Source organism: Spodoptera frugiperda, chromosome 12 (genome assembly GCF_023101765.2).
Source record: "Spodoptera frugiperda isolate SF20-4 chromosome 12, AGI-APGP_CSIRO_Sfru_2.0, whole genome shotgun sequence".
NCBI lineage: Eukaryota > Metazoa > Arthropoda > Insecta > Lepidoptera > Noctuidae > Spodoptera > Spodoptera frugiperda.
Genome location: NC_064223.1, coordinates 13293545 through 13365633, shown reverse-complemented (window position 1 = coordinate 13365633; position 72089 = coordinate 13293545). Strand labels below are relative to the sequence as shown.

General features: G+C 36.7%; 1 protein-coding gene across 1 annotated transcript; it reads right to left on the bottom strand.

The window, feature by feature from the left end:
- Positions 1-38692: 38692 nt before the first annotated feature.
- LOC118262772 (uncharacterized) lies at positions 38693-71102 on the bottom strand. Its single transcript, XM_035574368.2, has 12 exons — positions 70406-71102; positions 66809-67000; positions 51253-51399; positions 50437-50625; positions 49091-49241; positions 46525-46656; positions 46024-46191; positions 45131-45320; positions 43656-43807; positions 43031-43146; positions 42045-42260; positions 38693-41818 (listed from the first exon to the last, which is right to left on the bottom strand). Exons 1-12 carry the CDS (start codon positions 70716-70718, stop codon positions 39339-39341), a joined length of 4446 nt encoding a protein of 1481 aa, XP_035430261.2. The 5' UTR covers positions 70719-71102; the 3' UTR covers positions 38693-39338.
- Between the last annotated feature and the right edge of the window lie 987 nt (positions 71103-72089).

Here is a 72089-nt window from a genome sequence, read left to right as displayed (position 1 = left end):
GTTGATTTTCCTGTGAACATCGACATTATATCTGTTCGGTTTCCAGGAAGTCGATCAACATGATTTATTTGTTGTCAAAGAATAAATTGACTGGGGCCCGTCATCATCACACCAATAAATAAAACATATCATGAGAGGATACTACTCATCAAACGTTATGATTTATAATGGAAATTCAAATAAAGTAATTTATTTCCCTGGCCCCAGAATTTAAAACATTTACTTAAGCGATTTAATATTAAATCTAGTCAAATTTAGAACTGGGGAATACTTTAAAACAACTCGTAATAAACTTCAAGTGGAAAAAATATACAAAAAAAAAAATGTAATTTTCTTCAAAGTATGAAACGAGAAATATTATCGTTATGAAGTTTTGCTTTCAGTTTCAATTTTTCTGACGGTCTGTTGGGTACCACTGGGGAAATCATGCTCGGGGTCTTAGCAATGTCTCCGGTAATGCTCAGCTCTTCATTAACCACGATAAGAACTGCGAAAATATTTTTACTCATACAGCAATTAATTTGATTATTTATTTCAATCATTTTTTGACACTTTTTAAGCTGTTTGATTTTTTATGGTATAAGCCGGTAAAAGAGAAGACGGATCACCTGATGGTAAGCAATCATCGCCGCCCATTGACACCCTTAAACACCAGAGTGTTAGAAGTGCATTGCCGGCCTTTACCCCAAAACTTTTGGGAGTTAGGTACGTAAGGGTTGTTGGGGAATCGTGAATTGTGAAGATTGGGAAGACGGTTAATTAGACTTCCAATCACCATCCATCATTCACATAACGAAACACAACGCAAGCGTTGTTTCACGTCGGTCTTCTGTGAAGCTGGGGTATTACTTCGGTCGAGCCGGTCCATTCGTGCCTAAGCATGGTTCTCCCACACTTAAATGATTGCTGAGTGCTAAATACAAATGTTTGATAAATAATTGTAGCAAAGAATTATTTATATTTTAATTATAAATTCTCGCTAATAGGTATTTTTTAAATAGATGAAATTTTTATTGTCATGGTAGACTTAAAATACTTTTTTCTGCAGTAGATATCCAGCTGACGATAAGCAGAAAAGGCAAAATCGTGTTCATAAATTCTCCATACTTACTGCCGTACTCAGAGACATTTAATGATTATAATTATTTAAACTATTCTTTATTACTAACTATTATTTAACCGAATGACTGTGAGTACGGTGGTTAGGCTATCTTCTTTGATTCACACATAACACCTACGTCTTTTTATACACTTATCTACCGAATCCAAGACTTATATAAATATTTAATTACTAGAAAATAATCGTCAAACAAAATGCTCCATTTACTATTAACGAAGTAAAACTCGACGGGCGTCAGTCTTCGTTAAAAGTTTGTCCCCATCGGACCCCGAATTGTTTGCAACAAAGTCGTGAAGCAAATCAATTGGTCGTGTGTTCAGTGACCTTTAATATTTAAATAGTAAAGTATATTATTTACTTTGACTTTGTAATGTTATTGTAGTTGATAGTTCCTATTGTTGGGAATCAAGAGGAGTAAAGTTTGATTGAGTGGGTCGATATATTGTCGATCTAAAACTTGGATATATTGTAGGTCGATCTAAAACGTCTCTATTTCATGTTACCAGTGGTCGGAATTTGGTAATTATGCCTTATTTTTTGTTCTCTTATATCAGATACTATGCTATCACGAATACTATTTTAGCAAACTTCAAAAAAAAAAAAACAGGACTGTCTCGTGTTTAGCTGAACCGATTTTGATGTGGTTTTCAGCTTTTTTTTCAATGTTCTAGGTATATTTTGACATAAAAAAACATGAACATTTTGTTTAAGTTTTTTTATGGAACAGTATTTTTTACACACGTGAGTCATTCAAGTTAAACTTTACTAGTTACAAGACAAATCACACAGACTCATATATAAATGAACTAGTATTTTGTATACCTTTTTGTTTAAACTTAAATATACCATTTCCATTATAAACAAACATTATGTTTTACTACGTTAAATATCTCTACCATCATCAATATCTTGACGAAGCTCTCGTGAGCGCAGTCAGTCTACGTCGCAAGAAGATCTGTAGTCCTCGAGTTACATGGCCGATCGAGCCAATAATTCAACTACAGTGTACACGATGTTTGCGTCAGCTGTATCAATTAATAGTGATTGATAATGACAAAGAAGATGTAAGTTCTACTAAATTTTGAGTAATTAAAACAATACCCTATTAGGTCGAAAAAGTACTTATAAAGTATTTTTTTAATCTTAATCTTTTTAGTTGCTTTTATCAAAGATATGTCAGCCCCATCATAGGTACCCTTTTCACATTACTTGTCTATTCAAATTTCACTAGTGGTCGCCTAGTGGTCGAAATTCGACCATATACGATTTAATTTACAATACCACTTAACATACGTTCAAGGATAATTTTTATTTAACGAATTGCTATTAGTTTTGTAAAATTCAAATTAATATATACGGCGCATCATGAATAACCAAACCTCCTTCAATGAGAAACCTCTTTTCATATGAGAAGTGAGAATACATCGCAATGTCTGTCAATTTTGACGTTTTGTCAAATACGATACTATGCATGGTAATGTTTTATTTATTGATTTAATGTACCTTATAAGCATTATTTTTGAAAAATATTAGCGTTCTGCACTTCTCCTACACATAAACTATAAGTGTAACAAATTTTATGCTCCTACGTCCCAGCCATTTTCGTAAAAAGGGGTCGAAAGTTTTTGCATCACGTATTAATATATAGATTACTCTAGATCTACACATTTGATTAATAATTGTTATTCATGGAAGACCAAAATTAATTAGCACAACTTTTTCATAATCGCCGAAGATGTTACAGAATAAAGTATTTTTAGTTGCCGGTGTTCTTGGGCTTCTGTACCCTTAGTACGAGTTTGCTTTACGTTGAACGATAACGAAACGAGAGCGCGTTCGGCGCTCTGATTGGCTGGCTCCAATAAACCAACCAATCAGAGCACCGAACGCGCTCTCATTTCGATCTCGTTGAACGTAAAGCAAACTCATACTAAGGGTACTGGGTCCGCTTACTATCAGGCAATCGTAAGCTCAGTAGTTAATGATAGTCTAAAACGTATTGATTGGTAGTACTAAAGACAGATCGGTTCTTTAAGACCTTGAAGAGGTTACATCAAGTACAGTAAAACGGGAAGAGTGGAATTGAAAGGGTTAATAGATGTAAGAACATTTTCACTAGTTATGTTGAGTCCCATATAGTCACAGTGACTCCATGAGCTGATTGGCTTGGTATGAGATCTTGGTTTAACCTCTTGTCTGCCGGTATATAAGACACAATAGAAGACACATTGTGATCTGCGTTCCGGCACACGAAGGGTTATATACCGTACTGAATAAAGGATTTTTTTATACATAATCGAGTATAAAGTAACTTGCAAAAACTTTCTTACACATTTAGTGCACAAATCAATCTCTTAGGAATACAAGATCACCAAAATCCCTAGTTTACATAATTTGTTCAATGAATCCAAATAGTTTACTATTGTGTGTTCAATCTTCTGTGTTGAGCCCTTGTGTGGGTTATAATTAAATTAATCGTCCACACAGATCCGGGTTCCGATTTCGTTCTCGACTGAGCCAATAATCGGACGTCCAACAGTTGCCATGACAGCAATTAGGCTGTAACTGATTGTATTGGGTGGTTATCGACATCTTGAGATTAACTGATTGGCGCATAAAGCTGATTTTCCACCAGCGATGTGCTATGCTACGTTGCTGTGGATGCGTTTGGCTTCAACAAAAAGTTTCGAGTAAAATAAAAGCAAACAACAGACAAAATTGAAACCTAACGAATCGATGATTTGTTTTTAATTGAGTTGTTGTATACAATATAACAGTTGTGACTACCAACCAAGGAGTTTCGGGAGCGATTTATTCGTAGTAGATCACTTTGCATAGACTCATTAGTAACCGATAGTTGAAAAACAATTCCCAAACAAATAAACATAAATTTAATTTTTGGTGCACCTCAAAAATACCAAGCGTTAAATAAAATATATGCTACGATACGATATAATATTATCAAATTAATGAAAAGAAGAAATGGTATGACTAGCAAAGTACCTAATTTAAAAAAGTATCGTACCGTACAATTTTTTCCTACCAGCGAAATGAAACTAAATTCTTGTTCCATTGTTCTGTGCTGTACTTTTACATACAAAAAGGATCCCTGTGTTCGCTCATAATTCATACTTCTACACGTTAAGCTAGACTGGGTACATGCATATTCATGTTTGATTTTGCAAACATTTTGTGTTCATCTTCTCGGCTTACTAAGTTTGTACCAACCGTGATACAAGTTTGTTTAAAATAAAGTGGACTGTAGACATAATAGTAGAATGGTGTCTACACTTTATTTTGGGATTGATACTAGTTTAATTATTATGTTATCGGCTTACTCACGTAACTGTTTGACGAGGAACTCGACTAGTTTCAAACCATGCTAGAGGCTCATATTCATGAGCATCATTCCGCGACACACGACGCGGCGATTGTCGCGCTGCTACTGATGATACTAGTTTCTAATAGTAACAATTCGCTGCCGATGCTCTTATATCAAAAATTGAGGTTGCCAGAATCTTTAAACTTGGTAGGCTATATGAGTGGTTTTACCAAAATCTCTGCACTAAGTACTTATCGTTGGTCCAGCGTAAGCATTCGTTCGCGAAACGCTACGATAACGCGACGACTACACCACGTAGTTGCGGCATCTGAGCCGCATTAGCGGAGCGTCACATTAACTCCAAAGGAAACACGCAGCGATAACGCGGCACATGCGTCGCGTAGTTGAGGCGTTTGCGCTGCGCATACGTGTATCTAACGCCTATGCTGAACAAACGCTAGTGTGAAGACGCTCTTAGCAGACGGGTTAGGAATTCCAGTTTAAAAGTTTGAGTTTTATCAGAGAGCACTACTACTCGCTCTCCGTCTAGAGGTGTAGACTCTTACTACACTCGTACAACACATGCCGAAAGAATTATAGGGTAGGTAAAACGTGTAGTCCTACCCGGCAGTCTGCTTATAAACAAATCTACAAACACACCACACTAATCAAGCTAAAAAGTAAAAAATATTTTTTGTGCGCTTTAAAATCTTTCTCATTTCCATGGCATGCATTTTAATTGCGATAATAAAACGGAATAATCTCTTTGACCGCGACTGAAATGATTACCTCGCTTTTGAGCGTGAATGTAATTGTGTTTAATTCCTTTTACTCAAGCCAACTTTTTTCAGACTCTTTTAAAACTAATTAGTGATTTAACTACAGTTTTCATAGTTTATTTTTTCTCAAGCTTTGTAAAGAATGCCGAGTTCAAAAGAGCTCCAGGTTTTTGTAAGTCATTAAAGTGAATTGAGATTCTAGATTGACTTTTTGTTTTTACTCAGGACTGGGGCAATAAGGGGAGTTCGCTTTGAAAGGAAACGTTACACGATTTTCGTAATTCTTGTAGGATATTGGATTTAAAAATATTTCAATTGCGTTAGGATTGGAGGAATATTAAAGTTTAAAATTACGTTTTAATAATTGCTTTGTCTTTTGTAACTTAACAATATTGGGCATAAAGGCAGATTTCAAATCATGTAGATATTAGAGTTGTGGTTGCCTTATTCATAAGTGAGACTGAACTGAACACTGAATGCCCATTTCCTTATAACTTAGCTAGCGTAGTCAGCATGTATGGTATGTAGACATCTGCCTATACTTTTGAGGTAAAAAGTATCAATTTCACCGTCGATTGTTGACCAAAAACCCTAAATTTCGCAACGGCTCTAAGCGCTAACGATAAATTCTATCAGAATTTATATGTCTATTAACTGTTTGGGTAAAAAATGAGACGATAAGATTGAATTTCTGCTAAAGCATTCCTTCTCAAATAGCTTCACTAGAGGACTGACCGACAGACAAAAATTTAGATTTTGAAATTTTGTAATCGGTCTATTTCAATTAAATAATTTTGACTTTCCTTTTTCAAACAAATCAAAATGTTGTCAAAATCTTTTTCTAAAATGCTGCTTTATATATTTTATTTGAGAATTCTTTATTTATGTTTTTAAAATAAATAAAAAAAGCAGTAATAATCTGCAAGGTTGGTGCGATGGTTGGGCAACCGGCTGCCGCGCAACGTGTAGTTCGATTCGACGAAGCAACTCTTTGTCCTGGGTTTCATGTGTTCACCCACGACACAGAAGAAAATCCTAGTGTATTTCTTGTGACCTAGACACAGGTGCACATATTAAAATTCCACTTACCCCCAAGCCTTGCATTTGCGTATTGACTCAAACTACAAAGCAGTCCTTGAACTTTTCAATAAAATATTCCGGAATACCTTCCTAATGTTTACATCAAGCAATTGGATTCCAATTTATTCGTCGCCACGTCCGAAAGTATTGAAACGGCAAAACTTTATTCCATTTAATGTTCTTAGTGTCCACAATTTATCAAATTCAATTTACATTGCTTTTACTATATTATTTCTTATTCTATATACCTGCTTGCTAACTTCTGCCAGCGGTTTCACTCGCATTCCTAGAGGAAAAAATTTAGCCTCAGCGTTCTTCTAGAAAATAACAATCTACGCCGGTTTCAAATTTCATCAAGATCCCTTCAGTCATTTTGACGTGTTTGGGTAACAAACATATATTATGGTCAATCTCACAAACTTTCGCATTTATGTTTCCCTCTATTCCTATTAAGAAAATGAACATTGTACAAGAAAGCATTTTGCGTTATGCTCCATTCTCCGCGATGTATTTATATCACTCAAATTTCTCAATACATATACCTGCTATTAGTTAAATTAGATTGGTCGACAGATGCATTTAAACCGCTGTCGCACACAGCCATGTAATGCGTTGTGGTGGACCGAATATTGATAATGAACTACATGCTTAATCATTAATTTCAGTTCAGCTATAGATTTGATACTTATTGTCATGGAACTTAATGGATTGTTGGCAGAAATATATCCCTGTGATAGGAAATGGTGAGGTTATTCAAGAAGTAGGTACGACATGTATTAAAACGTGAAATATCTTATACTTACATACATGGACATAATAATTATGTGAAACAACAACTTGTAGACACAAATAAATAATTGATTCGTGTGGGGATTGCAACCATGACCATCAACCATGAAATTTTTTGTTTTTTGAATTCTTGTTCTTCTCCATTCTAAGCTACACTTTGAAACGAGTACCTAGCTTCACTGACGGACAGACTGACAGAATATTGTTTATTTCTTCCTTTGTTGACGTTTCAAAAGTAGCTAAGTACGACGTAATAAAAACCTGAATCTGATGATCCAACAAAAACAAACCACACCCAAGACAATATTACTTAAAACTAAACAAAACTTCAACAAAATCTTAAATATCTCCACAACCACGACCTACTGACGAAAAACCAGTAAAACTGAATGCAGTCAATAAAAACCAAAACAATACGTACGACGACTTGAAACTTATGGACAAGTTGGAACAAGTTTCAAGTAAAACGATTCATGAAGACAGGAACTTGGTAGCATTCATTGAAGTTACGAAGTGGTTCATGTACCAATCACTTAGTCGGCGACAATGTGTTTGATCGATTGAACTAATTGAATTGGTGAAGTTTCTGCTTTGTAATTGATAATATCGAGCGGGAGTCCTTGTGGTGTTTGAGGAGCTGAAGAGGTGTTGAATGTGATGGTTCATTAGCTTTGAGGTTTGTTAGATAGAAAGCTGATAAGGTTTGTTATACACGCCATTTATAAATGACTAGTATAGAGTCAAGTTTTTAAGCGTTCTTACGATTAAGTTTACGTTAATTTATTTCTAGTGTTAATTTTAATATAATATTTTCGGTAATTAATAACCAAGTATTGTATCAAATCCAAAAAAAGCTAATTGTAACAAAAAACCTCAGTTAGTTCACTACTTACTATTTTGGATCTAACCTAATCTTTCTTCGAGTAACGTAAGTACTTACAAAGATTTATTATTAAACAACCAAGTGATATCAGCATTAATTAAGGTAGACTCACCATCTATAGACGATCGCATGTCGCATTCTCCGTAGCATATAAATCAAGGAGTGGTGACACCTCATAATTCAGAGCCTAGCATCGTAAATAAGCCTAAAGCATAATCAACAATAGAACCACAGTAACCCTTGAAGATAATACAAAACGTGGAGAGGATGTAAGAAAGAAAAATAAAAGAATATGTGGTAATATCGGAGGATTTAAAAGACATGACCGCATGCCTTCGACAGAGGGTATTGAAAATATAATCCTTGGACGTCTTTGTAAAAAAATGCTGTCGTTCAGACCCACGTTTGACTCGAATTAATAATCCGCTGGTATTATGATAGACCATTTTATAAGTACCAAAGTAAACAGAAGATTTATGTAGAATAAAATGCGCACTGTTAAATGTTAACGCAATTTCCGAGAGTTATTTTACTAAACCAATTCTAGGAGTGAGCCTAACCAAACAAAGAACAATTCCAAGCCAACCAAAGTAATTCAAAGTAATGTTTTGAAAAATACTTGGGCAAAGTAAAATTTTTGTAGCGACCTAAAACCCCGAGTTAAAGTACACCATTACGGGAATCATTTCAATAAAACCCCTCGAGTTACACAAACACTCATTCTCCAAGCCGTAAAACTACTCTAACAAAAAATCCGACCCTTACGTGCATACCCCTTGCCTCCACAAAACATTTTAGTACAACCCTACCTGTTGTTGAACTATAAACTACCGCATCCATTCACCTGTACTCAACAATACCCTTTAGAAGCGAGTACAATGCTGAACAAAAGAGTTGTGCGTGACGAACTCCCAGAATGATTTAGTACAGTTGCGTGGAAGGGAACAATGTACGCACTTCATCTCCTCACTGTACATTTTGATGTAGTGTATAATGGAGTTGGTCAGACGACACTTTTATTTACGAGTATTTTGTTTGAAACTCCTTAAGGCTATACGTGTGAGATTTTCCTCAAACTAAATTAGTGTTTTTGTAAAACAGATTTGTTTTTCCAGTATATACATATAAGACCAAGTACCAAACAAAATATAAATAAGAAAAAGACAGTAGTGGAAATATTTGGAAAATTGACAAACAAGAGGACTTTAAATCGATTTGTGGATTATCATTTTCGATTTTTATGAGACTGGACCCTGAACTCAAGCCTGGTACGGTGAACCGGTAATAGGCTTACCTCATATGAGTTAATACTTAAATTTAAACTAGTCGAGTTCTTCGTCAAACAGTTACGTGAGTGAGCCGATAACATAATAATTAATTTAACTACGTCTGTTTATCTGTTAGTAAAACTATTAGCTCGATTCAAAGTATGGATGTCTATAGTAGAACGAGCAAAAAATCCCATTGATGACATTGGAATATTTTTTTTTTCCTTTTAATAGGGCTGAGAGCAATCTTTTGGAGCGGTTCAAGTAATCCGGCCTGTCAGCAGCTTGAGCTGTTACCCCGCAATCTTTGAACTCAACAGGTAAAACCAAGGTTTAGTGGAACTATTAACTTTAAGCCATGTTTCTTTTACTACAATGAGTAAGCTGATATCCTTTTGCAGATAATAATATTATTCAAGGTTTGTTAATTAAAATATTAAATTGAAAAAAATCGAATGGTATGACAAAACTGTTATAATTATAAAATGAGAATAAATATGAACGCCTATGTTACACTACAAAGTCACTACCTAGGTAATGTGTTACTTAGCCATATCAATGGTTTTGATAAAAAGAACTTAATTTGAATTTGCCTATACAAGATTTTTCCGAGTCACACCTAAAAGAAACCTATAAAAGCCTATCTCAAAACTCAAAATACTCACTTAATTTTAAACTTGAAATTACCTAGTCGTTTAATTTCGTCTCAAATTGAGTAGTTCCAACTATTATTATGATTAGTTAATGGTATCCCTAGAGGTTTAAAATGTAAATGTTATTTTGGGTCAGGGTTGGCCTAACGTGGTAACTAGATTGCTTCAAGGGCTCAATAGGGTTGAGAAAGGTGGACTTGGTAATCTTTTTATTACAATACTGTGTTATTTTGTCGATACTGGTATCTATTGTGGATTTTATTTAATTGTCTTTTTGCGTTATTCGTTTTATGGTTCACCAAGACTGTAATTATAGATGTTTATGAATTTTCCGACGCAAAATATTGACAGGTACTAACGGGTGTCCTAAAATTAACGCAAGATTTGAATTTGCCCCCATTTGTGCAGTGAAGGGTTGGCAACCCTGAAAAAAAAGCAATTTGACAGCTAACAGTATAGGGTTATTAAAAATGGAGCGTTACACGATAGAACAACGTGTCTTCATTATTAAAAAATATTTTAAAGACATTTCCAGGTCGTGTACTCTCTTGGTCGTTTCGGTGATCAAAATTGGCCTCTTAGATCGTGTGATTTAACACCATTAGACTTCTTTTTATGGGGTTATTTGAAATCACAAGTATGTCAACAAGCCCACAACCACCCGTGCATTAAAGGAGGAGATTCAACGCTGCATCAACGAAATTCAGCCACATTTATGCAGAATGGTCATGGCAAATTTCAACAAAGCCGTGGAGGCCATTTGTCCGACGTGTTATTCCATATATAACCCTATCCTATGTACTTTACGAGTCAATAAAATATAACTATCAAAAGACTAAAAACGGCGTTTTCTATTTAATTCAAATCTTGCGTTAATTTTGACACCCTATATAAGAGATAGAATATTTTATATAACGAGCAATCAATATAATTAATATTTTGTAATCATTGCTTTATGTATGAGTGACTAAGAAACAATATACAGTTGAAACCATTGGTGAAAAACTAGTAACTTATTTGTTTGTTGGAGAGAGAAGAGAAGTCCTTTATCACCGCTGGGGTAGGCAGAGGGTTCACAATATCATCATCATCAACAGCATAAGTGGTTGCTGCTCATTGCTGCTCTGCTGCTCACCACTGCTCACCAAAGGCCTCTTGTCCAATGCGGGTTGGCGATTTCAAACTAATAATTAGAAATTATAAGCGCAGGTTTCCTCACGATGTTTTCCTTCACTTTTTTTCAGTGATGTCTGAATAATTTTAAAAAGTATATAATATGTATAACTAGGAAAAAGTCACATTGTTACTTGTCGTTGGTAGGTTTCAACCATGAGAGGCGGGCCTTAAACCTACTACGACTATCACGACAATTCACAATATAAATACAAAGTTTAATAGTTTCCGATCCGAGTTGGTTCTAATTAAATCTTCAATAAACTTGGTGGCGATCAATCAAAACTTTGATTATGTTTAAACGTGTTTAACCCACATGTTTATGAAGGTTAACAAGTTATTAAACTAATCCCGAAATAAATTAACTGAACAGAAAGTAGAACGGGTACACAGAAGTTTTAGCTTATGACCACGTGTTTGTCCAAAATAATCCCTACCTCTACAGTTTTCGTATGGGTTCGAGAATTTTCTGTTAGTGCTTCCTCTAATCTTCTTTTTTTTATACCACGACGGTGGCAAGACAGCACACGACCTACCTGATGGTAAGCGGTTAAGCATCTGAAAAAGATGCTTTTTGTCAAATATGACTGCACGGTTCGATTCCCGGGTCGGGCGAAGTATTACTGGGCTTTTTCGATTTTTCGAAAATTTCTCAGTGGTAGCACGGAGTCTGGAAATGTGTCCGGTATATGGCAATAGACTTACCACCTATTACATGGGACTTACAATATAAATTGTGAAATGTGGGTGTACACAATGGCATTACGTGCCATAATGTGCACCTCTGCCTACCCCTTCGGGGATTAAAAGCGTGACGATATGTATGATATGTATGACTGCACGGTTGGCACGGTGGCTGGGCAGCTGTCTGCCGTGTAACGTATAGCAGGCTCGATCCCTACACCGAACAACTCCTTGTGTGATCGACAAATTGTTTTGGAGCTGGGTGTGACGTGCATGAGAAAATCCAAATTTGGGGCAACGTATTTAAAAAAAATAATATATGCTTTCAACCAGTACTTCAGGCTACGTTTAGCTATGTCAATCACTGAATCGCCAATAATATAAAAGAATATGAATGTTAAATTCACCCCTACTCATGATTTGAAATAGAACAACGAAAAAGATGTTTATTTTTAATCTTCGTCACTAGTCAGATAAACCTCACACCATCATCATGAGCAGAATTTTCTATAATCTCCAGTTTTATACTTTAGATAACAGGTAATTTAAAAATAGAATATATTTAGTTAGATGTCAAAGTTAGACGATGTGTTTTTAAGGGGGGAAAATCATCCAATGACTTTTCATCAGTCGCCTTGGGCGAGGCGAGAAGGAGCGTCAGACTCTTACTGACTAAAAACCACCCCATTCCTACTCCTGCTCTTTAAGCCGGAGCCCTGGTAAACCCGCTAGGTAGTACGCAGCTCCGGGTCCGGCCTCAGCCATCAGTCTTTTCGTGGTCGGACTAGTCACCGTATTAGCATTCAATTATCATAAATAGTACATTTTTTTTTATTCATTTTTTATGGAATAGGAGGCAAACGAGTCACCTGATGGTAAGCGATCAGCGCCGCCCATGGACACCCGCAACACCAGAGGAATCACAGTTGCGTTGTCACATAGTAGTCACATAAGTTATTAAGCTGTATTATAATCTATTCAAACGTTTCTACGAATTACTTAAAGCGAAAGGAAGCCAGTTATTACTCTAGAAGACCACAAACGATAAATCATTCGAGTTTCCATTTGTTCTTACCAAAAATTGTGACAAAATGAAAACCCCAGAAACGAGGGGCACATTAAATAACTTTGCAATCCCAAAACTCTTGAACTAAAGGTCTCCGGACCTTTAATAATGAATAACACTGTCAAAACACGGACACAGTGATAATTTAGTGAGAGGTCGCGCGACAAAACTGTTTTATTGTTTTAGTTCCAGCTAAATCGGTTTTGACTTTGACAAAAATTGTTTGAGTTGTGATATAGTGAGGTTAAACTACGCATGTGTGATTTATACTCGTACATTGATAACATATAGCACTTTACTATAGATCAACGTAATACGCCTTTTGATAATGTTGTTACCGAATTAAATAATTATTGTACCCTTCAATCTCATCAACATATAATGTACTGCAGGTAGCCACAACTACCGAATAAAAAGTCTAGAGTTCGATTCTCCAGTGACGAAAAATATTATTAGATAGATACTCAATATTGTCGCAAAATTTTGAAGTCTATTACGTGAGTCTCACAAGATAAGTCGTGAAAGATAGGTGCTGCAAATGTAACACCTGTAAACGTGATCAGCTGTTTAGAAATAGGGTGCCACTTCAATAAGTAATGTATAAATGCTCCATTTTCGGCCACATCTTCGCTTCGCCGTCCTGGTAGTAAGCGGGTTGGTGGCCAAACGCAAACTTATCAACGTTAAAAAAAATTACGTCTTATAAAAAGTGTTCCTACCATTGTCCACAACTACAGAGACGGAACCTGAAATGTATGGGTTCAAAAACAAAAGCCGCCACATAACATTGTTACCATACATGAATAGAATTTACGTTGAGATTTTAACAGGCGCGTTACTGCCTCCCATGTATAACACCTCGGGGAAATTTACATGAAAATTCACAGCCAGATTTCCATTTGAAACGAAGTCTGGCTTTGAAACGGTCCTTCCCGGTTTTTCGGGACATATTGTCGAGTGTATTTCGTTATATTTCTTGTGGATGCTTCCGATCAAGAGCGTTGTAAATCTTCTTTGAAGAATTTTTGTTACGTAGATTATGTTTTTCGGTGTGGTAGCCTGAATGTCGTCTTTTGTTTGTTGAGTGATGTGTATTTTGGTATTTTATTTGTTTTGAAATGGTTCTGATAATAGCTAACCTAGCTTCACTGACAGACTGACAGACTATTGTTTTTTTCATTCTTTCTTTGTTGACGTTTCAAAAGTACCTAAGTATATGGTTTAATTGGAATAAATGATTTCATTTTGACTTTAATATCTTTTTTTGTAGTTTCATAAATGTTTGCGCCTTAAAATGGATACAGGTTCACGTGTAAACCGAATATGTATTACATTTCCATAACTTTAAAATATAGAAAATTTTATAAAAGGCCCTTCTATAATAATAACTGATCTGAAACTACACAAGCATAATGTTAACTTCAGTTTTATAGAAAAAACTTCCAAGAACCAACCAATATAGAAGCTTCAATTATTTTCCATTAGCACTTATTTCTTCGCTACAATGAACAAAACAATTACTTTGGAAACTTTGTAAAGAACGACACCTTTTATTATTTTCTTTCAGTTTTCTGTTCGAAAGAAATCTTATAAAACTTGCGAGTAATAAACTCGACTAGTTTCTGCTACATACTGTATGTGGAACATAAAAACTCCAATATATGAGGAGTAGGATTTTATGTGAAACTTACAATAACACTGACTTTCGAACGTTTCGTTTTTTGTTCTATATTTTTTATTCAGTTGCTGTCAGCTTAATGGTTAAATAAACGTAATGTGCTCTAAAATAAGAGAGAGGATTTCGGTAGAAAATTTTAATTCAGAAACTGTGAGAAAATCAATTATGAGAAATTACTTTCTTCCAATTCAATGGCTTTACTATGTATTTATATTTCCCACACCAACACCTATCACGTTATAACACTATTATTATAAAGAAATAAAAACTTTATTATATCTCAGTAAAATATTTTATGGCACAAACCAACCCATAAACAGGGTACGAAAAAACTTAATACATACCAAGTGACCGGTTTGACGTGACGGATTTTATGACCTCCGTTTACGATTCGGAACCAAACTTAGTTTGGGGTCCGTTCCGTATTTCATAGTTAAGTCCCCATACGTCATAATGTCCGGGCACGTTTGATTAATGAACGTGTATATATGTTGTGTTTGTGTATACATATACCACCATTGGTTGACAATGTAACAAAGGGTTATTCGATTTTGAATCTTTATCCCTTATCTTAGGTGACTGAATTGAATGTGCATGAAAGTAGATTAATGTTACATGAGATAAAAAGTTCTTCCATTATATTTCCATTTTGTAAACTAAATTGTTACTAACCCTTGCTTAAAGGGTTACTTTTATGTAGATAATAGTTGACGAAATAAACCTTCATGAATTAGTATCTTTTTATCATTATAAACAATGAATTAGAGAATGCAAATATGAGCCATAACATCAACATTTACAGACAGCTATTCTGTAATATTTCCCCATCGATCGCAGCTCACGTTTGGAATGACAAGCCATTTCGGAAATTCCCTAGTGTTTCAAGTTCTCAAAATACAGTAACCACAAACGATCCGTTACAACAGATACCTTTCGTTTCCACATTAATTACTTGCGTGACTTGCTTTCCGTTTAGGGTTGGCGAGTAGATTGGAAACAACGTGAAATGATGTCTTATTGCTTACTTGTGAAACTGCTGATAGAAGACGTATTTTGATTATTAGGTAAGTATTGTTTTTTCGGATTGATCTTGCTGGCAGTTTGTCCAAACTTGGTGTACCTATATCTTGTCTAAATGTAAATTATATTATAGTAGTATAAAAACAGATTAGTTTGTATTGTTTTTTAAGGGGGGCAAACCATCCAATAACTTTTCTCGCCATGGGCAAGGCAAAAGGGAATGTCAGACTCTTACTGGCTAAAATGCACCCCGTTCCTACTCCTGCTTTTCGAGTCGGAGCCCTAGTAAACCCGCTTGATAGTCCGCAGCTACGGAACAGGCATCAACCCTATTGGGCCTCATCTGTAGTGGTCTGATGTGGTTGTAAAGTTAGCATTAGATATAGCAACTCCCTCTACAATAACCTAGCCTACGAATCCTAACATTTGTTGCCCAGCACACAACTCACTAAACAAACCGCTATCTACCTAACGCCCCAGTATTTAAACAAGAAAATAAACACACCTAACCTAAAAGCAACAAAACCTTTAAAAATACTTTCTTACGAAAAGAACAAAACATAGCCCTTTACCTTACAACATGTTCAATAAATAAATCCGACGAAAGAAATATACAGGCAGTTTGGGAACCCTAACAAAACAAGTCTGAACAGGTCTGTATTCGTAGGAAAGGTTCGTATTTGAGCCAACAACAATGGTAGCAGTAATTAATTATGACAAGTATTACTTCTGCGGGAAATGAGAACATACTGTTTATGAAACAAACGAATACTATTGTATCTGAAGATGTTGTTGATGCACTGTATTGAGATCAAATGGAAAAGCAAATAGATTTATAATGAAATGAGATGTTAGCAGATTTATACGAAAACTTCTATTTAGTTCTTTATCGTGTGGGTTAAAATTAAATATAGGTAACAAAACTTATTTAGAAAAAATACGTATTTAGAAGAAAATATATTTGTTTATTAGATGTATATTTTTTAAAACATGTATGTTTATGTTTTTTATAGGATAAGCCAGTAAACGAGAACACGGATCACCCGATCACGGTAGGGGCGCTGTTCAAATCTCATAGAAAATTCTCTCGATTGCGATACGAATACTCTCTCGATGGTTTTCGTGCTTAGCACACTGATGGTAAGCAATCACTACCTCCTATGGTTATCCAAAACACCAGAGGCGTTAATAGTACGTTGCCGGACTTTTGGGGTTAGGGTTGTTGGGGAATTGGGAATTGGGTAGATTGGGAATAGGGCTAATTGGGCCTCCGGTAACCTCACTCACACAACGCAAACATTATTCTAAGTTAATTTTCGTGCCAAAGTATGACTTTTTTTTTTTTTTTATATTGAATGGGCCGACGTTTGGCATACTCGCCTGATGGTAAGTGATGATGCGGCCTACGGTGGAGCACGTCTGCCCATAAGCAACCTATTCACTCAGGCTTTGAAGACACCCAGGTTGTACCCATCAGGAAACACAGACTCCGGCAAGGAGTTCCACTCCCTAGCAGTTCGCACAAGGAAGCTTGAAGCGAAGCGCTTCGTGCGAGTGGGTGGGATATCCACCATGAAACGGTGACGCCTCGCCGATTGTCTTGTGGTTCGTTGATGGAAAGGACTAGGGGGAATCAAGTTGTGCAGTTCCCCTGAAATGTATCCGGTAAAAAACGGAAAGGCTTGCGACCTTGCGCCTGTGTTCAAGGCTTTGAAGACGGGCCTCCACAAGCGCATCATCATTGATGAGCTTCTTGGCACGCTCAATGCGCTAGCGCATCCAACCGGTGTCTAACCGAGCCGTCCCAAAGGTGAATACTCATACATTTTGCGCCTGGTACAGGCTCAGTAGTTGTTTCGGTGTGAAGTACCGTCTCACCTTCGAGAGGATACCCAACTTCCTACCAGCCAGATGCGCCTTCGACTCTATATAAGAACCGAAGTTTAGCGTTGGCGATAGAGTTACGCCCAGAAGCTCAAGATGATCCGATATTGGAACGGATACATTTCGGAAAGTAGGAGTCAGCGGAAATTGACTCCGTTTGGCAGAGAAGAGACACGCCTGGGTTTTGGTAGCGTTGAACTTGACCAAGTTGGCGTCACCCCAATCGGAGACCGCCTTCAAGGACGAGTTCAACCGTTCGACCATTGATTCTCTTAGAGACTGGATCTGTGTTCCGCTAGTCCGCGCATCGGACACATACCTTTCAACAACTGTGCTGTCATCCGCATACCCAAAGATACCGGGCTTAAGCAGGTCGTTGATGTGCAGCAAAAAGAGCGTTGCTGAAAGTACTGACCCCTGAGGGACTCCGGCGTTAATGCCAAATTGGTCAGACGAGCAGCCATCGATGACTACTCGAATTGACCGATCCGTCAGGAAGTCTGCAATCCATCTGCACAGATCAGCGGGAAGTCCATACGCAGGAAGCTTGCCGACAAGACTGTCGTGCCATACCCTGTCAAAGGCCTTAGATATATCGAGCGAGACAGCTAATGCTTCCCCGTGCTTCTCGATGGCCTCGCTCCAAATGTGAGTGGCATACGCAAGAAGGTCCCCAGTAGATCGGTTGCGGCGAAACCCATACTGCCGATCGCTGAGGAGGTCGTTACCTTCAAGGTATGCCATGAGCCTGTTGTTAAGCACACGTTCCATACTCTTGCAGAGTATGGACGTGACCGAGATAGGTCGGTAATTATTGGGGTCGGCACGACTACCTTTTTTGGGCACAGGCTGCACGTTGGCCAGCTTCCATGCAGTTGATACTTCCGTTAAGGAAAGGCGGAACAGACGTGTCAGGATTGGAACAACTCAGGCGCACAGGTTTTTTGGGATCCGTCGGGTCCACTGGCCTTATTCACGTCGAGATTACGCAACGTCTTATATACCTCCTTCTGTCGGATGCGAATTTTCGACATTTTTGTCTCGCAAACGTTATGTAGAGAAGGAGGCATAGCGCCACCAGTATCAAGACGTGAAGACTCCGCAAATAGGGAAGCAAACAAGTTCGCTTTCTCTACTGCGGTGTGAGCCAGCGTCCCGTCAGGCCCCAGGAGAGGCGGAAGTGAGGGGCGGCAGAAGTTCGATTCAACCGCCCTGGCTAGGGACCAGAACGCTTTACTCCCCGCTGGGTAGGAAGCCAGTTTGTTCCCTATTCGGCCAATGTGGTTGAACCGAGCCATCCGCAGTGCCTTTTTGCATGACTTGGCAGCTCGGTTGAAGGCTCTCTTCTTCTGAGGAGTGTCGCCAGCCTTACGGCGCCTGGCACCCGCCCATGCCAAGTATGCCGCAAGCTTTCGCGCCTCAGCACGTCCGCAGTCGGCATCAAACCATGGACGAGTGCCACCGGAAGATTGCGTCCGAGAATGGGATGTAGTATTCCATGCCCTGACGCAGCACCCCCGCTACGGCATCCGCACAAGCTGACGGGTCACTGGATGAGAAGCAAACAGGCCGCCAAGGATAGGATGCAAAGAAAGATCGCATCCCATCCCAATCTGCTGACTTGTACCGCCACATCCGCCGAGATCCCCTGGGACTAGGATCCTGCGGCGAGTGTGTGGATACAGATTTCACCAGACAGTGGTCAGAACTACCCAGGGGTGATGAAACTGACACTGAGTAGCTGTCTGGATCTGTTGTCAGCAGAAGGTCTAAGCAGACTCCCACACATATTCGTTATAATGTCGAGAATCAAAATATTAAAGAGCGGGTGAAGAAAACCCGCAACACTAGAGGAGTCACAAGTGCGTTTCCAGTTTCTCGGACACACGACAACAAGGCAGCATAAAAAATGTTTCAACAAAATAACGTTTAATTACAAGCGTAGTTGGGTGTTTTGTCTTTAGTAATCTATAATAGAGACGCCCGTCATCTGTCAATGTCGAGCTCGATCGACGAGGGCTTATCCTGAGAAATTGCCTCGATGTTAAGGCTTTTATGGAATAAGTTGATAGTTTTAAAATATTCATCGAATAGCCATTTATTTTGGGATCCGAGATTTGTTCACATAATGTATCTTCAAGAAGAATGTTGCACGCGTAAGTATCTGACATTATTTCTATATATACACTATACATACGTATATATACATATCAAGTGCACGGTTTCTAGTTAACATAACAAACGATACGGGAAGGGTTTTTTAAACTCATGTTTTTATGGAACGAAGTTATGAATTTTTCCAATAAAATTCCAGGAACCGAACATCAAAATTTAGGTAGATACAGGTACTAGGCGATCAGATTTACAGAAGAAATGTTTCGTAATATTAGCGAGTGACCCCTGTAGTGTTGTGATACGTTTGTATGATTTATAAAATCAAGAACCATGCGACATCAAGTATTTGGTACCAATTTTTTTAAACGTATATTTAGCTGAAACTTTGTGTAGAGATTCTATGCAACCTGTATTCTTCAGTATTTTTTTATGTATATGGGTATTTTGTTACACGCTGTATAGGTTATAACATTTTAAATTCCATTAATACTGTCTTCGATCCAAGAATCCAACAACAAGCCGTTCGCTTGGCCAAATCGTGCTTGCGACCGCTCCACCAAAAAGGTCGTTTTGATATCCTATTTTTAGAAATGTATGTACCTTCATGCAACGTCACGCCTTTTGTCCCCTAAGGTGTAGACAGAGGTGCATGTTACGGTACGTATAGCGGATACAATGTACACTCACTATTCACCATTTGTGTTATAAATAAGCCCCATGTAATTGGGGGTGAGCTTATTGCCATTATACTGGGCACAAATTCAGTCTCCGTGTTACTGAGATTTTTTTCAAAAACCCGAAAAAGCCTAGTAATACTTTGCTCGACCTGGGAATCGAACCCGAGACCCCTTGACCGGCACTCGAACAACGACGCAATGATCATCACCTTCTTTTGTTGGTAACCAACTTGGATGAATATAATTGGAATGCAAACAGTTATTAGTTTACTAAACATACTTATTTTAAATGACCTACTCACTTAAAGCCAATGACTTGTCTAAATGCTCTATATCTACCGACAGAGGACCGTGAAATCTATAGGGGCGGATCACGACCTCTCGTTGTAAGGTCCCTACCCATTACATAAGGTCAAATTCAAACCTCAACATCTCCATAGGGATATTACCCTAATCGGTCTGATATTATTTGCACACAAGAAACTGTTTCAGTAAACAATACCTATAGCTGATGTTTCATTGCTGAAATTACAGTAACGTAATATAAAATGAATTAAAGACAATTATGTTTAATTCACTAGGCTAAAAAGGCAATATTATAAGCCGGTAAACGAGCTGACGCAACAACTGATGGTAAGCAATCGCCACTGCTCTTAGACACCCGAAATACCAGAGGCGTTACAAGTGCATTGTCGGCCTTATAAGGAAGTTAAGAATCGTAGGGGATTGGAAAGATTGCGAAGGGGAGTAATTGAGCCTCCGGTAACCTCACTCACACAACGAAACACAACGCAACTTCATTGTTACTAGAGAGTGTTTGAGTAGTTTAATTTTCAAATTAAATGCGTCACAAGACGATGTATAAAAAAACCTTTTTATTCTTAAATAGTCAATCCATTTCTAACCAACATGGTTATCAATGCATTTTTTTTTTCTTTAAATAACTAGAAGCATTTGCGGAGTAAAACAGTAACTCAAATGCAGGCTAAAATTATTTTTACTTTTTTATATTTTATTATTTAAAAAAATGCGTTGCCCTTCATTAGGAGTTTCTCCCGTGTCGTGGGTGCGTTTACAAACATACACATTTCATCCAGACCGTAAATAAAATTTTTTGGATCACACAACGAGTTGCTCCGCGCGGGAATCGAACCCGCTACACGTTGCGCGGCAGCTGGTTGCCCAGTCAAATACAATAACAGCCCCAATTACTTGAATCTACTAGTTTATATTATTAGTCCTTATTTGCTCGTCCATACACATAAAAGTTAAGTAAATGGTTTGTGGTATGTACCAAGTAGCGAAACTGGTAACCAAATGCGGTTTATACACAATAGGATTGGTTTCTTGTGCTTCATAAGTTTCCTACATCATCGCCTCATTGGTTCAAAGGTAATGGTTTTTGCAATGGTTTTCGTAACTTGTTTATGGTTCCATGATTGCTTTGTGTCTCGTATATTGGGAAAAAGGGTGAAACACATATTTGGGAGAGAAATAGATTAGGGTGCTTTTCCATCAGTGATGTGCTATGTGGCTTTTTTTTGAGGGGGGAAAATCATCCAATGACTTCTCTCGCCTTGGGCGAGGCGAGAGGGAGTGTCAGACTCTTACTGACTAAAAACCACCCCGTTCCTTCTCCTGCTTTTCGAGCCGGAGCCTCGGTAAACCCGCTAGGTAGTCCGCAGCTTCGGATCAGGCATGCTATGAAGATGTAAAGCTGAGCTGTGAAGCTGTGTGACGGTTGCCATAATAATTTGTCCATAATAGGTATAGATAATAGGGTCTTACATAGCACACATCCATAGCACGCATCTTTCCGTATAAAAAAAAAAAAACGTAGCTTAGCTAAGTCTGTTTCCCCCAGTGCTAAGCTAAGTGTACCAACGAATATTAGTGACAGCCAAACTCATTCACAGCAACATCATAATATAGCACATCTTTGGTGAAAAAGCACCCTCAGAGATGAATGGTTCCTGTGTGCGAAAAAAAATGGTTTTGTTATTTAGTTATTATTGGATCAATTTTATTTTTCCTACTATTTTTCCAACACTTCGTTTCATTTCGTATTATTGTTACGGGATGAATGCCATTAATGGTGAAAATTAAATATGTATAATGGATATTTTGCCATCTTTTATACAAAATAGTCAAGCAGATCAACTGCTTCACTGACTTCAGTCGCAGTTTTATCTTCTTCAACAAACTGTGAGTAAGTTGGACGTCACTAAAAACTTGCTTCATTCAAACCCAAGATGGGAACTGTGGAGTTGATTAACGTATTATCAAACTCGGAATCCCCGTTGGCTACAGCCCAGTCTGCGGTTGACCATTATTCTCAAACTTTCCAAGTTTCTAGACTTATCTTTGGCCTTTGCTTGTTAGAACAACTTTAGATCATACGATTGTTGCACAAAAATATACTTTTATTACGTCGTTAGTAAATTATTCAGTAGTTATCATTTAAAGTACTACTATTATAAAATGGTTGTTAACATTTAGTTTTATTTTGCTTAGAATGATCAGAATAGAATAGATTATTTGATTTTAGTTTTTAGTGCATGCGACGAACAATGACAAAAGCTGAAGTAAAATATGGATTGCTAATTTGTTTAGCAGTCTAAAATCTTTACGGTATAGTCCAATAAATATTACCTATATATAGACCAATAATAATTTTCTAAACCTTAATTTATAGGTACCTACAAGTATTCTTTAATAATAAATTTGTAATAATAAGAAGGACAAATATTATTACAAATATTATATAAATGATTTTTTTCTTTCTTTCTTCTTTAAATGTGTCAACTTATAATATCTTTATTCATGTAGTTTTATTATGGAATAAAATACATTACATTTCACTAAATTAAAGGTTACCTTAACGACTAATCGTACCGTATAAACAACTTTCTTTATTAATACATTGAAACGTATACAAAATCAAAATTTTGTTATAAATATAAATAATTTAGAATAGTTTGAAACTTTGTGTATAATTATGGTAATCCAATGAAGCTGATGATTTGAAAATAATTTCAGTACATCATTATTAAAATGGCGTTTATACGTTAATTAATTAATTATGCAAACAGTATCTCTATTGAATTGAATTGTGATTATAATGCAATGGCATGCATTTAGAATTAAAGCTATTTATTGTATGTTATCAATTCTTTGGTATTTATAATATTGTACAATCGACTAATTTGGATCATAACTGTAAAGGTACAAATTGGAACCGGGTTGTATGAGGCAGCAGCGGACGACGTGTTGTCGCCACGCCACGAAGCGACGTCGATCGTCGATCGTTTCACGTTTCGAACTATAACAACGGAACTACTGTGCCTCTAGCCAAATGTCTCTTTAGCGTTGGTCGACATCGAGAGTAGAAAACTCAATGTATGGGGATGACACTGACAAGTGTCAAAATTTATGTCAATCCTGTACAATTTAGTTTTCTATTCTACAAGTAGACATGCGCTAAATGCCATTTGGCTAAAGGCTCTGATCCGCAGTCCCGCGACACTGGCGTCTGCCGCTTGACGACGCGTCGCTAGCTTCGTATCGCTGACTATGGAGGTAGTTTCATAGAAATACATAGAAAGCTAAAAATTGTGAATGTACACCCACATTTCACAATTTATGTTGTAAGTCCTATGTGGTGAGCCTATTGTCATATACCGGGTACATTTCCAGACTCCGTGCTACCACTTAGAAAATGTCGAAAAACCGAATAAAGCCCAGTAATACTTCGCCCAACCCGGGAATCGAACCCGAGACCCCTTGCCCGGCAGTCGCACTTGCGACCACTCGGCCAACGAGGCAATAAAGAAGAAGAAGTGTAATTTAGTAACGATTTTACTCTGTCAGATTTTTTATTTCAAACGATTTACATAATGTCATGAGTACAATTAGTTGATTGTACATTTGCTTATTATATACGGAAAATAGATGCTTACATATTAGTGTTAAGCCCGCGTGACTTGTTTTGTTATTTTAATGAGTTTCTCAGTGAGAATGAGATTTATTTTTCTGAATTAAAAATACAATGTTATTCCGGCTGTCCAGTCATATAAGCGTACAGAAGTAATAAGCTTAAGCATATTTACTTTTATTTAAAAAAGTGTAAGTTTTTGGTTTGTACCTAATATAAGATTCCCAAATTAAGGCCTTATGTGGAAAAGAGAGCTAAAATATTATATTTTTAAGCATTAACTGCTATACTCAGAGTTATTTAATGATTACTTAAACCAGTCCTTATTTTTTTGATACAAAATCGTTGCTAAGTCATAGTTTAAGTAATCATTAAATTTCTCTGAGTGTGACTGATAATGTGTTAAATGAAAATCTTTCTAATAATATTTGGAATATTAAAACATGTTCTAATATTTTCTCAAGCGACCACTTTCACTTACAAAAATTAATTGAGAAATGAAGGCTTCGACTCGACGAAGACATTTCCTACATCAATTTCCTTCACCCTCCATCGTTCTCACAAGCAGTGTAATCTTTCTCGCCGTCCCAAAAATCATCATGAAAATTTAACACAGAAAATTAACTCCAGCGTTTTCTTGACTAGCTCGTGAACGTTTTCGCGCATCACTACCCTTAGCCAATTTCTGGAAAGTTAATCTCAAAACATCGTGCACTTGCGAGCTATGTATTTTAATTTAGCCAGTTTCGCAGCGTGACACGTACCTCTTAATTAACTCGGAAGACAGTTTATTACCTACAACGTTTATTTTATCTTCGCAAAATGCGAAGAAAGTGCCTTGGGAGTGTTTACTGGCTCAGTAACGATGAGGTCCTAGGTACACTGCTAGGGAGGAGGCTGTTGTGGTGTTTTCTTACATAATATCACTATAGGTTTAAGGTTTAAAAAGGTATTGTGGAACTTTGAATTAAGTTTAATGTCTTAATTTACTTTTTTTTAAATCTAATTTTTATGACATCTCCCTTATTATAAGACGTTAATGTTACAGTAAATTATTATCTTTTATTTTTGCAAGCAAAAAAATTAAGTTAAGTACTACAAGTTCATGTTAATAACACCCATCTGCTACCTGTTTTCGACAAAAAAGTCATGAATTTCATCTTTGCATAAAACTCCATAACATTAACTTTCCAATACAGAGTGATCGAAACTATTAGGGGACCGAGCTGGACAAATTTTCAAGTTTCCAGCCCCAGTAAGAACTTCTATTAGGTTTCACACGTGAAGATGCGATATCTGGCCAATATTGACATAGCTCAACAAGCAAAATTCAACCTTACCGAGACCAGATAGGGTCTTCGCAACTTTTTACCCAACTGCATATTCCGATTTTGTCAAATCATTACACAACAAACTTGAGAATGCGTTTGGGAAACTGTATTGTCGACCTTATGCTGCGGTTATAAGGTTGAGCGATATCGTTTGATCTATGGAGTCGGGTTCTGGTAGTCGATCGTTAATAAATTTTAGAAAACTTTTAATGGGCGCCGCCGCCGAGAAGTTTTAATTTTCGATGGGTGGAACTTTTTTCCCTTGACTTTGTACTTGGGGAAACATTTTGAGCGATGTTATAATTTCGTGTGGTAAGTACTGACGATTCCGGAAAAGTTTTTAATTTAAATTTGCGATAGTACAAGTTTTTTTTATGTTATTAGAAATTTATGCGTAAAAATTGAAGACGATTATGATAATTTGAGTACTTTGTGTTTATTTTATTTCTTTTGGGGGAATTTAGTTGTGGAAGGAAATGTTAATTTTTTCTCGCGAAATCATTTATGTGATGGGACTTGATATACATATAAAGAACAGTTTCTATAAATATATTTGGCAATAATGCTATAATAATAATCGGTGAAGCAGGCGAGGTCGTGTGTTGAGCATGTCTGTCATAAAGTTTTATTACCCCGCGTGACTATGAAGATAGTGTTTGAAAACTGCCTCGTAGGAAGTTTATATTTTATCGATAAAATGATTTAATACTTCTCGATGTTATCCTGGTTCGTATGTTTTATGTCGCGCCGTTTCTGATAAAAACTTATGTTTTGTCATTTTCCCTTTTGGATAAGAATAATAAAATGTGTTTGGATTTTTTTGGCGTTAAACTTAACGACTGCCGCATTGGAAGTTAAGGGTGTTTTTCTACCAGTGATGTGCTATGTAGTATGTAGATATGCTACCAAGATGTTTGACCTAAGCTGTGAAAGTATGTGACTGTTTCCTCTGCTACTAAGCTATGTAGCTGTGCGAGAAAGATGCGCAGCTCGAGTATGCTATGTATCGATAGTAGGGAAGCCATCCATAGCATCAAAGATTAATTAATAAATCTGCTATTTACATAATATGTGAAGTTTTAAACTATTTCCCTATGTCCATTAGCCCGAACACAAAGCATACTTTATTCGATATCTCAACGAAATTTTGTATAAAACTTTTAAAATACTTCCGTAATAGCCTCCAAGTTAAATACAGGGGCTCTATAAAACGATCCCGATGAAATTTCTCCAACGTTTTCTACGGAGCCTTTATACACAATATCTTAAAACTATAAATTCTAACCAAAAGTATTGAAACGATGTTCGCAAAGGATATTTAGACTGTACGACTTTTTATGTTGGTATTTAGAATTAAATTAAAATTTTAATACATTTTTAATAGTATATAATGTTACACATGATTATTAAGTTGACTTTCAATTTTTTCTCAAACAAGAAGTTTAGAAAATAATAGAATTGCTATAATATTGTATTCGTGTTCCTATGTTCTTTCTTTAAGTATGCATGTTCATAATGAATGAACATAATTATTTTATACTTCTCGCGCATCGCTCACCTTTTATCCCCAAAGAGCAAGCAGAGGTATACATTAAGGCACGTAATGCCACTGTATAATGTGCACCCTTTCACCATTTGTATTATAAGTCCCATGTAGTAGGAGGTGAAACTATTTCAATTCCGGATTCTGGGCTCCGATACCTACTACCGAGAAATTTTCGAAAAACCGAAAAAAGCCCAGCAATACTTTGCCCGTTCCAGGAATCGAAAAGGAAACCTCTGGCTTGGACATCTTTTGAATATAAACATTAAATTTTAAAGTAAACAATAATAAATTTACAGCGAATTAATTGGAATGATAACTTGAAATTCAATATAAATACATACAATACGGCGTGCCTTAATTGTCACCGATTCCGGCCAGTAACATTTACCACAATGCCTAGAGCAGTCTATTCAAAGGACCGCTCAGTAAGCTGATTAATTTGAAATTCGAACATTCGGCTCGAAACACCACAATTAATTATATTGGCTATAATTTCTAACCTAAACCTGATAGAGACTATTATTATCTAGATATTAATTATTTGCCTGTCTAGTTAGTCGAGTGATCGCAAGTGCGATTGCCGGGCAAGGGGTCTTGGGTCTGATTAGAGTCGGGCAAAGTACTACTGGGCATTTTTAGGGTTTTGAAAAAAAAACAGTACTTGACTGCACGGTTGGTGCGGTGGCTGGGCAACTGGCTGCCTTTAAAAAAGGTAGCGGGTTCGATTCCCGCACGGAGCAACCCTTTGTGTGATCCATAAATTATTTTTGTTTCGGGTCTGGGTGTTATGTGTCTGTGAATTTGTATGTTTCTAAACGCACCCACGACACAGGAGAAAATCCTAGTGTGCAACGTTTTTTTCCAAAAAAAAAACTAGTCTTCTATCAGGAGCTTGACTCACATTCTCGTGGAATAAAACGCCTATGTGTTATTCCAAACTATAATCTTCACTTGTTTCAAATTCTATCTCGTTCTTTTCAGCCGTTTTGACGTCAAGAAGGAACAAACAATAATTACAAATTTTCCAATTTATAATATCAGTAGAATTGACTATTACTATTGGATTTTTCAAAAAATCAACAGTATTATAGAGTGAAGTATTCAGTTCAATTATAGAGTCACCTCTTATTAATAGGACTTATTTTTCACAAAATATTAAAAAAATATAATTAATGAACTTATATACTGTAATCTAAAAATAATTTCTTTGCATAAATGAGTACATTTCGTTAACTGCAGTTTCCATTTCAGCTCCAAAAATCATTACGGAATTCATACTATTGGTGGGCAATAAAAATTAAAAACACAATCGCCACGACCGCGCCACCTAGCCGTAAATTATGCGAATAAATGAAATGAATGGAACGACCGCGCGTAACCATGTATTGAGTGAAGGTGAATATTTTAGTTTCCGAATATTTCCATTAAATGGTAGTTCATTGTGAAAGAAAATATTATTTACTGATGACTTTTCCCAGATGTCCCAGGTATCAAATTTTTTGGGGAAAATCATCCAATGACTTCTTACGCCTTGGGTGAGGCGTGAGAGAGTATCGGAATCTTCTTACTTAACCCGTTGCGTTATTCGCGGTTCCAGAGACTTACGAAGACCCAGTTTTACTATTTTATTGAACTATTTATTCATTTATTGCACAATGTACATATATCGAGGCATTATATGCTACTAGTACAGTACATGACCCTGTTAGCAATTTATCTCATAGTTAACTAAATAATCATCTAATTTAGGTATTACATATAATAATTATTAATTGTTAAGTCTATTGGACATAAGCTAATATTAATATTGAGCAATGGACTCACCGTGTAATATGATATTAATTAGGTTTATTAGATCAATAGCCACTGCAAGACTATACATATATCGATACCTAAATTGGCAAACTAGCTAACTCATTATGAACAAATTTTTCAGGAGATACTTAAAACTCTATCATAATCTTTGTTTTATACGATGTCAACAAAAAAAAATGTGGAGTTGGCTGAATTGCCAATTAGGGTATCGATGTGGTCCTCTCACATAAATAGGTTTCCCATAATTTATTTATTACTAAAATATCCATAAGTGCACATCTTAAACCAATACATAATATAAAATCTTGACAGGCGAGTTGAGATCAAGATTGCATCTAGCTTCAAGATTTATTAGGAGCGTTGTTCTATAGTTCAAGCCCCAACGGGACCCATACGAGACCAACAGGGGGGACTTCCCAATCCCCGATTCCCCAACACACCGAATTCCTAACTCCCAAAAAGCCGGGAACGCACTTGTAATGCCCCTAGTGCTTCGAGTGCCCATAGGCGGCAGTAATTGCTTACCATCAGGTGATGCGTCTGCTCGTTAACCGGCCTATACCATAAAAACTCTACCGTGTCTACTCGGCTGCTTCAATACGATACAAATTAATATACGATACCAGGGGCCTTAGTCTGCTATTACAATTGTGTCAGAATGGTCGATCACTGAGCAGTGCGAGAGAGAGACGGAGCTATGTAGGTTGTATAGCTCCGTCCCTCTTGCACTGATCATCAGGTCATCAGATCCTGTAGTAGGAATAAATAAAAATCGTCTCGTACTAGTGTCGTACCGTCTAAAGTTCTTAGCAGCACAAACCGCAGGAGACTCGTTCCGTTCACCGCTGTTTTGGAAAAATATGATGCGATTAAACTAAATTCCCCTCGAATGGTGAATGTTAAACATCGAATTTATACGTCTTTGTTGATATTAAATGTTAGTAGAACAGGTTTATTTTTGATTAGTGTCTTTTATTAGAGAATAGTCACAAGTGTGATTGCTGAGCAAAGACTTGTTAGTTTGTTTTAGTTTTTCTCCATATTCTTATACGTCAAAGTCAAAATTATATATATTTTTTTAAATAGACCAGCACAATATTTGAAAAAAATCTGTCTATTGGCCAGTCCTCTAGTAAAGCTATTTGCTTGTTCCAAAGTGTAGATTCCTATGGAGAAGAACGAGCACGAAACTTTATAAGTTACTCTTTTCTAGTCAGGTTCACAATACAATTCTTGGTTATATAGTTTTATTGAACTTTAGCCTACCTACTATATGGTAATTTTCGAACTGCGATCACTAAGTAAGAAAGAAAGAAAGAAAAACAGTTTATTTGCACCGATTATTAAAATAATAAACATACAAAATTGATAAAATAAAGATAAAAGTACGGTAGTAAGTATATTAAATCTGCCAAGCTTGGAAATTATGACTAAATCGGTTATATACACGAAACAAGTAGGCCTTGGACCAAGGAAATGTGTAGGTCCGTTGATTTTATACGGTGACTAGCTTCCGCCCGCGACTCCGTCCGCGTGGATGTCGGTCTTCGCGTAGAAGTTTTATTTCTCCATTTTGAGTAAATCTGACAATGACATCTTAAAAATATCTATTAGACCCAAATACGGCGAGGCCCATAATAATTAAGGAGATCCCTCTATTGAGCTACTGCTGTTGAGCTCGCGTTCTGTAGAATAAAACTGAAAAATAAAGTTTTTTTTCTACGTATTTTTCCATGATAAACAGTATCCTATTTTATGACCAGGATAATAAGGTATAATTATACCAAGTTTCATCGAAATCAAACTGTTAGTTTTCACGTGATGCCTGAACGTACAGACAGACAGACAAAAAAAAATAATCACATATTTGGGTTTGGTATCGATCCAGTAACACCCCACATTCTTTCAATATTTTCAATGTACAGAATTGACCCTTCTACAGATTTCTTATAATATGAATGAATGAATGAGATGTGACAAATATAATCAGAAAGCTCCAAACTGCTAAGCTATCGGGAGTTATACGTGTTATTGTGAGTCAACCATAAAAGATAGACATTTGCTGTCGTGAAATATTTTTTAAACAATTTTAAGGAGAACATTTCCGTCATACATGATTTCTGTGTAGCTTTAACCATTAAGGCTGCACACGCGACGGAAGTTTAAAAAATAGAGTTAGTTCTCCTGTTTTCCCAACATTTCCCTTCACTGCTCTGCTCCTATTGTTTGTAGCGTGATGAAAAGTATACTATAACCTGCCCAGGAGTATGAAGAATCATTGTACCAAGTTTCGTTGAAATCTGTCGAGTGGTTTTTGTTTCTATAAAGAACATACAGACAGAAAGACAGACAGACAGACAGACAGACAGACAGACAGACAGACAGACAGACAGACAGACAGACAGACAGACAAAAATTTTTCTGATTGCATTTTTGGCGTCAGTATCGATCACTAATCACCCGCTGATAGTTATTTTGGAAATATATTTCATGTACAGAATTGACCTCTCTACAGATTTATTATAAGTATAGATAAAATCAATCATTGGAACTCATAACAAAACTAGGATGAGGATTACACGTAACAAATGCTTAAATTAACAAATGCTTAAAACGTAAATAATGCTTATTATTAATAAATTAATTAATAAAAAAATTATTATATAAGATATACAATACACAAGTAATTCTCAGAAATAAATACTTGCAAAGCATATCTTCCATTTTCTAATAAACTAACTGTTTTATAGATTCTCTCGCTGTACATTCAAAGTAGAATGCAGGTGCTTTAAACAAAGGTAACATTTAAATGGGAACATTATTATACTGCAGTGGCAAACAATAACACACGGGCATTTTTATTGAATTAAAACTTGAAATATCTTCTAGTTTTAGTTATAGACTGCCTCGTTAGTCGAGTTGTCGCAAGTGCGACTGCCGAACAAGGGGTCTCGGGTTCGATCCCCGGGTCGGGCAAAGTATTACTGGGCTTTTTTCGGATTTTCGAAAATTTCTCGGTAGTAGCACGGAGTCTGGAATGGTGCCTAGGATATGGCAATAGGCTCACCCCCTATTACATGGGACTTATAACACGAATGGTGAAAAGTGGGTGTACATTGTATAGCGGCATTAGGTACGTGCCGTAATGTGCACCTCTGCCTACCCCTTCGGGGATAAAAGGCGTGACGTTGTGTGTGTGTGTGTGTTTTAGTTATATCTTTCAAAAACTAGCCACGTAATTATTGAAATCGGCAACGCACTTGTAACACCTTTGGTGTTTCGGGTGTTCATGGGCGGTGGGAATTACCATTATGTTACCTTTAAGTGATCTGTCAGTTCGTTTACTGAATCTTATGGATGGGTTTTATGGATCAATCACCTCGTCTCGTTGGACAACAAGAAATCTTTGGTCGCCTCCCGATTATAGTAAAGCATATTGACGTTTGTCGATTTGAACCGATTTTCTTAAAGAATCTGATATTGTACACGCTGACTGCTATATGCTTGTATCAGATTTCACGGGACTGCTAACAAAACTGGTGTAAACTGATTGTTAAAATGTATTATAAATAATACACTTCTGCTTACCTCTTTCGAGATTAAAAAATATGACTTTATATATTATGTTAATAGAATTCAGTATGAAAACACATAAATCGCATGTAAAAGAGACGTCACTTCCTGAGTTATACCTGTCAGTCATTCTGTATAATTATAAATTGTAATCACTTAGTGACAGGCACGGCCCTCAAATTTGTTAAATGATTAATTTGAATACGATTTTGACTCGAAGCCATTTTCTCCTTATGAAATAATGTTGAATGAATTAAAATTAAGATCAAGGGAAATAAATATTGTTACCGTTGTAGGGTGCTTTTCTACCAGAGAAGTGCTATACTACGTTGCTGTAGATGCGTTTGGCTTCCACCAATCATATTCATTGGTACACATAGTTTAGCACTGGTGGAAATGGACTCAGTTAAGCTATGTTTTTTTATATGGAAAGATGCTTGCTAAGGATGCGCGCTAAGGATTTTCCTCGAACAGCTATTTTGCGACGGCACATCTTAATAGCACACCTTATTCGCACAGGTACATACCTTAGTATCGATGGAAACGGTCACATAGTTTCACAGCCAAAAATAAATATCATTTATCATTTCATAGCTTAACTATTACATCTTCGTAGCATAGCTACAAAGCACATCTTTGGTGGAAAAACACCCTTAATGTTCGACGTTTCCTCTATAATGGAAGTTCATTATTGGAAGGGTAAATAATTACTTCAAACTTTTGATATTAAAGTAGTGATTGATCTTTTGAACTTTAGAGTGTTATAGATATAGTCAAGGAATAGAAATAGTTGTCAAATAAAATAAAATGTGAGTGCTTTGTAATTATTTCTATTCTGGTTTTAATAATTTACATCTCATCACCAGCTTATAGCCGATTATTTTTATTTTCTTATTTTCAGCCATGGTCGACCAACTGCAGGGCAAAGACCTCCCTACCCTCCTTCCACTCGTCTATGCAGAGCTTTCTGTAAAGCCGATAAAAATTCAAAATATAAAGTAATTCCTGTCAATAGTGCTATGACAATGCAAACGATACACAACACAAAATTATTTCCACATTAAAACAAATAATTACCATTATGCAAAATGTTCACGATTAACATACTCAATGTGGTGATCCCATAGACCTCACACGTTATACAAAATTACCTGCGAAAATAAACAGAGCCTCGGGAACAAAAGAGATAATCGCAGTTTCGGTTTTGCGCTGAGCGGAACCAATTTGTTGCAAATCACACTGGCGTTTGTGGGTTGAAGTTAGTTGGGAATCTCCTTTTAGAGTTGCAAATGAGTTTGTCTTATGGAAAATGTTGTGGGGTTATTCATCATCATCATCAGCCGAGAGACGTCCACTGCTGAACAAAGGCCTCCCCTTGGTCCTCCACGTAGAACGACAAGCCGCCACCTGCATCCACTGGCTCCCCGCTACTCTGACGATGTCGTCGGTCCACCTAGTGGGAGGTCTGCCCACGCTGCGTCTTCCGGTCCGCGGTCGCCACTCAGTCACCTTCCTGGCCCAGCGGCCATCAGTCCTCCGAGCGACGTGGCCTGCCCATTGCCACTTCAGCCTGCATATTTTGAGAGCTATGTCTGTAACTCTTGTTCTTTGGCGAATTTCCATATTTCGGATTTTGTCGCGCAAAGATACTCCGAGCATAGCTCTCTCCATCGCGCGCTGGGCGACTCTGAGCCTTTCTAAAAGGCCAGCAGTTAGGGACCATGTCTCGGTACCGTACGTCATCACTGGCAACACACACTGGTTGTACATCCTGGTCTTCAGACACTGCGGGATTTTTGACGAGAAGACTTCATGCAACTTCCCAAATGCTGCCCATCCGAGTTGGATTCTTCGAGCGACCTCTTTCTCGAAGTTGGACCTACCTAGCTGGATGATCTGACCCAGGTATGTGTAGTGGTCTACAACTTCGAGTATATCGTTCCCAACGACAACCGGTATAGGTGCAACATGGACATTTGACATGATTTTCGTCTTGTCCATGTTCATTTTAAGGCCCACCTGTTGGGAAACGGTATTGAGGTCGCTGAGCATGGTGTTCAGCTCTTCCAGCGACTCTGCCATTACGACTATGTCATCGGCGAAACGGAGATGAGTGATGTATTCGCCATTAATGTTGATGCCGCGTCCGCTCCAGTCCAAGAGCTTAAAAACGTCCTCCAGTGCGTTCGTGAACAGTTTCGGAGATATAACGTCTCCCTGTCTCACGCCCTTCCGCAACTGGATTGGCCTCGTAGTCTCTTCCTGGAGTCGGATGCGCATGGTGGCGTTGTTATACAAACACTTCAAAACCTCGATGTATCTATAGTCGATGTGGCACCGCTGGAGAGACTGCAGCACCGCCCAGGTTTCGATTGAATCGAAGGCTTTCTCATAGTCCACAAACGCCAAGCATAGTGGCAAGTTATACTCCTCGGTCTTCTGTATAATCTGCCGCAGCGTATGAATGTGGTCTATGGTACTGAAACCTTTTCGGAATCCGGCTTGTTCGGGAGGCTGGAAGTCATCAAGCCTGCGTTCGAGACGGTTCGTGATGACCCTCGAAAACAGCTTATACACATGGCTCAGAAGTGAGATAGGTCTGTAGTTCTTTAGCAGACAGTTGTCGCCTTTTTAAAGAACAGAACCACCACACTCCGTTGCCATGCTACCGGCGTGGTTCCCTCGAGTATGACGGAATTGAATAGCTTCTGGAGGACTAAAAGTATCGGTTTTCCACCCGCTCGCAGAAGTTCCGACGTGATTCCGTCATCGCCCGGCGCCTTGTTGTTTTTAAGCTGTTTGAGAGCCATCCTAATCTCGTACAGGCTGATGTCTGGGATATCCTCAGTGTAGTGCCGCGTCAGTTTAGCTCTTGGGTCCCGAGCTGTACCGACGATGGGTTGCCGTGTTGAGGTGTATAACTGTCCGTAAAACCTCTCGAGCTCTCCGAGGATCTCGGACTTCGACGAGATGACGCTGCCATCCTCGGTCTTCAGCCTCGTCATTTGGCTTTGCCCAACAGACGAATTCTTTGCGAAGACTTTTGAGCCCTTGTTTCGCTCAATTAAGTCTCTGACTCTTGCGGCGTTATAGGCCCGCAGGTCACGTCGCATGTATTTCGAGATTCGTCTATTGAGCTTGCCGTATTCAGACATATCGTCTGAAGACTGCAGCCTCATCTCGCTACGATCCTTAAGAAGTTTTAAGGTTCCGTCGGAGAGCTTTTGGGGCCTGTTTCGGCGGGGGTCTTGAAGAAGTCTGACCCCACTGCTCGGACAGTTTCCACCAACCCATTATTTATCTCGTCCACGTTTCCACAATCAGCTAGACACTGGAAGCGATTTTGCAGTTGGAGTTGGAACTGCTCGGGGTTTTGGATCTGGGCACGTCCAGGGCGGAGCGTGGACTTCACCAGGCGTGACCGCTCTAGTTTTACATTGATGTTCAGTGTGCCCCTGACAATACGGTGATCGCTACCGGTTTTCACCTTCGCTATCACAGAGACATCACTGAATATACGTCTTTCGGTCGCCATGATGAAGTCGATCTCATTTTTGGTAGAACCATCAGGGCTTATCCATGTCCACTTCTTGGCCGGTCGCTTCTGGAAGAAGGAGTTCATCAAATAGAGTCTCTCCTCTCCATAAAGTCGACCAGCCGCTGGCCCCGATGGTTTCGCTGCCCATATCCAAATGGCCCTATTCTCAACTCATCGCTATTCCGTGTGCCCACCTTTGCATTGAAATCCCCCATCACAACGGTGAAGTGTGTTTCGGAGGAGTGTATGGCTTTTGAAATTTCCTCATACAGAGCCTCTACTTCGTCGTCACAATGTGTCGAGGTCGGCGCATATACCTGTATGACCTTCAGCGAATACCGGTTAGATATTCTGAGTATAAGGTACGCTACCCTGTTCGACACACTGTCGACCTCACACACGTTGTTGACGAGAGACTTGCGGACGAGAAATCCGACACCACCCTGGGATTTACGGTCTCCTTCCCGGAAGAAGAGCAAGTTGCCGGAATCTAGGATTATCGTATCCTGACCCTCTCTTCGGATTTCAGATAGTCCCAAGATGTCCCACCGCATTTTGCTCAATTCTTCCTCCAGCTCGACAATCTTCTCATCAGTCCGCAGTGTGCGGATGTTGTGCGTTGCCAGGGCCAAAGTTCGTCGGGGGTGGTAGCGCTTTCTCTGCCGGGGATTCTTAGCACCCCCTGCTCCGCCGTTACCTGATCCGCTACCTAGATCAGGAATAGCGGAGCTGCCGGGGACTGGGGGCCGTGTAATTTTGTTGTCGCTCATAGTGAAAGGGGGGGTTGCCATAATCCCCACGCTTGGCAGGCGGCTTGGGGATCGCAGTTAGGTCACCGATAAATTTGAGAATGCTGCTGCCCATTCCTCGGTGGCTGGTCGCAGTTTTAGGACGTACCCGGGTCCGACCCGGGTTATTAAACTTTAGTAATTCTGTGACTGAGTAACCAGTTGCCATAGAACGTTCGGGTTCGAATCCCATACGGAGCAACTCGTTGTGTGATCCACAAATTGTTGTTGGGTATCATGTGCAAGTGCATCGCACCCATGATACAGGAATGAATCGGAGAAAATCCCAATCGTTTATACAAAAATAATTTGTTGGTTGTGTTGTCGCCAATGAATGTCGAGAATTGTTAGTCGGGCTGGATCTTAGAAATCAAGTCCAGCTGCATCGAGTACATTTAAGGATTATTCATGGTTTAAAAAAAATCTTAGTACGAAATTTCCTAAAGTGTATTTAACAGTAAAGTAATGAAAGGTGACCAGCACTAGTCATAAAACTTTGAATTATTTGTATATTTGCATAATATAATATGTTTGACACGATTCTCTTAAAGAAATACGAAATGTCTAACATAACTTCAACCTTTAACTTCATTCAACTAAAAAAGAAACATTACTTTTCCTTGACCGGCTCACAAAACGCTATCCAAAAAAAAACTGGGTCTAGAGAAAACAGCCAAAATTCTGAAAAGCCTGCCGTCCTTAGATTACAATTTATAATTGGCCAAGTTTTTGAAGAGACGCCTAAGGATCAGGGGCTAATTGGCATGAGCTGTGATGACTGGGACCTTCAATGGTAGTCATGACTCAAGAATTACACTTACAAACTCGCTTCACGATAACGTTGGTAGATGTAAAGTTTGTGTCTGCAAGCCCAAGGTAGGGGATGAAGCGGGAATCGAACTTATATTGAGAAACAAGAGAAACAATATGGTAGTCTTAAGTTGAAATATTTTTCTTTCTTCGAATTCTTAAAGGTATCAACATCACACTAATATTATAAATGTGAAAGTTTGTTTGTTTCGATGTTTGTCCGTCAATCACTCTGAAACTGAACTGAACCGATTGGATGTAATTTCGTATACAGACGGAGTATCAGCTGACTTGGGTGATAGGATACTTTTCGCTTTCGTAAATATCAAATAACAGTAGCTAATATTTTTGTTGTTTTTTTGGTCAGGTTTTATTAAAGTAATACTGTGATTTTTGCAATAGAATTGCCCCCTATCACATGAATGATGGAGACTAGTAGCATAATTAAAACAAATTGGACATAACTAAAAATATAAATTTTAAAATTGTACAACTAATGTTCACTACTGCCATGAACAATTTAGAAGTAAAAGACAGAATATACTATATTGTACTATATTTGTTGCTAGAATGAATTCAGTTTATGACTTGCGCCAAACCGAGGATCAAAGTATAATTCGGGACATTTGGGAAGTAACAGCGTTTTCAAAAGACAATAAGAGATTTCGCGAAGCTGGGAATATCGTTTAATACTGACTGCTGGTTTTATTGTTAGGATTCAAAAACAGGCCTTGATAAACTTTTGTCTCTGTTCTTATCAAACCTTTGAAACAAGTGACTTTTAACTCTATTTAAGAACATAATATGACCTATTTTTAACAGTATCGAAGTGTAGAGAGCCCTTCTTCAGTACTGATGGTCCGGCTCGATCGGAGTGCTACCACGGCTTCACAAAAAAATTACGTAAGACAACGCTTGCGTTGTGTTTCGTTATGTGAGTGAAAATACCGAAGGACCAATTAGCTCCCTCCCCCATATTCCCTACAATCATCAAATTTCTGACTCTCAAAAGGCCGGTAAGGCACTTGTAACGCCCCTGCTATTTTCGGATATCCATGGGCGCCATCGATTCCTTACCATAAAAAGGAACATATTTTAGTAATCGTAATCCAATTTTCGGGATCAGAAAACGACCAATTCAAGCAACATTAATAAAAACCATTAAATAATTTTGTACAAAACTTATATTCTCTAAATGCAGTTTTACATAAATGATACTTTGGCTAAACGTTTGGTCAGGTATCTTACAATAGCAAAACGTAAACAGTTACATTATAAATTATAGTGTACTTATTACAAAATTATGCACGAATTGACGAAGACACTCAGTTATTAACTAAGCTTACTTATAAAATAATAATATACAATGTTACAAAAGTTTTATCAATTGAATAATTTCATTTCACTCTCGATGGAATGGATTTAATTTTAGGACATCGCAAATTTTGTACTTACAGCTATTTTTGATGTACGAAATCCAAATGGTTCATCAGATATTAACAAAGTCATAGTCAAATCATTTATTACAATTAAACCATAAATAGGTAATGTCAACAAATATAGAAATAAATAATAGTCTGTCAGTCTGTCCGTCAGTGAAGCTAGGTACTTGTTCCAAAGTGTGGCTTCGAATGGAAAATATTTCCAGTACTTCAAATAATCTTTATCTATTACATCTACAGAGATCTTAGCTTGGTAATTCTATGGCTTAAGTTGTAAAACTACTAAACTGTTACTGGGGTATGGAACTTAATTAAAATTATGGTATTTTAAGACTATTTTTAAAAAGATACATCTCAGTCTAACTTGCAATCAACCTTTTTTAAATTCTACTTTCTTGACTGTACCTGTGCTGGTTTCAGTATCATTCGATGACCCTGAAGTAGAATGTTCCAGTTTGACTGTATCACCCCTACTTTTATCACTACCCCTTTTACTCTTAGAACTTCGATTTAAAATGGAAGGTGTTCTACTTTTTCTCTGTTTAACTTTAACAGCTTTTTCTGGTGGTCTATGAATACTTTCTGTTCTATGTTGCAGTTTATTCAGACCGAAATTAGGTTTTATTTGGGCAGTTTTTTCTAAATCACTCACATCTGGTAAAAACAAATCACTTACGCATACGTAATCATCTTTTGATTTAGGAACTACAATACCGGGATTAATTTTAACTGGTACGATTTCTAATTTCTTTTCAAAAATCGAGTCTGGTCCTTTGGAGTCCAATACATCCTCCATATTTGTTGGTGAATCAACACCACCAACTAATTCCTGAATTAGTTTGTCTTCAAATTCGTCATCAATATCAACATCATCTTCTTCATCCTCATCAGAACAAAACGATGAAAACGATGTGATAGATCCTTGCATGTGAAAATCGTCGGGTAGACGAACTCTTGGCGCATTAGTAGGTATTTCTACCTGACTAGGAGAAGGCGTAATTACTATCTTTGGTTCTTGTAACGATGGATTATCACTAGAAGCTATGATCACTCTTGGTAATTCTCTATCTTTTGGCAATATAATATTTGTTTCAGAAATATTATTGCGTTCAAATGACGCATTTCGTGAAGGTGTGTTATAATATGGTGACAAACTGTCAATGTTTTCATAATTTTTAACAGCCGTATCCTCATTAATTTTCTTGACATTTGATGCATCAAATGAAGATAATGGTTTTGAATTTTTATACGCAAGACGTCGTTCTAGAGTCGTGGTTCGTGGTGGTGGCTGCGGTGGAACTTTAGGCCGTTCATCCATTGACGAGTATCCTCGGAACGTTTGTAATGAATTTGGTTGTAATGACAGTCGTTTTTGTGCCTTTGGTAAGTCAGGCAGTACCTTGGGAAAGTTTCTTTTCTTAATCGTCAGTAAGGCTTCTTCAGCCGTCATTGGATTTATTTGTGGACGTTCTTCACGAGAAGTTACATTTATATCGTTTCTAAATGTAACAGGTGGAAGAATATTCATTAGATTAGCAGACTCCATCTTTTCTATTAATTTATCGTAGTTGACATCAGTAACTGGATCAGAGGAGGAATGCTTATGAGATATTATTAAAGGTTTATCTTGCACAGATAGAGTCACTACGTTTGTGAACGTTTTTTCATCATTCTTCGTTTCTGTATGAATGGGAGACTTTAACTCAACTTCTGTAGATTTTTCTGTTTTATTGGAATGTATTTGATCGCCGTTATCGAATGATTTAGATATTTCAATCGGTTCTTGATTTAATATAGAATTAGTTCTTGCAGCAGGTGTGGCATCAATAGCTACAGATACTTTTTTAGATTTAATACTCTCAGTAGCTTTACTTTTTATTGAGTCGTTTGATTTACTCGTTTGTTTTATACTACTCAAGGACTGTTTATGACTTCCAATAGAAGAATGAGAGCCAAGCGCTGAAGTAGACGTAGTTTTTTCAGATGTTCTAGTTTTACTGTATGTTTTTGACGCAAAACTCTTAGAATTTACGCTATCGTTCATTTTAATGTTATCCTTTTTACCTTTTTTCGTATCTGAAAGAAGCTCTTCTGATCTCGTGAATGGTTTTGCTACAGTCATGTGTTTTTCGTTTAAGTCAGAGTTTGATTTTCTCAATATGCCTGGGGAGCATCGATGCATCATTTCATTGGCAATCCAGTCCCTCACTTTAGTGTGAGCATCTAAAGTGCTAGTCGATAAATGCCGTCTTAGTTTAAATCTCTCTCTAAATCCCCCTGAGTCATCAGACTTGGGGGTTTTACAGACTTCCGATTTCTTTTTATGTTTCTTGGAATTGTTTTTCATTTTATTAAAACTCATCGACTTAATGACGCTGCAACCGTTTTTTAGAGTTTGCAAAGCGCTTTTGTCATCCTTAGAGCTCTTTTGGCCGATTACATCTACTTCACCTATTTCAGCGCGCGGCTGATGAGAACTCTCGAGTGTTTGTTCTCGCAGCCTGAGCTTACGTTTTTTGATATAAAATATAAAACAAATTGCGACGTTGATAGCGAGAAAGAGAATAGCTAACGACACTATCAACGCGATAGTTGCGCTGGACGTTTTTACTGCCAAGTTGACTATTGGTTTAGACGTAGTAGTGTGTGTAAAATGTGTTACGGTTTTTTCCATTAACCCCGATGGTACGGGCCGGGCTGGCTTCTCGATGGACATAATCTCCTTGTATATAACGTTAGTGTCCGGCCTTCTAACTGGCTGCGAATATGGACGCATTTTCCCATATATTCCCGATGAAGAGTAATGTGGAGTTTCCGCTACTTGAGGGGCCCAGATTCGTCGGATAGGATCTGTAGAGAAATATTATATAAACGAAATTGTATAAAGACTATCTTAATCGGTTACTAGTCTTAAGAATTTTACAAAACATGATTAAAATATGAAGTTATTTTTGAAATTTGTAAAACCAAAATTTAAACTTGTTTCAAAATAGATTTAAAAGGACATTAAAACACATTTATTGCTTGGCACCATTAACAAAAAACTTATAAAATAAAAACCATTTTAGCAGCCTACCTTTAACAGACGTACTAGGGTATTTATTTGTAGGTTTTGTTTCACTAGGTGCGCTTCCCGTGTTCCTGTGGCTAATCTTGGGTCTCGTTGAAGATGGTGGGGGAGTGTATTCGAACAAGGGATCCACTATATACTTGCTCACTTTATTTGGTAACGTATCTATCCAAAACTTGGTATAATTGGAACGATACGATGTATCTACCTCTGGTGGAATGTCTGTGAACAAGACGTTTAATGTTTAACTTTAGTACATACATACATACATACATACATATCGTCACGCCTTAATCCCCGAAGGGGTAGGCAGAGATGCACATTATGGCATGTAATGCCACTGTACAATGTACACCCACTTTTCACAATTTATGTTGTAAGTCCCATGTAATAAATAGGTGGTGAGCCTATTGCCATATACCGGGCACATTTCCAGACTCCGTGCTACAACTGAGAAATTTTCGAAAATCCGAAAAAAGCCCAGTAATACTTTGCCCGACCCGGGAATCGAACCCGAGACCCCTTGTTCGGCAGTCGCACTTGCGACCACTCGACCAACGAGGCAGTTAACTTTAGTATTACTTATAAAGGAAGGGAATAAAGAATGAAACCTTTATAATGACGTAAATCAAGAGACGAATGACAGTAGTTTTGATTTAATTATTACATAGTTATTTGTGGTGTAGGTTTTTATTTTATGTTTATTTAAAGTGGGTTTCTAGTACAATGTACACAATAAGGAGATTTCTTTGGTTTTCTACTGGCGTCTTTCGTGACTCACTGTTCAAATTATTTAAGAGGTGGTTAGTGCTATCATCTATAGAGATCAACCCGAGTTTTTTTTCTTAACTCTAAATATGTAGTTATATTAAATCACCAGTTTACGGTACTATAGTATGAGACTGCTAAGATGTGAAACTACCACTTAACAGTTTAATGTTCCTTTGGGGGATTAACAGCTTTATGTCAGGTATTATAATAATTTAACTCACCGAACTTCAAGTAAGATTGGCGAGCGCCGTCATACTCGGGCCAGTCAATGTCATACAGACTCCATTGTCTTCGGTCTAAGTTATGGAACTTAACCGGAGCCTGAGAATTCGGAGACCTGAAATATACAAGAACAATTTGCTAGTATCTCAAGTGATATTATAAGCGATAGTAAGTGTGTGTCTTTGTAAATTGTTTGGGTTATATCTCGGCAATAGAATAGAATGCGTTTTCACTTTTTAAGCGACATAACTGGCAAGCAATAACGGCAAGTTATTGGCTATTCAATGGTATAAATAAATTAAGATAAGGATAAGATATTATCTACTACATAATGTGGTAAAGAGGTTCCATTTCACAAATATACCTACTAATATGCACTGGTAGGGAAAGTGATGTGCTATGCAGTTACTTTAGACGCGGTTGGTTTCATCGATATGTCGCATACTCGAGCTGTGCATATTCCTCGCACAGCTACATTGCCTAGTATCAGTAGAAATGGTTACATAGTTTCACAGTTCAGCTATTATATCGTCATAGCATAGCTACATAGCACATCTTTGGGGGATAAGCGCACTTAAGCGTATAAAATCCTATACATTGAAATACCAAACAACAAAGGTTTACCCATATTTGACAAAATTTGTCCACATCCTCATAATAACTTCGCTGAGTAGTTTTTCCTGTTGTGTGTAGTCGGGGTTGAAGTGTGTGTTTGTAACTCCTAGTGGCACACCAAACACATATGGCAACTCTTCCCCTTGAACGCTTTTGTTGAGCTACAGAAAAAAAACAATAAATGCTTAATCACATATCCAAGTGTGTAGGTATAAATAGCATATAAGTACCCAGACTGGCGATATATTAAAGAAGGGCCAAATTAAAACTTAAGACTTATTTCTATTCAAGCGAATGGGGTATGTAAGATTCGTAGCAATTGGCGTTCCGTTGTCTCTGCCTACCCCTATGGGAGACAGGCGTGAGGTTATGTAGGTATGTAGTTATTAAAATGTATTTCAGTTATAGTAGTTAAAATAACTTTTAAACGATTTTTTTATTTATGATTGCACGATTAGCGCGTCGTACTGTTCTTACATGTACCCAACAATTATATGTATGTATTGTCAATTTGAATGCTCGGAATAAATATTGTAGTGGGACTACATTTACAAAATTGATGAAACTGAAGCAAAACACTAAAATTCCAAAACTCAATTTTACAAAAACGAAACATCGATACAATTAAAACAATTTTCCGTAAAAATTACTCGAGCACCTGTGGCAATATCGGTCTTTTTGAACTTGAATTACTTAACTTTGTACCTTTAGAACTTTTTTATAGACCATTGTTCAAGGAATGAAACAAAGGACATTTGCGATACATTACCAGCGGACTGTACCCAAACGAAATGTAAAAGTCGACTTGACATCGAAAATACATTTTTCTCTTTAACTTTTACTAGTCATACAAAGAACTACATACTCATTCTTCTCTGTTGGCTACTTCGCTTGATTGTAGTAAGCATTTTCCTCTATACATAAAACTATTTTAAAAATAATTTAAATGTTACAGTGATAGCAAGGAATTTGAAACTGCGTCCAGTATGGAGATCAGAGAAGGAATTTTAGAAAACGAAATAAATAATGAAATTATGTAAGTGTATTATAAGCTCTATGTTTCTTCACTACAGAAGAGCTGTAATGTTTTAGGTTGTCTAGGAATGTTACGGACATGTAACGCGGCTGTTATAATGCCGTATTTGTAAAGTGTTCTTGGTTTACCTACTGAGCCCATTTCGCTTATTTTTCGTATATCGTTAGTCAAGATGATAACAAATATGTGTTTTAAATTAAGTTCTAAGAGGTCTCCCCATACGGTATCCCCTTTATTACATGAGAATAATTACATTATTGGTGATGAAAAGTAGATTTTATATGATAATGTATGCACATTGCACCTCTGCATTTTTTTCAGAGACAAAGCTATTAAAATAATTAAAAGTACGTCGGCTGCGCGTCGACTTAAGATTTTTTTTGAAAATTTTACATGTTTTTTTAATTGATTTTATTAAGAGGCATGGGGTATTAAGTTACGAACTTACAGCAGCATAATCGGAGCTGATGGAATTGTGTCCAAAAACGTAGAAGTAGGATTGTCGGTTGGCTTGCGACTGATAGTTGGCGAAGCGAATGACTGGAGCGAGAGTCCGAGCATCGCTGAACATATTGAGAATCACGTCGCGATTCGTTTCTACGTTCCAACGCTGCGGGTCCAGCTTTGATGGCGAATATCTGCGAAATGTGAACAGCTATGAGTTTCTTGCCTTAATATTAAAGCGTTGATCTGTAATGAGCAAAGTATTATAGAAAATATCCTATTAGAATAGGCTAGTTTCCTGTTAGTCAAATTCAATACCTTTTTCGAAACGTCAAAAAGTAGATTTTCTATGAATTTTGTATGAAATACTGTGTTATGATGTCATCAGATTTTTACGTCGATTAGCAGCAAATCTATGAATGTAAGTGAATGAAAGGGAAATGTATCTATGAATGTTTATATTTTTTTTTCAATTTAATTGTATTAAAAGTCAAAATAATTTATTTTTGATTGAGGAAACTACCCGATTCCGAATTTTTTATACATATAGTTCTTTCATTTAGTAAAATACTCTTTAATATCTATCTAGTACTTTTATAAACAAACATTAAATCAAACACGAAGTATTTTCTCTTTATTATTAGAACTTATGACGGGAATATTTACCATGTTTTTCACTTCGATGGATTAACAGTTAATCCGTAAACATGGCGCTTGCAACAGTGCCGAAATATCCGAAACTCATCGAAGTGAAAAAACATGGTAAATATCCCGTCATAAGTTCTAATATTAGTGTTAGTGACCATGTCTGTTTAAAAACTTAATTTATTCTCTTTAAACTACTTGAACATACATGACAGATTAAAAAAAAAAAACAAATATGCCAAAAGAACTTACTCTTTCAAAATGGATTTCAAGGTTTCGTCCTCAGCACCTTCGAATATGATCTTGGCATATTTTTTTATAAAGTCATCTCTCTGGTTCTCCAGTACTCCATGCTCAAGTTCTATCACGCCGAAGTCGTGGTATCTTTCTAACTCAGTCACTCCACTTAGAAGCTGGTACCTAATGAATAAAATACCACATTTAATTTAAGACAAGTTTTGGAGATTATGGCTCAATGACTACTAGTTATCTTGTCTGTATTAATTTTTTCCAACTAATTATTATAGATAATGCAGTTTACTCAAAACATTTTATTACGGCGATAATACCCGACTATTTTCAACTAGCATCGGAGCTCTTAGTCCAGGCTCGAGATAACAATCCACTTTAGTAAGTCCTTTCCTTATCTAATTATATATTATCGGGTAACAACATGACGACTTTCATAAACATAGAATATTATAAATTAAAAACTTGCCATTAAACTTATTACTTAAAAAAAAATGGACTTACTTGCTCAATAGGTTAGGGAAGGACTCCATAGTCTTAGCTGGTTCGTTTGGAATAAAAGATCCAGCTACCACTGGCCCTAGAGGTGTCTCGAACTCTCTTGCTAAAATCTGTACTTTCTTGATTTCTGATAAACTGTAAGCAAAATGAATGTAATTATTATTATTTTTTTTTTTTTGAGGGGGAATATCATCCAATGACTTCTCCCACCTTGGGCGAGGCGAGAGGGAGTGTCAGACTCTTACTAACTAAAAACCACCCCGTTCCTTCTCCTGCTTTTCGAGCCGGAGCCCCGGTAAACCCGCTAGGTAGTCCGCAGCTCCGGATATGTAATTAGACCTTAGAATCACAACACTCACGAATATTTTATGGAGTTAGTTAGTGAAAGTTTCTTTATTTATTGGTTAGAAACGAGTAGACAGATCACCTAAATGTATACTTTATTGTTCATGGACAGACTATACTGAAATCAATCCCTAATTTAATGTCTCGGAAAATATAATGAGGCGAGTGTATAGCAATAGGTTAAACATTAACTGATAAATAGCATCCGCTAGCTATGTATGTGCAAACCTCTTAGAGCCCATTGTAACTTTAGTTAAAAGTTGACAAGAAAATGATACTTGATCACAATACAACTAAATATGTATTTAAACAACAGAAAATAAAAAAAAATAAAAGTTTTCAAACAAATTAAATAATCAAACTAATAACTTAGTGAAAAGTTGACAAGAAAATAATATTTCTATCTTAATACATATATAATGTTTCACCATGTTGAGTTTGGGAGCGCAGCGTGGAGTTTCTTATTCTGTCCAATAATCTGACTCCTAAGATACTGCGCTCTATGGCTAAGATACATTTTATATTCTTTATTTGGTAGACAGCGGTAGTAGACATTATAAAATAGGCCTTATAGAGAACGAAATAAAACTTAACCTTGCAATATCTCATTAAAATAAATAAAACAAAATACCCACCTACGTACGTAAAGGTCAGAGTTGTTTACAACAATATAATGCCTCTGTAATAAGACGACAAAGTTGAAAAGATCTCTGTAACGAATTCCCAAATGATATCAGAGAAGAAATAACAATGTCAATTAGTCCAGAAAATATTATAGGTACATACAAGTTTTGTTATAATTTCGGATATTTTTTCATATTCTGAACTCTTATCCTACATCAAAATCATTAACAATATATTGTACTATTTTGTAGAACTAGCAAATATCGAAGCGTTATAACTGCATTGTTGCTATTATGAACCAAATGAATCAAACACGAATGGCACGAATGGGCCGGCTGGTTTTTGTTAATTTAGTATGTCTTACGATCGTTATTATGAAAATATACTACAGCCTCACAGAAAACCGACTTGAAACAACGCTTGCGTTGTGTTTCTTTGTGTGATTGAGGTTATTGGAGGCCCAATTCTTCCTAATCTTCCCAATCCTCGATTCCCCAACCCTTGAATTCCTAACCCCCACAATGTCGGCACTTGTAATGCCTCTGGTATTTCAAGTGTCCATGTGCGGCGGCGATTACTCGCCATCAACATAAATAGAAAAATCAAGGTGTGAATAACAGATATTAAACTTCATTAGATCATAACACAGTGAAAGCCAAGTCCATACAACTTTTCATTTCACTCAATAAAACCTATCTTTGACGAAAGTCTAGAGAAGCTGATTACTGATTGCACGCGGATTTACTTCCACGATTCAACTTTTGTTCCTATTTTCTGAACGGCGCGTGATAAATAAATAATGGCGGAACACGGGTAATACACACGCCCAATACGTTGCTAATAAAATCTGTTCACTTAAACATTAAACGAGGAATGGGCTCTACATATTTTATAAGGCTTTTAAAATTTCTATAAACGCTAAAAGCTTTTAATGCTCGAGATGAGGAATAGAAACTGTTCAATGGTGAATATTCTACAGTTTATTGTTCGTTTAGATTTAAAGACCTTTAAAGTGATTGTTGCAAGAAGAATAGAGTAGCTACGTTTATATTTAACCTATTACAGAAAGGGTTATTTCCTACAGTGATGCTATCTAGAAAATCTGTGAGACTAACGTTTCTATTGATAATAAACTATGTAGCTGTGCAAGCAAGTATGTAGTCGCCGCAAAACAGTGTCACGAGTAATGCATCTAGGTGTATCGATATCCATCCATAGCACGCATCTTTTTACTTAAAAACACATTTTAGTTGAACCCGTTTCCACCTGTGCTAAGCTATGTGTACTAATGAATATGAGTGATGGAAGCCAAATGCATCTACAGTAACGTAGCATAGCACATCTCTGGCGGAAAAGCACTTAACTCCATGTTATTTTTTATGGGATAGTGTGGCCAAACGAACGGACAGATTACTTGGTCCACTTGTTCAGAAGATTGACATGTCTATGTTGCCGGCTTCTAGGGTTGTTTATATTCGGCATATATTATATTTTCTTTAATTTAAAGCAACTCACACAACGATAAAAGGTGTATAAATCATGTACGGCATTAATTCGATAAAGATGTCAAACAAATTGTAATTTTATTGTTACCACTTACGGTTTCTTTTGCAAACACGCCATCATGTTCTTGGAACTTGGATTGCAACCCAGGCTCTGGGCTACTTGTAAAGTGTACGGCGTCGGATCTTTCGTCATCGCCCAGTCTGACAACGCAGACCCGGACATGAGTATGGCGCGGTGAAATAGTCCTGGAAAATACATTAGGACATAAACTAAAACAGCAAAAATGCATTTGTTTAAGGAATAAGGAACACTAGTATTTTATTAACTTTTAACATCAACTTTTTACAAAAGATAAAACTACAAAACAAGTCTCTTTACATAAAATATTTTGCGATACCAACGCAGCTTCAAACGCTGTAGATTCCGTTCGTGTATCAATAACTGAAGATATCGCACTAACGCTCTTTTAGCAAAAGCATTCAAAAGATGAAAGTATGTAACATCGTTCTGAAGATGTCGTTTGAACGGGAGAGCGATATTGCGAAACGATTAAGGAAAACATCGCGAGAAAACTCATACGTTCACAATAAAATATCGCCTGTGTAATGGCCCGAACATGATGATAGGTAAGCTGGTGCAGAATGAGACATGAGAACGTTGTGCACGGCGGGTGTCGAGAATTAAAACATGTGTGAATGGATACTGAACCGCCATGTTTGTTTTTCTGTTGCAACTTGACAAAATATTAAAATTCATTTTGAAAGTTTTGGGAATAACATATCCCTATTTGTGAATGAACAATGTGGGTACACTTTGAATATTGGTTAATGTTTTTTTTCTATTTGTTTTTATGTTTCATAATACCGACTGCCATGGTTACGCACTCTGCTGTATATCAAAACCCCTACTTGTGGATATCGAAAGAATCGGCTAAGGCACTAATAAATAAAATCTCCTGATCGATTTCGATCACCGTGGCCAGGCTGGTCCACTACGCAGGAGATATTTTAGTGTACAAGTGTGTGCGCAAACACAGGTACACTCTCTGTTCCTTCACTCTCTAAATCCGATGGACCAACAGATCGACACGGTTGGAGTGAGATCAGACTCCGGTTCAACGGCTTTACATGCTGTTCGAGGCACAGGGGTCATTTTACTCAGAAAATGCCTTTATCACTTTTTGACCAGCGCGGAATCGAACTGGCGACACGTTGCGCAGCAGTCGGTCATCTAACAACTGCACTAACCGTGCAGTCGTCCACGGCAAGTCACTACACATTTAACAAAGATCGAACAGCTACTCTCAGTTGTATATCTAAACCTTTTAATAAGTGTTTGTAACCCTATTTGCCAAACGTGGAGATTGCAAACCCTCTTATGTAGAGAAGGCCTATAGCCCCAGAGTAGACTGCCTATGATGGTGATGATGATGATACTAACCATTGGAAATTGGAGACAGCATCAGGAAGCTGACACAGGCGGCACCAGTCCCGTGACCCATGAGGGTAACGGAGGATGGATCACCATTCAGATCCTCAATGTTATCTTTGATCCACTGCAGAGCTGCCAACTGGTCTAGGAGGCCATTATTGCCGTAGACATGTTCTGTCAGACTCGGTTTCATAAAGCCTGAAAATTATGAAAAAAAAAACATTACATATGATGTACCACTGCTCAACAAAGGGGCTCTGGTTTGAGCGGTACGGAGTGTAGACTAGACTGCATGGCTGTGGCTACTGATATTTATTTAATTCGTAATTATATTTTACCTAATTTATCTATGTTTACTCTACAATCAATATTTCTTTTTGTGCTTTTCTTTTCAAAAACAAAAAATACCGTCGCCCCACACTAGCATTTTGTCCTGTGTCGTGGGTGCGTTTACAAACATACATGTTCACGTACATATGACACCCAGACCCGAAACAACAATTTATGGATCACACAAAGAGTTGTTCCGTGCGGGCATCGAAGCCACTACACGTTGTTAGTAACAGTAGATATTTTCTCCTCTAATTTAGTTATCACATAAAAATAGGAAGCGCTTCGCTTCAAGCTTCCTTGTGCGAACAGCTAGGGAGTGGAACTCCTTGCCGGAGTCTGTGTTTCCTGATGGGTACAACCTGGGTGTCTTCAAAGCTCGAGTGAATAGGTTGCTTATGGGCAGACGTGCTCCATCGTAGGCCGCATCATCACTTACCATCAGGCGAGATAGCGGTCAAACGTCGGCCCATAAAAAAAATTGTAAATACAAACCTAATATCCCAAGTCTGAAGTTTACAGTAATGACCATGACGTTTCCGTATGATGCCAGCATCCTTCCATCATACGGATTACCAGAACTCCACTCGAAGGAATCACCGTGAATGAAGACTAGCACTGGAAACTTCTTGGATTTTTGTTCTGTGGACAAAATTAAATTATTATTATTATATTATTTTACCGATAGTAAAGTGAAAGTAGATTTACGAAAGAAATATACAAGGCGAATATTAATGGGGCCGTCGGTAGAGGGTGCCTAGGCGGACATATAGCGACCAGATTGGCGATATATTAAAGAAAGGCGAAATTAAAAGTACCTTTAACCGCCGAGCATGCATGAAAAGACTGATGACTGTTGATGAAGCGAAAGAGATGTGTAAGAATCGTAGCAATTGGCGTTCCTGTCTCTGCCTACTCCCATGGGAGACAAGCATGAGGTTATGTTTGTATAATAGTCAAGTTCAGTGGGATACAAAGTATCGAAGAATTTTAGTGAGTGATTCTACATTATCTTAGGAACTGTTAAATGGATCTCGCGTTAAATTTTCGTGTAGGGTAATTTTTTATTCAGTATCGTTAGTTTTAACAAAATTAAAAAGACATCTTTACCAGACGTAAAAATCGAACCCAATAACTATAGAATAGAATAGAATAGAATTAGAAATCTTATAACATCCTACTAAGATGATAAATGCGAAATGTTTGTTTGTTTGTTACTCCTTCTCGTCAAAACGGCTGAAGGCATCGAGATGAAATTTAAAAAAGAGTAGATTATGATATGAAATAACGTGGGCAAAGCCGCTGGTATAAGTTAGTAATATTACACTTACATACATACATACATATCGTCACGCCTTTAATCCCCGAAGGGGTAGGCAGAGGTACACAATATGGTAAGTCCCATGTAATAGGTGGTGAGCCTATTGCCATATACCGGGCACATTTCATTACACTTATGTAATTTAAAAATATAAATAATATCAATAATATACGTTTTAGTTTCATAATAGCTGATTTAACTCTATATTGACGATAAAAAAGTTTTTTAAAATAATATTTATAGAAAAAAAACAAACATTCTCACTGTGATTTTCTCTTTAAAAAAAAGGTAATCTTTATTTATTTGATAATCTCCCCCTCTTGAGTGGATGAAAGGGAAAAGAGTCAGTTAATTGTACCCACGTTAATTTGGTTCTTCAATTTTCAACTCTATTCTGTTTAAGTTTAAGGTTTAGTATCAAATTGTTGTTTTTTTTTAGTTGTGTTAATGTAATCATTGATTAGAATCAAAGGAGCCTTTCCACAAATCAATCTAGTGTTACCTTTTACGTTTCTAACTAATGTTTTGGTGTATTTTTCTTCTATAGTTTTTTTTATTTTATTTGGGATACAAACAGAATTGTATTATAAAATGACACACAAATTAAATAATACATAGCATTAGAACTTGAAACGGGATATTTACCACGTTTATTATTATTTTTTAAGGAATAAGCCGGTAAATAACCGTACGGATCACCTGATGGTAAGCAATCGCCGCCACCCATGGACACTTGAAACACCAGTGGCGTTACAAGTTCCTTGCCGGCCTTTTGGGTGTTAAAAATTAAAGGATTGTTGCGAAATCGGGGATTGGGAAGGGGGGTAATTGTGCCTCCGGTAACCTTACTTACACAACAAACTACAAATACAACGGAAGCTTTGTTTCACGTCGGTTTTCTGTGAGGCCGTGGTATCACTCAGGTCCTTTCGTGCCATGGCTCTCCCACACTTATCTATGAGTATTATTACTACTATGAGTTTCCTATATTTCGGCACTGTTGCAAGCGTCGTGATCACGGATGAACTGGAGTATATATACGGGTGGATGTTTATAAGGAGATAAATCATTCTACCCTCTTTCTTGTTCGTTTTTAATTCAACGACAAGTGACAGTGATAGCGGTGTAAAATATCCCGTTTCAATTTCTCATTGTTAGTGACCATGTCGATTTAAGAAGCCTTATTTAGGATTAATTGAAATAAATGCTTTGACTTTGACATTGACTTTAAAAAATAATAAATTATTCATACTCCAAAACATTTTCCACATGAAACATTTCAAATAGTAATATACTCTATGGTACTTTTCCTAATCTGAAAACAGAATCTGAGAGCCATGACAACTCCATATACAAAACAGTTTATTTATGTATAATAGTAATATGTTAAATCGTTTTGGTATTATCAAAAAAACGAAAATTATGCACACGGATTTGATACTTCATTTTATTCTCAATAGAATACTGGTAGCGACACCTAGTTTCTTCATCTAGAACTATTGTCCTGTATCGTAGCGCGCACGTTTCTTACTAAACATTTTCTCCTGAAACAGATCTGTGAAGGACCGTTACAAGAGTGCTGTACATTGTCCGTAGATGGCGTTGTAATAAATATTGAGAGTACAATGTTTTAAATGCAATAAATTGTGAAATTGATACGTGTAAGCTAAAAATGTTTAACTAGTTCGAATAAAATCCTGAAATATATTTAATAAGATATTTTTACTTTGAGTTTTCTGAAGAATATTTTCAATAAATCATTATTAATATTCGTAGCGGTCATTCCTATGTTTGCCGTGGATCTCGCAACATGCAACAACAAATAGGTAAAATGAGATTTTACACATATACCGTATTAAAAAACTATAATGTCTAAATATTATAATTACAATTGCGTTATAATTACAATAATTTTGAGAAACAATGATTACAATTTGAGTAATTGAAATGTTTTTACATCGATGTAGGGTTATGACATCGAAATATTTTAAAATTTTAAATAGTCAAGTTCAACACATTTTCGAAAAGTCAGAGGTGCATTCGTACTGATTTTGTATGGAATCAGTTGCTTACTTATTTTTTGTAAATTATCTAGGAAAATACGAAATCAAGATCAATATTTAGTATCGACTAAAATAATACGAGTCACATTATTTAAAAAAATATATATTGAAATAGATTTATTAATAGAAATAGTTTACATTTTTGACTGAACGGTAGCTACACAACCGGCTGCTTTGCAACGTGAATTGGGTTCGCTTCCCACACGGAGCAACTCGTTGTGTGATTCACAAATTGTAGTTTCGGGTCTGGGTGTCATGTGTATGTGAACTTGTATGTTTGTAAACGCACCCATAGTAGAAAATAGAAATGTGGGGCAAAGTTTAGTAAAAAAAAAATCATTAAAGTCAAATCGTTTATTCCAATTAAACTTATGTTTTTTTATATGTATTTTTCAAACGTCAACAAATAAAGAAACAAATAATAGTCTGTCTGTCAGTCTGACCGTCAATGAAGCTAGATGCAGGCATGCCTATTAATTATCGCTATTCCCAATAATCTCCAACAGTACTATTCTTAAGTAAACATCTAATTATAGCTCACATGAACCCATTTCGTCTTAAACGAACGTTTTAAAAAGGACATAAAGTCAGGAGCATGAGTAACGCGGACGGAAATGAGAGAATTCTAGAGTCGACCGCTTTCAGCACATTACTTTAAACGCCAGTAAAACCGCTCTTTGTTTCACGCGGTATAAACAAGAAACGCGAACGCGCGTTCATACATATCAAATCTCTTTTTCAGAATGATCTTTAAGCAAGTTTTTATGTTGTTAGGTTTGTTACATTGATTAAGCAAGACAAAGATTTTTTGCTGTTTGTTAGTGAAACGTGTTGTATAAATATTAATACATTTTGAATGAACACGTGAAAAAAAAATCTGTTTTCATATATTTTTCTAGTGAAATTTGTCATTCAACGAATACAATTTAATTATTTATTTTTTTTACAAAGCAAAATACAGTAGTAAATGTTAAAGCCACCTTATAACAATACTTCGTAAACGACTAATCCATTTATTTTTCTTCTAAACGAGCAATCCATTTAGTATTTTAGATATAACAGAAAAAATAATATTTACACTTCAGACTGATCTGAATTTTGTATGATATTTTGACTATCTGTAGTACTGATACTACTACAGATAGTCAAAAAACACGATTCGCTGATGAAATAAGTCTTCATGAATGAACGCGTAAAACGGACATGGTCTTTACATTCCGTGCAACCGGAATATCTCCATCCCTGTCTGACGTTTCAAAATAAACAAGGAGAGAACGTTTTTACGGACGCCCGCGTAAATCACGAGTCTTTTGTTTAAATCAAAGTGAGATTTTCTTTGACGAGTAAGTATTACGGCTTTAGCATTTTAAGGATATTTAGATCGTAAGTACTATTTATAAAACAGAAAAATAAAAGTACTTTGTTAGAACCTAAGAAATCGAACTAACAAATCTATTTGGACTTATCAACAGTGATTTTGTATGTACATCATCATTAACCTCTCTCTTAAGGGAGTGGCTTAGTAGATTGGAGGTTTTACAGAAGGTTGCTGCCTTCTCGGTGACTTAAGTGTATCAGAGCCATGCCTCGGCAAGTATGAGCCGGCTCGACCGGACTGATACCACATCCTCACAGAAAACCGACGTGAAACAACGCTTGCGATGTGTTTTGTTGTGTGAGTGAGGTTACCGGAGGCCCAATTACCGCCCATCGCAATCTACCCAATCCCCGATTTGCTAACAACCCTTAAATTCCTAACCCCATCACCTAGCACATCTCTGGGAAAAACACCCTTTTGAATTATTTTCGCGTTCACAATTCGCTTTGAGTTCGTGTGCCGTCCAACTGTTGATCCTAATTACACGTAAGCTTACATTACACGTTACACTCGTCTGGACCCGGCTTGAAGTGTATGAGAGCCATCCTCGGCAAATGAGCCGGCTCGACCAGACTGATACCACATCCTCACAGAAAACTAACGTGAAACAACGCTTGCGATGTGTTTTGTAGTGTGATGAGGTTACCGGAGGCCCAATTACCGCCCATCGCAATCTCAATCTGAACTGATTACTAACAACCCCTAAATTCCTAACCCCATCACCAAGCACATCTCTGGGAAAAACACCCTAATTATTAGGGAGAAATCCAATGAACTGATCACACTCCCAAGACATGAGTCTCAGGAATCTACTGAAAACGGGTTACGATGGCACTTGTACCTAAGTAATGATCCATTAATTTGTTAGTACCTATAAACATTTGCAGCTAATCCTAACAAATTCACTGTACTGTTTATGCTAATGAATGAATTGCGAAACTCGTGAGGCGTGGAAACAGCTACTTGGACTAAAATAACGTAATGTACATAATAATTTATTATATCGGTGCTTGAAGAAAATAGCATAAATGTAAGAAATCCCTACAGAATGAATGGACATAAGTACTAAACATTTTATGAATTGCCAATTGCAATCCTATAGTTGTTTACTCAATAGTCAATGCGATTTGACCAAAAAAGCAGTGATTCTGTAGCACCAATTTATTTTTGTGTTTTTCTCTAAGACGTTAAACGCTATTGGCGTCACAGGAGACCGACATTAGCAAAGTATTTGCCTTTAACAGTCTTCTATAAGATTATTAAGAAGAAGAAGAAGTTAACTGAATTAATATTGATGACATTGGTGTAGACGTCGTCCAAAATTACATCTACTTAGGCTCCCAAATATATAACGATGGCAGTTGCGAACCGGAAATAAGGAGAAGTATAGCTATGGCCAAGGACGCTATGACCCGCCTTAATGGGCTGTGGAAGAATAGGGGCATCACCAACACAACCAAAATGCGCCTGGTGAGAGCATTGATTTTCCCGATATTCCTGTACGGCGTGGAAACATGGACCATCAAAGCAAGAGAGAGGCAAAGGATTGATGCATTCGAAATGTGGTGCTGGAGGCGGATGCTGAGAATTCCGTGGACTGCCAAACGCACAAATATCTTTTCACTGCTTAAAATCAAGGAGCGTCTCTCAGCAACGTGCTATCAGCGTGTGCTGAGCTACGTTGGCCACATAATGAGACGCGAAGACGACAGCCTCGAGAAATTGGTCATTGTTGGAAACACGGAGGGCAAAAGATCCAGAGGCCGCTCGCCGACAAGATGGTCTGACCAGCTCAAGACCACGAAAGCAACAAAGTTTTATAGCGTCGTTAGCATAGCATCAGACAGAAGCCGATGGAGACAATTCGTGCGCGCCAGAATCACCCACCATGACCACGATCTTCAGACATGAAGGACCGACCAGGAGAGAGATAAGATTATTAAAGACTTGATAGCATTTATTAAAACTCCTTTACCAACTAACTATTCCCTGTAAAAAAATCAAAGTACTTAACGAGCTCGCTTTCTCATTAAAAGCAAAATTAAAAATAAATAGCAATTACGCTTACAACGAGTTGCTTAAATTCGTTTTAAATCCAAATCTAAATATAATACAGGAAATATTTATTTTAGACAAAGTGAAAATGTTTGCTTGTTAAACATTTATTTACTAATGAAATAGGTTAATTAACTACAGCTTGTAGGCAATTAGCCAAAATCTGTTCTGTGATGGATCTCAATGGCTTCAGTCACTATGCAAAGTTATACGAGACATTTAAATGTTCGTGGTTCGATGATAATCATTATCATCATTACATCAGCCACAAGACGTCCAGTGCTGAACATAAGCCTAACTAAATAGGTCACAGGGAGCCGCTGGATGCAGGTCCCTTCCAACAAACCCATCAGAATCTTGAAGTCATTGGCGGTGCGACCTATCTGGAAATCAGCGTTGAACGCCAACCCGCCTCTTGCATCTGTAGCGGCATGACGTATAAGTACTACTTAAGGCGTGTCAAGTTGCAACGTAAACAAAGTAACAGTGCATTTCTTTGTTCATTATGTGAACACGCGCACTCCGTCTTAGTAAGGAACAATATACTTTCAGTCGTCATCGTGGCAACAAAACACCTTTACATTACAATTACTTATTATTTGCCACACACCATCTTCCATTTTTCAAATCCCATCTAACAAACAGTGGCAGATAATTACAGTTTTTTGGGAATTAAAAAACAGGATTTAAAACAATAGTGTCGTACCCTTGCAGTCAACACGTCTACTGCGCATTGTTCCGGATTTCTTTGTTCCAAACAGCCTTTTGTTTGTAGGAAAATTACGTGAAAATTTTCACGAGACATCGTACAGATATATGTTCGTAGTTTAACTCCTGGTTGCCCGGAGCTGTGGACTACCTAGCGGGTTACCGAGGCTCAGGCTCTAAAAACAAGAATAGGAACGGGGTGGTTTTTTAGTCAGTAAGAGTCTGACACTTCCTCTCGTCTCACACAAGGCGGTAGAAAACATTAGATGATTTTCCCATCTTAAAAAAAACTCTTGGTTGTGTTACTGCATTGTATAAAGCCCACAAAAAAATTGTTTGCCGTAAGTATGACGGTGAATGACCACCATATGAACTGTTATCATTTTCGTGGGTGTCCAAAGCGTCAAATAAGAGACAACAGATAATGTCAGTTCACACTGATCCTTTTCAATAGTGATTAAGCTAACCATACATTTTAAGTTGATCATAAATGTACAATGTCAACCTGTGATTTAGCAAAATTAATTCACACTATTGATAAAAATCGAGATGATTTGAAAGTAGCGATGCACGAGGAAGTCTAGTATGAAATACCAACTGCACCGAAATATTATATGACATTATTATTAGTTGTATTGAATTAAACTTCTGCAACAACAATTTCTCATTGACTCACGTTTGTTAGGTTACGTCTGGAGTTGACGGGACGTTTTTGCTGCCCACACAAATTTAAACCTTCCAACTAGAGTGTAAAGTCTTAAATAGAATAGCGATTAGTGTCGAGTAATCCTACTTTTTCCATTTAAGATTTTATCGAGTTCTTTATAACAAAGGTATTATGTTGAAGGGTACTCGTGCAGTAGTTCTAACGTTTGGAAAATACTGGCAATGCTCTCAAGTTTGAACTCAACTGACATCTTGTGATCTGTGAATGAGTGAACTATTTTCATTGCTCCTTTGATATTTTATACTTTTTTTTTTCTCTCGGTTTAAGTGGATCTACAGTCAGGATTTGAGAGCACAACAAGTAGTTTTAATGTTTTAATTAACTAATAAACTTATTACATTTCTAATATTCATACCCTGTTTATTGCCTTCTTGTAACCAATCAGAGTTCAAATAAAAAACCGTGACGTCACACCTACCCCTACACTGCTGTAACATCGAACGTCAGCTGTGGACCAGTTTCAAATCTAATTCTGTAACTTCCGTCGCTAACTATCTGAATTCTTACGACGTAAATAAACATTTGGAACTATGAGAACCACTGCGTGAAACTAAATTTTGTGTTAGGAATGCACGAGGCTATTTATAGAACTGATTGCACTAAGTTATAATACTAAACGATGGATACTAGATTTTGTTGACTATATTACATTTCTTTAAAAAAGTCAATATTTGAATTGAACAGACGTCATGGTATAAGCAAACAAGTAGTCTTGCCAATAATAATATTAGTATTAAATAAACAGAAAAGTGTTTCAGAGAGTTTCTATAAAAAACAGAAAAATCCCAATTCTAGGCAAGTATCGCTATTTAACCGACCCGGAATTTTAATATAAAATCCCTTAATCTCCAATCGGTACTACTGACTACAGACTCAACCAACAAGACAGTCTCCCTCTCTTTCTCTGTGGTCGTTCCTCATGTCTGGAGATAGTGGTCAACATCAGAGTTTCTGTCCAGGGTGTATCTTACAACCGTGTGAAATTTTGAGGACGAATCCTTCACCTGATCGTTCCATCTCGTTGAGGAACGTCCGCGCGATCTCTTGCCTTGAGTTTTCCCAACAGGCAGTTTTATTTGCTTCTTACCGCCTCTGCGGACTGTGTGGCAAAAATAGGAAAGAATACGTTGTTGGCAAATGGTGAACCACCCAGTTTCAACAAGACTGTATAAAATTAAAAAAGTATTCATGGGTAACAAAATTCAAAGTAAAAGTTTCTTGAAAAGGAACTTTGCTCTAGTGCCATTGTTCTTGGATATTTGCCCATTTTTTTTTCAAGTATACGTGGAAAATATTGGCCTGATTTCTTTTAAAACTCAGTAAGCAAATATCATCACAGTATTTCTGTAGTTTCGACCGACATTTGCCATGATTGACATATATTTACTCTTACATCTCTACGATGGCGCCAAAGTTATTTTAGTCGGCTGTCTTCGTTTTCTTTGCTAACGTTTTTAGTTTTCCATTGAGTTTTAGCACAACTAGTTATTACTCAAATAGTATCGTAAGTCAATTTTAAAAAGGACTCAAGAATAACTATTGTCTGTAGTGGAGCAGTTGAATAAGTTTCAAAAAGACTGATGACATATGGAGGCTCACCAGATCTTGCGACACTTAATTTATCGTTTCGGTATTCTTTGACATTATTCTGCCTACAGAATAATGTCCTAACTTTAGTACTATATTGTCGGTCTGTACTATCCAAAGTACTATAGTTTGTTCGTCATTGAAAATGTATCTAAAGGTATTTTTTCCAGATTAGCTCTTTGGTAACTTTGATGTCACGTTCATAACTCACAGTGGAGAAGAATTTAGTTCAGTTGTACATGTCTAAGTACATGTTTTGATTCAGATACGCGCTTGGGGAAAGAAATCGAAAAAAAATCTAAAATTAATACTATATTCAGAGATTAAACACAGTTAAGAAATGGTTTTCACAAATGATGAAGTCAAAAACTCTTGCAACGAAACTATGCAAATAACAAAATTAACGCTCACATCATAACTGGCAATAGCACTAAGGAATCGTTTGGCCAATTCCCGACCTACTTCCTGCTAAACCAAACAGAAGTCAGTAGAATATCAACGCAGGAGTCAACAAATAGAGTATATGACGCTTGTCAAAACTAAGATCAAAGGAATGTCCATAAGTAATGAACTGTTGCAATGCCATTAACTGCAGCGTTACTAACGTGCGAGCGACCACCGCGATTGTTTCTTCAGTTTTGAGTATTCACATAGCATAGTATGATAATATATTAAAGGAGTCGGATATGTCCTAAAGCTGCGATAGATCAGAGAGAAGAGACGAGCAGAAGCATCCTCAACATTTTTGGTTACCCAATCTCTACTGTCCTAAGCCGCTTAACAAGCATAGGTAGGCGTTATGGCAAACCCATTTGTCCAAATATATAGGCTGATGACGATGGCGATGATATGATATTTTAACAATATATTTTTTTTTTATGGTTTAATCCGGTAAACAAGGAGACTGAATAACTGATCCAAAATACCAGAGGCGTTACAAGTGCGTTGCCGGTCTTTTGGGGGTTAGGAATTCAAGGGATGTAAAGGAATCGAGAATTGGGAAGATTGGTATTAATGGATTAAAAGGTATCAATCATGCCCATATGACACGTCATTTATCCAACGACTACAAGTGTTACCACTTTGTACTGACTTTCGAAATCGATTTCAAGGTCAACCGAGTAATACAAACTCACTTTATATTCGAGTTATCGGGACAATTTTATTATTTGCCAATAGTTTGTTACTTATCACTGTGAGACTAATTACAAGTAACCTCTTTGCCGTTTCTTTTTTTTTGAGATATGAGCATGATTCTCATAATAAAGTAAGACAACTTAACAATACTCAAGACTTTAAACGCCATTAGGGTCATCGGTAACCACGGCCACGTTAGTAAAGAATTACTGTGTAAGTTTTTACAATAGTGAGAATTGTAAATTTAAACAGAGGGATCCTACAAAATTAGGAATGGAAAGATGTAGAAGTACTTTACATAAGAAAAATAGTTCAATGATGATAATTATCTATACATATAATAAAATCGTAGAAAAGTGCTGTCTGTACATTGAAAATAAAAAAAAAAAAATAGCAGGGGTTATTGTTATGTCAATGTCGAACCCAAAAATGTAATTAACTTTTTTTTTGTCTGTTTGTCTGTTTGTCTGTTTGTCTGTTCGTCTGTGCGCGCTAATCTCAGAAACGGCTGATCCGAGTTGGATGCGGTTTTCACGAATATATTGTGGGATGCTTAAATTTACATTTAGTGTTTGTTTCATGTCAATCGGTTCATAAATAAAAAAGTTATGTCAAATTAAAGAATCACGTCGAACATTCTATGCTTATACCATTAATCTCCGCAACTATTTGACGGATTTGGTTGAAATTTGGTACAGATATAGTTTAGAACCTTAGAAAGGACATAGATATAAATATTTTTATTTCAAAAATCAAAAAATAAAAATAAGAAATAAATTATTTATAAATAATTCTATGTCGATCGTTACACGACTTCGGTTCATGTTATTGTTTTAATTTATCGAAAAAAAGTAAATAAATAGTAAAAAGGTATGAAAAAAATAATATCAATATAATAAAACATTTAGTACAAAGAAAATGCTCTAACGGAGTATAGATAATTCTATGTCGATCGTTACACGACTTCGGTTCATGTTATTGTTTTAATTCATCAAAAAAAGTAAATAAATAGTAAAAAGGTATGAAAAAAATAATATCAATATAATTAAACTTTTAGTACAAAGAAAATGCCCGAACGGAGTATAAATAAATAATCCAAGTTGTCTTTATCCTCGATAGATGGCGTTGGGATCGAAATAGATCGCGCTATGGTTTCGTTACATTCATTTGGTTGGGTATCGGCCGAGCGCTTCGGTACTATCGTAGAAAAAGTGTATTATCAGTCGTATGATTATTTGTCTGTAGTGGTCCTGCTGTTTCGTATATTCTAAATTGGTTTCGTTGTATTTGTCAATTAATAAGTTTATTTGTTGGGTTTTTTGGTTAAACTATTTAACGTAGGTTTAGTTTGATATCGATTATTAGTAGTTACTGTAGTTAGTTTTTTTAATAAAATTGTAAGTCTAATTTTTTTTAAATTAGATTAGATTTAAGTCGTTTCTTTTAAATTATTTAGTTTAAGCTTGGTTATTATAGCATAGAGGATAGGTTGTAATATAGTTTCTTTTTTAATTGTTATAAATTCGTAATTCGTAGCTTTCTTTAGTTTTAAGTTAGTTAAAGTCCGTTTTTAAACTATTTTTTCAATGCCCTAAGTGAGTATACATCTATTAAATTCAAACGCAGAGCTCATTATGTTGATTTTTGAAGAGTTCCCTGGAATATCTTCCACATCTCATTTTTGAAGAGATCCCGCGAGATCGGGAACTATGTGGTTAAAACCAAAAATTTGCCGGAAGTCACTATTCCACGCGAACGAAGTCGCGGGCAAAAGCTAGTTATGTAATAATATTCCTAGAGAAATAAGAGAGCTACCTACCACGAAATTTAAAAGAAAACTAAAAGACTGGCTTATTGAAAAGTGCTTCTATACCCCAGAAGATTTTTTAAGTATAGAATATAATTGTATATGTAGTAACCCTATACTTTAAGTTTTCGCATGCCTACTGAAGGCGAAATATGTTTAGCTACATAATTACTGTTACCACCTTTTTTGTACTATATTTCGGCGAATAAAGATTTTATTATTATTATAAAATGCTATAAGAATAGACAGTGATTATTACTTCACGGATACGATAAGATTTGGTGTGAGCACCTTAAACTTTCCGACGCTCATTTCTGGCGTTAAATAGGCAATTCAACTTTTTGATGAACACTCGACCTATTTAGAACAGCTTCAAGAAGTCATTTGGTACTTCAAGTACGGTATTTTTCAAGCTCTAATTGTTTGGGTCTGTATTTAAATAGCTTGTGTCCTGTGGTGTTGGCTGCTTAAAATTAGGAAATTTTATACATGTATTCATAGCCGGCATATCTGGAAGTCATTGGGGGAGGCCTATGTTAAGCAGTGGACGTCTTATGGCTGATATGATGATGATGATGATGATACATGCTTATCTTATAGTAGTTATATTAAAAACCGATTTACGAACGAACCAAGTACAAATCTCTAATGATACAAAGACGTCAACGTCACGCCTTTTTATCCCCGAAAGGGTAGGCAGAGGTGCACATTACGGCACTTAATGCCGCTATACAATGTAAACCAACTTTTCACCATTTATTTTTTAAGTCCCATGTAATAGGGGGTGAGCCTATTGCCATATACTGGACACATTTCCAGACTCCGTGCTACTACTGAGATATTTTCGAAAAGCCGAAAAAAGCCAAATAATATTTTGTCCGACCCGGGAATCGAACCCGAGACCTCTTGTTCCGCAGTCGCAATTGCGACCACTCGGCCAACGAGGCAGTGATACAAAGAAGAACATTCAAATAGAATCGAATTCAAATCGAAATATGCAAGAAAAATGAAAACATAAGTCAAATCTCTAAACAAAAGTGATATTTTTAAACTGGGCTTCAACAAATTTATGTTCGTTTTTAGCTCAGGTTAGGCCGTTTACATTCCACCATGACACATCCGAGCTATCTTAACAATTTTAACGCAAGTGCCAATTTTATTTAACACTAGCTGTCCGGCCCAGCTTCGCTTGGGCGATTTTCCCGTATCGACCTTACGACACAGGATTTTTGGCAAGAAAAACAACAATAATAGTATTTTTTTAAACGTTGCCCCACACTAGGATTATCTCCAGTGTCGTGGAGCTTTTATGAACATACTAGTGCACATCACATGACACCCAGTCAGGACCCGGAACAACAATTTGTGGATCACACAAGGTGTTACTCCGTGCCGGGATCGAACCCGCTACATGTTGCGCGGCAGTCAGTAGCCCAGTCTCCGCCAACCATGCAGTCAAAGTCATGAATGACACGACATAATTCAGATATGTCGATTGTGCGTGAAAAATATTATGTTAGTGCTTGCCAATTTTAGTGATACTGTGATAGTACTAGGCATGAGTACTACTGGCATCAGGCGCCCAATGGAATCTAGATCAATAGTTGACAGACATAATTAGAGCTATGTTGTGTAATCATTATCAGTTCATCAACCTATTTGATGATCATTCTTATTAAATGTTTAGAGGAGCCATATGATTATTTGACTGTACGATTTTCAAGTGCACCAGAGTTAACATAACCATAATTTTAGGATGCTTTTCCACCAGAAATGTGGTAGTTATGCTACGAAGATGTAATAGCTAAGCTGTGAACCTATGTGAAGATGCGCAGTTCGACCATGGGATGTATCGATAGCAAACAACACGCATCTTTTCATATAAAAAACATAGCTAAGCTGAGTCCGTTTCTACCAGTGCTGAGCTATGTGTATCAATGAATATAATTGGTGGAAGCTACCACATCTCTGTTGGAAAAGCACCCTTACCCTGTTTCGCTCCAGTTGAACACCGGTCTCTCGAAGAGATAAGTAGCTGTATGAATCTTAATTAAATAAACTCATGCCATTTTTCCATAGGGTAAGCCAAAACTGCTTTGATTTTCTTTCGAGTTACAAAAGAAAATTGAAGCAGTTTTGGCTACACACCGTTTACATTATTACATTATTAGTATTGCAATAAATAACAAAATATTTAAGTGGAAATATTTATAGAAACAACTACGCATCGCCGACTTTATTATTTTAATTCCCCGTACGTTTTACAATTGTTTTACTCATACTGTAGTTGTGTGTCTGACAGTTTCATGAATAAACTTTGTTTTGTACATTTTTCCCGTGTTTTACCACTCAAAAAATGTATTTGATTTTTTGTTATAAAAACGAAATGATGACTATGGTTTTGCGAAGTGAACCTTGTGTTTTGCACACTGAAATCGCATTTGCAACTAGTCATTCAACGTAGCAGACTTCTTATACTTTTTAATATAGACATTAGATGTTGTAATTTTTTTAATATATTTAAAGTAACGGAAACTTTGAAATCCTCAACTCATTCGAATTTAACATCAATTTCACAATGTATTTAATATATTCCAACACCTTCTTTTAATTTAAAATTGTATACATTATTAAAAAGCTCTTTTAAAATGTAAAGCGTTATAAATAAAGAGGAAACATTAAATAAAAATAAAGTATTTTAACGTATAACCGAACTGTCATTATGGGCGCCATAATGCCGAAGCCATCTTGTTTAAAGTAAACAGTCGTTACTTATTTCTATTGATACTTGCCTAAATTAAAGAATATCTGTATATTTTTCTTTTAGATCAAAGCGAATATTACTGAAGAACGTTCAGATTTCTCGAAGGAGATCAATTCTTATGAAATGGATGGATATTGTGTATTTTTTTTCTTTCATTGGTGTTTGTTACGCGTTGGGCTCATTACACGCGCCTCAATGGACTACCTACCTATATATTTCTTTGTTTATTCTTGATTATCAGCTCAGTATCTAAAGCGTTTTTCTTTTTGTTAGATTCTTTTATTATAAAAGGACTATTTATATCAATGAATAACCTTCTGGCTAGCAGTGGATCGTTTAAATTAGATCTGTTTAATAGTTTTTACGGGAAAGAGCAACAAACATACGTGTAACATCTATTATAATGATTGCTTGGTTATAAAACGTTCTTGAGAAATCGAAAATCTATTGAAGATAGTTCGAAAATAGCTTGATATGATTGTTTCTCAAGGTCAAAAGACTTACCTCTATACGGAACATAAATGTTCAAGTATAAGCAATCTTCAGACTCATTCCTGAGGAAGCCTTTGAGCTGATTCATGTAATGTTGTCGACCTGATGATGGAGGGTTGCCCTTTTTGATAGGTGGCAGTGCCTGTGGACAGACAGGGGCAAACCGAGTGGCCATCTTCACTCCTGGCCAGGGTGGGGCATTCACTGTAACAAAAGATCAGTCATTTAACATAATTATATACAAATATAAATAGTTCCATATTGGAGAAATCAGCTCATCCTACTCCAATTTGACGGAGAGGAGTGATGGTGATCTGCTAACGTATTTATGAGTACATATAAGTTCCTTTCCAAACAAGAAACAATTTTCTTAAAGCAAGAAGTCGATCGGATTGCAAATTGTATTTTCACTCACACGGCGAATGACAATGAAAGCGTTGTTTCACGCCGATAACCTATGAAGCCGTAGTATAACCCTAATTGTTTTATAAGTACCATGTAATAGGGAGTAAGCCTATTGCCATATACCGGGCACAATTCCAGGCTCCGTGCTAAAAAACTACTACTACTACTATTTAACCCGACCCGGGAATCAAACCCGAGACCCCCTGTTTGGCCGTCGCACATGTGACCACTCGGCCAACAAGGCCGTTTTTTAGAGATACACAAAACAATAAATATTGTTTCCCCAAACTCCCAACTTTCTTCCATAGAAAAGCCTGCTGTACTAGATAGGGGTTATCGTATATTTATTGAATGTGTTGCAGTTTTCCGAGAAAAGCCGACGGCGTTTAAGCAAACCACTTTACTGAGGCTTTAGAGATACTCGGTATTCGAAATTTTCTTCTCAATGAAATAAATATTGACGATTTCATTTCATTAAGTTGTGAACGGCTATTATGGTAAATGTAATTACTTGAGATGAGTGTTTTTGCAAAGGAAATGCCCAAAAATATATGGCGTAAAAACACACAATCGATTAAAATAATTTATACGTAATTCCTTGCCAGAATTATTAATAATCACTTTCATATTAGTAACAAACAAAAAGAATTACAATTAGATCAAAGCGTAATATTTGATGGCTTATAGCATCCTAAAGAATTGGACTACCCATTACAACAAAGATTTAATTTAATTTGCATCAGTAGTTCCTCGTCCAAATAAATAAAAAATAATAAGTACCTAATAAACGGTATGGATATAGATAGTTGTCACTCCCTTTAGTTTTTGTGCAATACTATGGTAAACAGGTACACAAGGTAACACAAAAAGATAAGCAAAACCAGTATAAACCTGACCGTTGAATGTTTAAAACGTACATACAAAGCGAGACCATGGTAAACTGGTTGTGTATAACTTGATATGCAGTCGAGGATACTTGATTACAACCATTTGCATTCCACCGTTATGCAGTAGCATGCTCATTGTTTTTAATATTTATGCTGATCCCAGCTTCACAGCTTTTTATATTGAAGTTGTAACTCAGGTTTATTTGATTATATTTGCATATATTTATAAACCGACATTTTTCTCGTCGCCTCGTTTTACTGTTATTTTATTGGATGAGAACAAGATGGTTCAGGTTCGATTTCTGGGTTAGAATTGGTGATATTTGTTGATCAAGCCGGCTCATTCGAATCGCATTAAACACCTGGGTTTTAGCACCGTAGCTAGAAAATGTAGATTGGTTAATAATATTATTTAATAGTGGTTGTATTGTCTGTTGAGTCTTAGAGGGATTCTTCATCATGAGCAGCGTGCGCAAACGCGGCGATGTCGCGCAGCCTGTACTGTCCCTCTGACTCGAAACTAGAGCTTTTGTAAACTAGTATTTAAGTTAACTAACTAGTATTTAGGTAATTTAGTATGTCTCACGATAGTTAGTATGAAAATATACCAGTTAGTTGTTCCAGAACGTTCCACTAACTTTATTTTAACAAATGCAGAGAAACAATGTAGATTTTATTGCACAAATAGCCGCATTTTAACCTGGAGTAGGTTAAAATCCGTAAATTTTCTTTGCTCTATTTTCATATTTATCAACATTGGTATAAAGTCGAAAATTTGTTGCAAATGACAGATGTAGGTAATACATTGATGTTTGCACATAAATTGTTGGCTTCTAAACTAAATTAAAATCGGAAATGGTTTTCCAAATGTGCAAATTGTAACAAATATGAAATTGACTATATTTTACTTAATAAATATAGAAAGTTTCATATTTTTAATTAACTACTGTAATTTTTTTCTTTAAACTTCTTTAATATAAATATTATGTAGCCCTCCTATTATGTTCCTATAATTCCTATTTATTAACTTATCAAAATAATATTTATGCAAGGAGTAAATGCAAAGCTTTCGAAAAACGCTACAATTTTTTTTTTTTTTTATTTAAAGGGCTTTGTCGCTTGGCGACCATATCGCCCAGTGCAGGAAAAACAAAGTTTGGTTACTTATTACTAGCTTACGATCTACTTATCACTAATTTGTACAAGTGTTGTGCTTTATCGGACACTGGAAAAGCAAGCATGGAGTTACAAAGGCCAATGTCATTCACTCTTTGCGGACCAAAAATACTAACCCTAGTATTTTCATTCCGGGCACATTCCATCAAAATATGAAGGACATCATCAACCACTCCACATGAATCACAGCATGGTGACGGAACTTTTTTCATTAAATAATTAAACTTATTTGATGGAATATGTCCGGAACGGAGTCTTAAGGCGATAGTCATTAAATTTAAAATTTTATTATTTTTATAATTTTATTCGTTTTTGTTATCATGCAATATCAGCCCTAAACAGTTGATTACAACTATTATAACATAAAATAAACATTGAATTTTTTGAAAATAAGATTTGTTTCTTATCAACCCTCATTTGCAGCGTTTGGAAGCGTTCCGTTTAAACTCTGTAAATAAAAATCAATTGCTGTTCATTAGTCTCGCTAAAACTAGAAATCGGCTGAACCGATTTGGCTAATTTTTGTCTTGAATTATTGAAGTCCAGAGCAAGTTTAAAACATGATAATTTTTTTTTGTAAAATAAATATTGCATTGTTCTCTGTTATTTATCAAATTTTCTCATTTTATACTCGCTGTCGCTGTCTGTATTACATTTATCCTAATTCTTCTAAAGTCTAATCTACATTGCTTATATTTATTAAACACATACTTGTGAATGTTTGCTACAAAAGCTGGGATGAATCCATCATATTTTCATAACAAGAAATTCCCGCTAGAACCGTATCGTTGGATCAGTTTTGACCTGGCAATGATCCCAAACTGATGCTATCTGTGTTTTGAATGGAACTGCCATAATGCAGTAACTACCGACTGATCTTATGTTGATTCTGTAGTCGCAAACTAAACCGTCAAGATGAAGAAGTAGGTATTAACTTCATTAGAGTGCATCCGTTTAATGGTAAAGAGACCCAATCCGCTCCCTTTGCTCGGCATCACACTTATAATTCTTTTGGAGTTTCAAGCACCATAGGTGACACCAATTGCTTACTATCAGGTAATCTGTCTGTTTGTTTAAAACTATAAAAAAACAATGAACTAATAAGTAAAAGAATAAGGGTTGTTTAAAACTATTCTCTTACCAGGCGGCATGAACCTCAGGTTCCCCGTAGGAGGAGCAGCATATGGTATACCAAGAAACATTTCCACATACTGGAAATCATACTGCCGACTTGGTCTTACAATCAGTCCCCTTAAAGCCCCTTGCCTTAGGTGGTATTCCCTCGTCAGTCTTTTCCCTCCGTCATCGTTCGGAAAACTTCGGCTGTCTCCGTAAACATTTGACGCACCTTCGTTTGCCATCGGCAGCAAGAGTGAGACGAAAATACAAATAAACATATTGTGATTTATAAACGGAGTCGCGTGCCGGTTAGTGGCCATTTTGTTTATGAGCATCAGTTTGCTCGTTTTATGCTCAGCGTGCTCAAAATAGTTGCAGTTTTATTGTTTGTTTGCACTCAGCTTTTATTGTCCACTGTACACTCAGAGTCTGCGGTCTTAATCGCGATTTATTTTTAACTATTGATACATCGTTTCTAGTAACACAACACAAAACGCAAATATATTGACGAACTAAAAATATAATTATAATTTTGATCGCTTATATTTAATTTATCACAGATTGTTTTATTTTTTGTTGGTTTTTCTATAAATAAAAATGTATTAAAGTACGTTGTTAATTAATATTGACACTGCCTATTTTTGTTTCGTAATTTTTTGGCGATCGATAAACGGCGTTTGCGCGTTCTCGCCGCGTGATTCCAACTGGATAGCGTCCAAAGTTGTCCCCGCGAGTCTCTAATACCAAAATACTACGGCATTCGAAGCAGAGGGGGTGCGCATTGCTGAGATTATTTCTAAAGACGTGAACATTCCTTTCGCTCGATTTTCTTTTGTGTCCAGAATTTACTTAAATTAATAAAACTAAAAAATAACTACGTAGTTTAAAAATAAATTTGTACTTTAAAATTATATTCAGTTAGCTGTACAAGCACTACGGTACAGTAACAGATTTAGAAAATATAACTATGATATATTGTTCTACTAGTGTAGTTTGTTTTAAAACATTTAATCGCAATTACCAACCAATGTTTTTGACGTAAAATAGACACTTATGTTAATTTAGTTACAAATTAACAATACCGTACATATTCTATTTTATTTATTTATATTTAAATGTACTGTTTTCAGAAACCTTTTAAAACGTATTAATCAAAATATATTATTGAAGTATAATTATTGTAATTAAATATTATTATTTGCTCTTAATGAATTATAAAAAAAAACTAAATATAAAACACAACGTTACATCTTCCAAGGTGAAGAAATGCATAAGAAAATAATTATTTGATTTAGTTTAAAAGTAAATAATTATGTTGGATTTTTTTATTACTCTAACGTAGTTACAAAACGTTTCCAGTCTCAAGATAAATCTTGACAACGGATCTCATGTGCAGTGCGATCACCCATCGTCGTACGCGCATCTTTATAACCGTTGGACCAACACTGATCTATTTATGTTGCAGCACGTGGCAATCCGGATAATGACCGGCCAGGAAGGAAACAATGCTTTTAACCGGATGTTTGCCTGTTCAAAAGGGTAGCAGGAATAAAGGAAATTAACTGAAAATATCTGTTTCAAGTCATAAACGGACTGTTCTTCATGAGCAGCGTGCACGGACCTATGTCGTGCGCAGGCGTTGCTCATATTGAAGAGTCCCTCTGTGACTTGAAATCAGTGGAGCTTTTCTCAATATAGAGCTTTTG

Coding starts and splice junctions, on each gene's coding strand:
- LOC118262772 (XM_035574368.2), bottom strand. CDS start 70,718: ATGCTCATAAACAAAATGGCCACTAACCGGCACGCGACTCCGTTTATA. Junction 67,001..70,405: donor CCTGAGGTTCATGCCGCCTG/GTAAGAGAATAG, acceptor CTTTTGTTACAG/TGAATGCCCCACCCTGGCCA. Junction 43,147..43,655: donor ACAAATTTTGTCAAATATGG/GTAAACCTTTGT, acceptor TGTATATTTCAG/GTCTCCGAATTCTCAGGCTC.